Genomic DNA, 72,089 nt, shown 5'->3' with positions numbered 1-72,089 from the left:
GACTCAAAATGGCAGCATCTTGAAGGGATATTTGGCCTACTGCTTACTTGATTTAATCCCTTTACTGCTGTGGGGATGTGTACGTTTCAGCAACATGTCCCTTCGAATCAGTAAAATGCAATTTGGCAAGACATTATGCAAGAAGAGCACACTTCTCAGGCATGTTACAGACAAGATGCTTTGCACTTGCCTTCTGCTGAGTTGAATGGGTGTTCAGTTAACCTGCATTCACATGCATTTCTGCAGCAGTTAAGGGGCTAAGCAATAAACTTCCCCTTTCCTGCTGGTAGAAGTCTGATGAGGGGTTGATTTCCAGATATGCTGAGCATCTACCACTCACATGATGGCAGGCGACCTGGAGGTGAAAATCCCTGGAGATATAAACTGTTCAAGCATGCCAAGAAGTAAAGTTGCTGACTCCGACTACTCTTGATATCTTTAGATGGTGCAGCACTGTATTTTATTCCTCACTTGTCATAAAAGTCAAGTGATCTAGTCAATATCTGTGGAACACTTTGACTGGGTTATCGACCCTGGGCACAGATTTGTCATACTAGATTAGCATGCCACCTGTTAAACTGAGCCTCTATGAAATATTAATTATAGCTGCCTCTTAGGAATCAAAATCTGCCAGAAAGCTGCTTAGAAGAGTAACTCTCACCTAGGGGGTAAAAAAAATGATAAAGAGGTGCTTCTCTAGTAATTAAATGTTGTACAGTACAGTCACTGGAGCTGGGAAGAGGGTTGGCATTTATTAATACTTTTTGTCTCTCTCACTCCTATAAGAAATATTTTGTATGTGAGCACTGAGCATGCCTTTTTAATTTATAATTCAGAAAAGATAAGATAATCCTGAATGAATGCGCTGTTATGGTTAATGAGCAGAATAAAAAGGAATATTTAATGCCCACACAGAGAACACGTTGCTTCTATACTGCTCTATATTTTATTGCAAATTCTTTCTGGTAACAAGTGAAATTTGCCTGTATTCTCTATATAGGTAAAAAGTGGATAGCCTTGTGGGTTGCACGAAGACAAGCTAGTGTTATTTGACAATAAACAGTACAGTTGTTTGCTTTAGACATCAGCTTTCAGAAGCAATTTCAGAATTCTAGGTGCATCCATCTGATTTGGAGTCTATGAAATAATTACTCCTTCTTCTGTCACCCCAGGGAACACAGTTCCTTGTACTTCAATGGGAATAAAAAACTATGTTATCGGTATGATTTGGTTTGTCACTAGAATATTGAGATGGCTACCAAAAGATCAGGGTTTCAGAAAAGTCTTTATAAATCCTGAGAATTATTTATTTCCATATGATGCATCAACCAGTCTAACACCACGGGATGGCATCATACCCATGAGTTACAAGACTGTCATTGACCTAGCCAATCTGGTTCGCATGGCTGAAAATAAGATTTTGCTAAGTGTCCACTGTAAAACACTCACCTTATTCTCACATATCTGCCATATGGCTCCAAAACCAGAAACCAGCTTGCAGCACCTGTACTGACTCACTTTTCACAAAGAGGTTTCAATACCTCAGTAATTGGTGCACGAGGGATTAGATGAGATAGATAAACATGAGGTCAGAAATGCTGCCAACACCTGAGAGTGAGAACTCTGACTATTCTCAAATTGACTTTTGGCAAAAAAGATGGCATTTCTCTGACAACTGAGGGAATTGTTTTTCTCTGCAGTAATTCAGGATGGCTACTAAATGTTGTGTGTTGGTGTCAGATATTTAAATGGCAAGTAAGTTAGCAGGAGAAAAACACTGCTTGCTGTTCATGTAATCTTACACTTGAAGGAAGCTATACATCACAGCTCTGAGAGCAGGTTTAGATCAGTTCTGGAGAGTTATAGCACCCCAGCGACATCAGCACTGTGAAATACAGCTTAGTTTTGTTAGCTGATAATGGTTTTAGGACACATCAGGTAAATAAATAGAATGCCAGACCAATATGTTGTAAGAAATGGTTTAGGACCTTCATCACATGTGAAAGGGGAAGGAACAGCCAGGTGTTGTGAGTGAGCATATTTGCATAAATAGGCATAATAAATAATAACATTGTGGAAAAGGCAATATTCTGGAATGCATTTATGGGAGCTGCAGTGCTGCCGCCTAAGGACATTTTTGGTGGCCCAATAAACTATGTGAGAATGATTGTCTTTTCCCTCTAATTTGCCCCCACCACAATGTGTATTTCAAAGCTCTCCTGCTCCCAAGCCAGCTGTTTTTAGACAATATTAAATTGCCTCTTTCTGATGAGGTTTCCAACATCCTGCTTTCAGTGTAGTTATTTTACTCTCCCTATTTCTCATCTAATTTTTTTCCTTTTCCAACACATGCCAATGCCTTCTGCAATTTCTGGCTGTCAAGGTGGAAGTATTCTCTTTTGACTGCCTCAACAAAATATGGACAAGAGTAGAGCATCAATTTCTCTTTTGCACAGGCATGCTTTTATATCACTCATCTGATCTCACCTGCACTGACTAGGGCCCCAGCACCGCAGCTAACCATGCATACTTAACATTAAGGACTTGAGTTATACCAGTGACTGAGATTTTGTTGAGGCTAGGGGAATTGCATAAACTATAGAGTTGGGGTCAGGAAGGAATTTTACCCTACAGTCAGATTGATACAGATTGTGGAGTAGCAGGGGGCTGCCTTCCTTGTAGCAGGGTCATAGTCTTCTTCCTTGAACCTCTTCAGGGTATTTTAACAACTGTCATAGCAGCAGGCCATTGACCACCATTGTTCCCCTGCAGGTTTTCTCTTATGGTTGTGTCAGGGATGCTTGTATAGTTTTACTAATAGGTTAGACCCGGGGTGGGGAAATGCAGCCCGTAGTTTGTGTCCAGCCCACCAGTGGATCCTATCTGGCCTGCTGGCCACTGCCAGAAGCTTGAGGAGGGAGAGCTGTGCCCCGCGCCGCTGTGCTCTGTTACAGCCAGGGCCAGGCCAGGCTGCACAGCATGCAGACTCCTCCACCCAAACTCAGTTTTGGTGACAACACTGCCACCTACTATTCTTTTGCAACTGCACTGTTGATTCAGGCACTGTTTTGTTTCGCTTGTGCTTCCGAGCTCTTTTTTTACAATCTCTTCTGGCACAGGGTAGTCTGTTATTTCTGCTATGTCTGGCTTGCCTCTAGCTTCTGCTGTGATTGAATCATAGTGATAAAGCAGCTGACTGCATGGATGACACTATGGGATAGCTGATGGGGAAGAGGCTATTACGTGTGAAAGTACTAACTGCAGTGCTGATTGCTTTGCTGGGTCACATTAATTGTGATGGATCCCCAAATACAGCCCATGACCTTGATTTTAGCAATGCATGAAGCATTTAAAAAAATCATAACAACCTTCTGAAGTAATGCTCTACTAAGATGAGAGGAGGAGGAAGCTCCAGTGTCTGTTGTGCTGTTTCAGTCTGTCTAGCTTCAAAGCAAACAGAACAGCAATGTGTTGACTTACTCTATAAAAGCTATTTTCACAAGCAGAAGGAACAGAAGCATCTGTTAAAAGAAAGTAAAGCTAGGGAAAATCTGTGGAAAAAAACTAAACTCCACTCATGAATTTCTATCTTCTTGGGCCACAGCACAGGAAGAATCTCTCAGTTCAGTTCCACACGTCTGTCCTTGTCTCGTATAACAGATTGGAGTCGTTCTATGGTGAAACAATTCTTCTTTTTGTTGGAAGGGCTACTTCAAACACAGACTGTCTGCCACAACACAGCTAGCTAATTCACAACAGAATGTAATCCAGAGATTATGGAGAGGGAATGTTGTCAGAGGAACAGTGATGAAGACCCCTTTGCAGTATTTATGTCAGCAGTTAGTCTTCCTTTCCCCTTCCCACTAGCTATGGTATTCCTACACAGGCCATGATAGTATCATAGTATCATACTGCTTAGGATCGGAAGGGACCTAAACAGCTCACCAGGTCCGACCCCCTGCCAAATCATCCCAGCCAAATATCTGTCAAGCCTCCTCTTGAAGACCCCCAAGGTAGGAGAGAGCACCACCTCCCTTGGGAGCCCACTCCAGAGCCTGGCAGCCTTACCTGTAAAGCAATGTCTCCTGATGTCCAGCCTGAACCTTCTAACAATTTGTGGCCATTATTCCTAGTAACCCCCAGTGGTGCCCGGGGGAACAGAGCCTCCCCCAATTCCTGCTTTTTCCCCTTGGTGAGTTTGTAAACCACCACCAGATCTCCTCTCAGCCTTCTCTTGTGGGGGCTGAATAGATTCAGGCCCTTTAGTCTATCTTCATAGGGCCTGCCCTGCTGCCCCCTGACCATGCAAGTGGCCCTCCTCTGGACCCTCTCAGTGCAGCCACATCCCTCTTGAAGCACGGCACCCAGAACTGGATGCAGTACTCCAACTGTGGCCTTGCCAACGCTGCATAGAGGGGAAGGATCGCCTCCCTGGACCTGCCTGTAGATGCACAAGGTACGGTTAGCCTTACTGACCACTTCCTTGCATTGGCGGATCACTGTCGCCCAGGTGGTCGAGTACCCACAGATCCCTCACCAGGTCATCACCTGTGGCACAGACCAAGTTCAGCAAGGCATTTCCCCTGGTGGGACTATGCACCTCCTGGGTTAGGTGGAGGTCCTGTATCCCAGCTGGGAACCTACGTGAGCGGTCGGACCTGGCTGACTGCTCCTGCCAGTAGATGTCTGGGTAGGTTAGGTCATCCATGACTACCACATCCCTTGACTTTACAGCCTCCGTGAGGTGGCCTGAGAATTCCAGGTCCAGCTCATCCCCCTGGCGAGGCGATCTGTAGTAGATGCCCACTATCAAGTGCCTTTCCCCATGACTCCTGTGCATTTTTACCCAGAGAGTCTCGTTTTTCCCCTCCTCTGACCCTATCCTGATCACTAAGGACATGTATTGCTCTTTGACATATAGCGCTACACCCCACCTCTTTTCCCTGCTCTGTCTCACCTGTACAGCCTGTATCCCTTGATGTCCAATGCCCAGTCATAGGTAGAATCCCACCAGGTTTCTGTAAGCCCCACTAGGTCTGGGTTTTTGCTAGCTAGCAAGAGGGTGAGTTCCTCCTGCTTTTTCCCCATGCTTCAAGCATTTGTGTAGAGGCATTTGAGGCCTCCTGTAGGTACCCGTGCCACCCCCTTGTTCCTAAGTCTGTCCTGGCCACTGATCCTTGATCCCCACTTCACCTCCTGTATCTGAGTGACCTTATCTAGTTGTACAATTGAAGCATCTATATACCAGCTCCTAGAGATACACCTCTCTGATCCTCCCCTTCCCTTTAGTTCAGAGACATATTTCTGGCTTTCCAACATCTCTTCATGAATGGCTGCTGCTGATAAACTAACCTACAGCTAAAACTTCACACCTTATTTTTCCTCCTAAACCTTTCTCTTGTGCTCTTACTCCAGCATATACTTCATGCTCATAACTTGTATGCAATTTTCAGCTCTCCTAACCTCACAGTAACACTTGCTGAACACTGCAGCTGCTTTATATATTCCCAGAATTTTCCATCCAATTTTCTATTCCACCTATCCCTTAGAGCTAATATGAACACCCTCACACACTTAAATCATTGCAGCTTTCTTCCCTTTGGACACAGACATACACCTCACAGCTCTTCAGTCCTCCGAAATGCTGATGTAAACATTACATCCATGCTCCATACTTTCTGCAGTGCCTTTTCATGAGATGTGCAGGTTAAACGAACATGCGTCTGCAATGGCTTGGAACAGGAACATTCCTGCCTTAAGCAAGTGGTTGGACTAGAAGGCAGCTGTCTTCTCTTCATCCTCTTCTCTTGGAGATGCACTTCTTCAAAGATGCCTGCAAGTGCTTAGTCTGTCCCTAAACCTTGCCTAAAACCTTCAATCACATTGCTTTTCCCTGATTCCTCAGTTCTATGTACTGTCCACAAAGGAAATAAGATCCTTAGGGCAGGGACTGTAACTTTATACCTAATGTGAACCATCCACTACGTCATCAGTACTATTCAAATAAATAAGAGTGACTGTAAAATCGAGATGCCAGAGCTGAGGGGGAGGAAAGGGAGGTCCCCCTGGTTATTTGTCACAGGGCATGCTTAATTTGTATGTAAATTTTATGAAAAACAAATGCACTTAACATTAGAACTTGCTTTTCCTGTGTCTTCCTTGATATGGAAATAGAAATCACTGAGTAATTTGAGTTTAGTGGCAATAAAAACTTGTTTCCTTCTTGCATTGAAGTTGTAAGGAATGGACAGCATTTGTTCTATAGATAATGTTATGGAGCCTCCATGTGCCAAAGTCAAGGGAATAATGTTGCTTAGCACCTCACAGATTTAGGGCTGTAACACCATTAGGGAGCTGAGTCAGAAGCTGATTTTGCAAAGTGCTAAGTGCCCTCGACTTCCAGTGAATTCAGTGGGAGTACCTGGCACTTTGCTGGTTTGGACTCTCCAAGAATACTATACTTTTCTACCTCAAGGCATCAGAGGGGATGAGCTTTTTATATCCTGGTAAAATGGGTGGATAATGTACACGCTAGCCTTGAGAAATCTGTAGGAACACATCAAAATTCTCACTGAAATGCAGGAAAGGACCACAGTGGAAGCTTCTCCCTTACTATATCAGCATGCAATAAATATTCTGGTTTAAATTTGGTTCTGAAATTGAACTTTAAACTGAGGTTGCAGTGTGAATGCTCCTAACAGGTTCAGCACAGACTGAGCTTAATAGGATGCCATCATGGCAAAGCTTACATAAAACTATATCATGACTTTCAATGACCAAGAAATAGTTAAGATTCATAGGGTCCAATTGCAATAGCAAAATGACTCAGAGATTTTTTTTAATTAGGCCCATGTTAATATTCTGCTACCAACTAGAAGTATGTGTGTAAGTGGGTTAGAGAATAGCCATGTTGTAAGCAAGGACCTTGATACGATGGTATTTGTCATGCAGAGAGAACCTTGTGGAAATGTAAACTGTAATTGTGATGGTGACAGCAGAGGGACTTTTTAAAGCAACCTGTCATAATGGCACAAGTGTTTGGGGAAAAGATCATCTATAGAACTTAGGACTGTGACAGAGCTCAAGAAGCAAAATCAGCAAAATTCAAATGCAAGAGAACTTCTATTTGATTACATCTATTATGTATTCCTCTGTAGTCCAGTATTATTAAACCGAACAAGCAAATAGTCTGGGTTAAATTACATGCAATTGCTGAAAAAATGCACTAAACACTACAGAAGTAAAGAAAATTTGGAACAACACTGAGAATCTCTTGAAGCACAACTTACCTGGACAGACTAGGCAGACAGAGTGCAAACGGTTACTCAGCTTTCTGAAAACCTAAATAGAATGAAAGCAAGAGCAACAATACATGACTGTTTCATTAGCATGAGAAAGACAGCCCAGTGACAAAGGACTGGTGTTCAGGACTCAGATTAGGATAGTGAGGACAGAGCACTTCCCCTTCCATACTTTTCTTCTAACATTGCCCTCCCAGACTCTCCTTCACTCTGAATTTACATTATATTTTTGATGGAAAAAACCCCTGTCTGGCAGCAGTGGGGTTGGCGGTGCAGTTGTGCCCCTTGCTGCTGCCAGGTAGGCAGGGGGTGCCTTTTCATGGCGGTGAAGGGCTCCCACCAGCGGCACTGAGCCTCCCCATCCTGCCTTGCCCTGCCCTGCTGGGTCCTGCCCTCCAGGGGCTCCCAGGAGGAGGGCAGCAGGTCAGGGAGCTCAAGCCCACAGCTACAAGTCCACATCTGCCCCACTCACAGGCTCCACTCCGGCTGTGATGCCTGCAGGGGAGGAGGAGCTGGTTCCATTCTCCACTTGGGCTGCAGTGGCCGCTGCCTCCCATGGGTGACAGCCATGGCTTGGGCACTGCTTGGGGTGGCAGAGGGCTCAGACCCAGGTGCCTGGCCCTGCAGTTCTGGCAGCTGGGGGCCCCCGTCCAACAGGGCTGGAGGGGGCAAGGGGTTGTGGGTCTGGAGTGAGGGGCACCAGCAGGGCCAGGGGGTTGTGAGTCTGGAGTGAGAGGCATTGGCAGGGCCAGGGGGCTGTGGGTCAGGAGAGAATGGCACTGGTAGGGCTGGGGGGCTGTGACTTGGGAGTTGGGGGCAATGGCACGGGCAGGACACCAGCGTACTAGGGCTGCACAGTACCACAAAGTAGTACAGGGAGACAGCTGCAGCTGGACCCACATCCTGGTGAGTGAAGGAGGTAGAGGGAGCTCTGATTTTCCATGATAAAAAACCCAAATTGACATGCCAAAATTTACAGGCATTTAGAATTTATTTTATTACTAGCCAATTCCCTGTCAACATTGACAGGTGGCCAGGTGGGGAAGGGGGCTGGGATGGAGTGCCGCCATCTAATGCCCCATGTTGCCGCTGTTCTGCCTCTTGCAGGGAGCGGGGTGGGGAGCTGCCCTCGGCTCCCCACCCTCTGTCCAGTCCTCAGCGCGGCTTTGGAAACCGGTGGCGCTCCCCCATGCTTGGAGCAGTCTGATTGGCTGTTTCTGTTAGCCAATCAGAGTGCAAATAAAGCATTATGGACAGACAGACAGATGTAGGCTTTTATAATAGAATAGCTACTGAGGAAGGCACCGATAGGCTTCCAAATTGCTTTAAAATTGTAAATATAATGTTGAATTCAGCTGATACATACATACATACATATATAGTGGTGTTTCATTTTAATCACAGAAAAACACAGATTTTGTTTTTTTAAATCAGAGAATTTGTGATTTAAAAAAATCAGAGAATCTGCACTTTTTAAACAGAAAATCAGAGCCTTTGCTTATAAAATGCAGACTGGAGGAAATGTTTAGAAGATGTTTGTTGTTAAAACATAATTTTGGTACAAAGCAGACAACAAGGAACAACGGATTGGATAGCAAAGCTGAATGCACGTCACCCTGAGAAAAAGAAAAATGCTTCACTATAAAAGAGAGGATTAAAAAAAATGGAAAAATTGTTTTAAGTTCATGTTTCCTAATTATTCTATACTTGTAAAATTATAATGTATTTCATTGTATCAGACAATCCAGGAAAATCTTAGGAGCTAAGATCTAGGCAAGAGTGCCTAAAAACTGAACTGTATTATTATTATTGCAGGGGGTTATTTTGCTCATATCTTATTATTGGCATGCAAGTGAAATGAAGCATACACCATAAATATGGGACAGACAGACATTATGACCTTTACTGGTTAAGTTTTATGCTGTGGGGAGGGAAGGCATTTCCATTTATGGATCAATGCAAGTCCCATTAGTAAATAAAGACTCTAACTGACCTTCTGGATAAGGTCCTAAATAATCAGCTGCATTTTTTATGGAACAAGTGAAATAGACCTAGGGATTTAAGGATAGATTTAATTGGTCTCTAATGCATAGATATCACAAGAGGAAGTATGCCAATATTTTGGCTACATTGCATGAAGATAGCCACATATAGTGCTTGCATGTTCAAAGGACTTAGAAACATTAACTGCCATATCCTCATACCAGCTGTCACAGGGATGGTAACTCTAATTTATTAATAAGTGGGGTTACCCAGCCCACAACAGGGCTGGGTAATAGCATGGCAATTCTCAGCCAGGTACCCTGGGGTGCCTTGAGATCCTTTTAAATGTCATGGGGCGCAACTCAATGTTCGCACTGTTAAGTGCGTGAACATGATTTATGAAATAAACCCAGAGTTTTCAAACAGGAATCTGTAGTGTTAAAAACATTTGGACCTGCTGTGGTAGCTTTCGCAACAAAAGAATTGCTCTATTATTTTTCTGTAGTTAATAAATGAATGAAACCGAAAAGCTAACATTGTGTGAGGGGGACCTTGAGACTATTGAAAGGTGCCTCAAATCCAGTGAGCGATGCCTTGAGTCTAAAAAGGTTGAGAACCACTGGAATAGCCCTTTAGTTATAATGGGAGTGTTCTCATCAGAGGTCACTATGGAAGGTCAGTCTTGACCGCAGTCGGCTTGTGACAGACACATTTCAGACAAAAACATTTACACTATGTAGGGACATTAGGAAGCCTTAATAAAACTCTTCATGAAAACATTGCAGTACCTAATTATCGATGCATTCCACTAGAGATATCGTAACAGGACTTTCACCACATGTTGTTGCATACTCATTACGTTATCAGCAGTACTGATTCCTAGTCTAAGTAGCAGGTCACTGAACTTTTAAGCAGGTAATATTTTAAGGAGCTGTCAAATACTACTCAGAGTAAGTAGATAACCAGTTTAATTATAGCACCACTTGTTTCAACCGATGAGCCTTCCAGGCCTAAAGGGTTTCTGAGTATGTGTCTTGCAAACTATTGGAAATATTAGTTCCCTGGTTTATTAGGCTTAGGCTTTATGCAGAAAGATGCAGAACTAGTGAAAAACTACAAGACTATGTGAGTGATGAAATGATTCAAGGGAAAAACCACAAAGGATTTTTCAGGACTATTTTAACTGTCCCATGATGAAGAGCAACATTGAAATACTGGTATATAATGGATAGTAGCTCCCTCTACTTACCTCTCAAAGCAGAGAGTGCAGTTTAGACAGATTCACAGGAAACAGCAGTTAGGGACTATTTTCCTTCAGTTTCTGCTTCCAGGACTGATCAGCATAGCAGGCGTCACTTGATCCCTCAGGGAGCCCAACCGTAGTTCTTTGAGTTTCGTAATTTCAGCTACAGGACATTCAACTTCTTGTCCACCTCACTCAGTTCTCCTGGCACCTAGGTAAACTTCTTGTGTCTGTAGACAACGCTGACTCCAGAGAAAGCCCACACTGGAAAATCTGGTCCTCTCATGGAGTTCAGAAAAAAAGAGGGGCAAAGGAAAGAACTCCTAGCGTTCCCTATGGATAGAGGTCTACCCAAACTTGAGGCAGTGGCCGGCCGATTTTAGACAGATTGTGGGGCTGGTCACCATCTCCAAGGGCTCATAATGGCAGGCCTGCCCTCCCCTTCCCCCCCCATTGGCCAAGGGGCCCCAATGGCCCCACTCCTACTGCTTATTGGTGGAGAGGGCTGTCATTGGTTTATTTAATGTTTTTCCCCCCTCTGAGAAACCACGTAGCAAAGTGATTTAATGTCTTAAAACAGCTATTCAACTGGCAGTCTGTAGGATGTCCAGAGAAGCTGGGGCTCCCGCAGCTATAGCACTGTACAGCCAGGGCAGGCTTGGCCCTGCTGGGGATGTGCAGCCCCAGACACTTAGAAGTTGGACAGTTTTAAAGCAATAAACTCAGTGCTGAGCGAAAGGGACTCTGCCATGGTAGCTAAATGCTAGGCAAGCTTGACAACTTTTACAGTATAGAAAGCTGAATATTTTTGTAAAATAATTGGAGGGGGAAAAGGAGAGAGGGAGAAAGGTGTTTTATCTAAAGAGAGGTCTGTACTGCAGTCAGAAGTGTCACTGCATATGTGTAAAGTTTAATAACTTTAATCTGGGAAATGCATGGAACAAGTGCAAGTTGCAATTACGCTCGAGTGCAGTGCAGACAAAGAGCATCTCTAGGCATGTCTACATTACAATTTTATGATGTTTGAATTCAACTGTGAGCATAATCTTGACCTTGACTGAGTACCATGCATGCACCAGGGCAAATAGCATTTAATATAGTATCCACTGTTTAACCCCCTGCTGCTCAACATCCTTTATAGTCTATGTTAGGTTGCAGTCAGCATCATGTTAATTATAAACCATATCTAGTTATATATCACAATGCATTGGAGTTTTAAGCAGATAAACTCTCAGAAACCACTTATAATTTGAAAATGTAGTTAAAAAAATTACCTAAGTCAGTAACAAAGAATGCTAAACACAAACACCCAGGTTGGCAAGCACCTTGGCATTTTACAGTGGAGCCTTCATTTGGCATACTTCAGACTATTCCACAATTAGTTTTTAAAGAAGTTGCCAGGTCATAGTTGAACAACAGCTCATTTACTCTTTTCTTTTTCTTTTGGCTGGGGGGTGAGGTGCATGATCAATGAAACATGCGCCAGGAATAATCTTTACAGCACAAATCCTTTTTAAACCTATTCAACTGCTACCTGTTCCTCCAATACGGAATTTTTGTAGGTCATCTAGGAAGGACCAAAAAGCTGACCGGTGTTTTCAATTACCAATATATTTAAACTTCCTTTTGATGCATTTCCATTTCCTGTTCCTGAGAATTCTTCCTGCTTAATAAGACATTGCATCCTCCCTGCAAGTCAGAGAATTAAGCTTCTTGCAAAGTACTGCTTTTGACCCAAATGCACCATTAGTATGCATGAAGCCTTCCTTTAACGTGCCAATCAATCCCCAATCTACTGCTAGAGAGTAGCAAACATGCTTGATTAGGCTTTGTAACCAACTCACCAAAGCGTCATATTTTGTCTCATCATTTATGAATGTAAAATGCTGCCATTTTGGCAAAGTGAAGCATTTCACAAGACAAAACAAAATGTGACCACCAGCACACACCAAGACAGTCACATGCTTTTGGGTGTAATTTGATTGGCAGTTTCAATATTTCTCACCTACTCTTTCTATCCAGTTTCATTACTGTACTTCAAAACAGTTTCAGATCTAAGAGAAAGGCCAGACATTCATTTCTTCTTCCCAAAGAGAAAGGAAAAAAAAAACCCCAAAACCCAGAAAGCACACCTAGATACCAATTTAAATTTATATTCTATGGAAAATTAGATTATGTGATGATGCAAATTGCTGTATACTTTGTTGTTGATAAAATGCCTTGTACTGCATACTTCCAAAGTGGTCATGATCATTCAGTACTTTAGGAACTTTGCACACAGGAGAGTACATAACTGTCTAGATGAGTGGCATGAAAAGATGTGGTAGCAAGATTAACAATTTGTCTTGGCAGCGGAGGGGGAGAGGGGGGGCAGTTTTCCTCAAGAAAGTTACTTTATTGTAGGGCATACGAGCCCCCTAAGCATAGCTTTGATGAGTGCACCTGGACAAGGAATGCAGATTCCTGCCCTTAAGCCTCGCCACAGCAAAGCTCTTATTTACAAGTTTACCAGCAGTCAATGGTACCTCCTGCTCCTGGAATCCTTCATCAAATTATTCATGAATATGCTCCAGTTGGTTTTGCGTCCAGGAACCTGTTTCCCATCCTCCCCTTACAGTTCCCAATCTCAGAGTAAAGAACCGTTGCATCTGCAGTGCTCCCAGAATCCCACCATCACACTTTCTGCTCCATCATTCAAGTCAAAAGTCTTGTGCAATTCAGATTACTGCTAGTAGGACAAAACATTGTAGCTGCTTTGAAAGTACACTGCTCAAGTACCAGTCTTCATTTGATTAGTAAAATATTTGGCTGGGCCTGCATGAAAGAACCTCAGGCTGAAGGAAAACTGCATACCTGTTGAAATGCTTGGTTTTCCAGGAAGAAACACTCACATGGTGACCAAAGCATACCAAGCATTTCAACGGGTATGCAGTTTTCTTCAGCATGAGGCTCTTTCATGAAGGCCCAACCAAGTATTTTATTAAGCAGCCAGTAAATTCTACCATCCTAAGAAACCAGCAGCTTGCTGGTACTACAGCAAGCCAGTACTACATAAGGCTTGCCTATCTGAACAGGACCTCTCAACAAGGACACTGTCCCAGCTAAACCACTCCTGATTTCAGATGCCTCATTTTGTTCCACAGGAGGGGCAGACTCAAAAACTAAAGTGAGTACACAAAACCAAGATGTCACATGATTTAAATATGACAAGAACTTCAGCTTTTTTTTACATGCATATAAATAAGTGCTGCTGTTTCAGTATGTATTTATATAAAGGGACTAGAAACCTAGCAATAAAATGGCCTTGTTTGCACCACAAAAAGGATATCAATGTTATAGTAACTCTAGGTAAAATTAGTTCTCAGGCAGCACACTGTATTCCATCTAGAAACTCATCTGTAACAAGGAATAGTAATATGGCCTCACTTGTTCCCTGTACCTTGTATCTAACAAGTATAGGGACTAAAACTGTATGATTATGTAAATATGGGGGGAGCCTCTGTGCACATGGAGAAGTCAGTCCCTGTGTAAGCAGGTTCCCAGTAGAGACAATACAGGAAGATCCCTTGGAAGTGAGGAAGTAGTCCCTGGAACCAGTACTACATAAGGCTTGCCTATCTTAGTAATGCATGTAGCCTAATTCAAGTCTCACTGCAGATTAGACATTTAACTCCAATACAGTGGTGGTTTTTAATTTGGGCTAGCTAATCTGTTGGATTTTAGGCTGGAGTGAACAACACTTTGCCAATACAACTGTACTGGAGTCTACTGGTTAGCTGGTAGCCTTGCATTCTAAGTTCTCAGAAAACAGACACAGCCTGCAGAGTTCACCTGATTATAAATTCCTGCTTCTTTTTGCAGCATAAATAGTCTAACAGTGCCCCTAAGAGCATAAATGCTACATACGAGCAAGCACAAAGCAAGCATGGACACAGCAGCTAAGGTTTGATTTCTAGTGAGGCAGTTTTCACTAAAGTTCAGTAACTTGAGTTAATACTGTAGTAAAAAAAACCGCTCATGTTTTTGCTTGGGTCACTTCCAGATCTCTAGAATTATGATAGCAAAAAGAAAGAAGGAAAAAATAATCACAGCAAGTACACAGTTAAAAGGTAGATGAAAGGTACAAATTCTAGTTGTTGTTTTGTTTTGTTTTTTAAGAGTGAAGTGAGCACTTAATACGTTAACATTGGTGTATGCAGTTTCCTCTGAATTAGTCACCAAGTAAAAGTATAAAAGACTAGATTTTAAGTTCTTTCAGCAAAATGAAAACTATTATTTGGTTCATTAACACACAGGCAATGGAAGTGTTGTGATGTGCAATACATAAAAATAATGCATTTAAAAACAAATTACAGCTGCTATTAGATAGTATTCCAAAAAAGCACACCCTTAAACCTGCACTTTAATTTGAAGTAACAACTGTAGAAAGTTCAGGTTTTATGTTAATTATGCCAAAATTGATTTGAAGTCACAAACTGTATCCACGAGAGAAGCAAAACAAACTCCTAAGCTGCAACAGCAAATATAAGGGAGTCTGAACTGGATCCACTTTCCCCTTCCCTTAAAACAAACAAGCAAACCATCCAGTTGTCACATTAATCCCGAAACACTGGGGGCAGGCAGATAGGCGTCGGCCTGCTGCAAAGTAATGGTGATACCCAATGATGTTACAAAGCAGCCAGTAATTTTCACTGTACAAAGAGAGAGACAGAACACATTTTTGCTGGCCATGTTTTATTTCTTTTGTTTTAAACAGGGGAGCCAATGATACATACAGTATCCCAAAAAAACCCAAAAGGTAAAAACAAAATTTTCAGAAGACTGAGATGCTACATGCTACATTTAACCTAATTTTATTCATGCTTGCTCTGGGGGTGGGAATCATTCAGTAAAAACATACAGTAAAAACAAAATGTCTCACCATATAGAACTTTTAACCTACAGTAATGTTGTACCTTAATTATTTCCATGCACACAACTAATGTTACAAAATTTTTTTTTTAAATGAACACAATTAAGACTTCTAGGAGCATTTTATAATAAAGCAATTCCTAATTTCTTTGTAGAGAGATGAAGCACCTCCAAATGACAAATTCCTATACACAGTGAGTGCTTTACTTGAAATGAAAACTTAAAAAAAAAAACAAAACTTGATGCATTGGGCAGCCTCAGAATAAGCTGATGTTATTAAAATATCCAGCTATGTAGGCAATAAACCATAGTGCTAAACAAAAACCTAGTATCTGAAAAGTAACTTCAAAAAATTAAGTTGACTTTCTATAATTAGAGAAATATACTTATCTGCTAAAATAAATAAAAGTGCTGCATATTAACACTTCACTATAAAGAATGCATACCAGGACATTTATAAATATTGAATGATTTTTCAGTAAGAACAGCTACTACAATAATGCTGGCTAAATAGAAGTGCATAATGAGAAGCACTATGGGTGGTTAATGTTTTGCCACATACTGCTGTTACCTTGAGGTAGATAACACATGCGTACCAAATTCTGCATTCATTTTCAGTTGCTGCTGGTATCATGTGTCTAAGAAATGTGTACAGTATGAAAAACTCTAAAATACACATGAATGAAAAAATGTTTCAGGGAAAAAATATAGATATTTTCATGCAATTATGTACAGTCTCACTGTGTAAATTTAAAGGCAAGATTCTTTTTCTGCAAAACATGGACAACTGTTTTACTGAGAGAATGTTTTTACTTGGTTTAGTGCATTTTCTGTTTCCTCCTGCATGTTGCATTATTTTGCTCTATTTAAATTTTGTGTGCAAACGACATGCCAGTTTAAAAACAAAACTAACTTATGTATAGAAAGTAATTCTGGATTGTAAAAACAATGGTAAACAGAAAGCTAATGAAATCCATACCAAAAATTACACCATCTGATTCAAGTAAAAAAAAAAAATTACTTACACTAGTAATTAAAAAAAAAGACAAACATCTCATGAATACAAAAGAAATGTCTGCTGAGTGTTTTAGTTTAGATGTTTTAGAATGCTGCTGTATGTTTTATGGGGAATTTGGGGAGAGGATTTCATAGAAGAAGGCGTTAATGTGGCCTGAATTGATTTAAGTGGTGAACCAACAGGGCTGTGAAACTGAGGAATACCTATGGCCTCAAGCTGCTTGTTAAAGAGAAATTCCCCACTGTTACTAAGAAAATTCTCTTCTCTTTCCTTCTCCCCAAGCTTCCCATCTTCACCTGGCTCAGTTTCTAACATTTCAGCATCTTCCTTCTTGCTAAATAATTTGTCCAAATAACTGGTGTAAGTATTTTCTTTCTCAATTTGTTCATCTTTCCTTACTTCGCAACAAAATTGGTCTATGAGGAAGCATTCTTCCCCACCACTCACAAACTGGCTATCCAAAGAAGTTTGGTGCAGAGCTTCCAACTGTGCTAGATTAGCCATTCCTTTTTCCTCTTTCTCTCTGCTTACTGACTTTGATATTAAGCCTTTCAATTCTAGTTGAGACACTGAGCTATTCAAGTCATTTAATTTATCAACATCAGTAGATTTGTGTTGTAAACTAAGCTGAATGGTTCCTGCTATAAATGAATCAAAGTCAAACCCCTGATTCTTCTCCCTTTCTTTTTCAACAAGCTGCTGTGATGCTTCCTCTAGAGCTATCTGAGCCTTCACCAATCCATTCTTTTCACATTTGGACTTGCCTTTCTTATCAGATTTCTCTTTGCTCTGTTCCTTCCAGTTAGAAAGATCTATAATAAGCTTGGGCTCATAGTAATGGTTAACTTCACTATCTCGCCAAACTAAATTATCTAGGTATGAAGATGACCTCATTTTGTAATTACAAGTGTGGCTACATTCCAGATCACAGTACTTGTTTTCATGATGATCTGGATATTGCCAGCAAGGCTCGGTAGAGAAGTGGGTATCAAAAGCAGGATCCTCCAGATACTTTTCACGATCTCCATCCAGATATTTGCGAGGATCTATCTGCACTTCTTCTTCATCAGTGACATCAGAAAGAGCCCTTGGATCACGCTGAACTTCATCAGCTTCATAGTTATTATGAATAGGCCATTCGTGTTCTGAAAACTGACTTTCATGATATCTGTAATAATTAATTGCCTAATGTTAGTGAATAAAAAGCAGCCATAATCCTTACAAGTTATCCCCCAAAAATATGGTTTAAGAATAAATTACTGTTTACAAAAACATAAAGCCCAGTTAGGTAATCTGAGCATCTATATTTTAGATATATAGATATAGATATATAGATATAGATATTTTTTTTAAATGCAGCCTGATTAAACTAGTTATATATGAATGTCTCCAAGTATTTTAAAACCCCAACTACATGTCATTCTAATTTATAGTTTAGCAATCTTTAGGATATTTCCTGGAGGGGTATAGGGGAGAGGACAGAAATCTTATCAGAAGTATTTGTTTTTACTGAAGACTTTTTTTTTTTTTTTTTTTTTAAATATATCAATGTTGAGATCCCAGACCTTTACAAGTATATTTACAGATCATAAGATGAGGAAGAAAAGTCTGAATTTCTAACAGTGATATACATCTGAAAAAAGGTTAACTTATATCTAACAGGCTTGAAAAGCAAATGGTTTTAATGCAAAGAGCAGACATATTTATTATGTGATAGATGAACTGCAGAGTCACAAATAAGGCTATCCAAGTTAGTCTTTGTACTGTACTTCTAGAAATTCTTTTAAAAAAAAATTCACAGAGATGTTACTCGTAGTAAAATTATTTTCCTCAAGTTAATTCAAGAAGTCAGTCAAAAAGGATTTAGTATGCACATGGGACAGGGTGAAGCAAGGAATTTAACCTAGGAGTACTCTTTTTTTTTCCTCCAGTATCTACTGTTTAAAAATAGGTATTTCCAGCATCTCAGGTACAGCCTGGTTTTAGACTCGAGGACTTATGGTTCAGACCCAAGACAATTCATTGTATACTGTGATTTGGAATAAATGTACCTTTCCCAATTATAAATGTGGCTGTGACTTTCATCCATCAGTAGAATATCATCAACCTCATCTTCAATATGAAAAGGATGACTTGAAATGGGCTCATCTGTTGGAAAGGAGTAAATGCTCATATAAGGATGGGACAAAGCTTCTTCTGCTGTCAATCGATCCATGGGACTAAAAGTCAAAATTTGCTTCAGAAAGTCCAGTGCTGCAGAGAATTAAAAAAAAGTCATCAGAAACCAGAGGCTGAGAATTCCTATGCTTGAAAACAACTACAAGGCAGAGTCTTATTCCTCTCACACGTGTCTGAATGTGTTAAAGATTGCTGAAAATATTGTGGCTGTAAAGATGACAGAATCAAGAACATAATTATTTTAAGACTAAAATACCAGCTGATCAGATTAATACAGTAAAAAAATATTGTCTGCGCTTGTCTGCCTTATCTGGAAAAGTAGAGGCCAGACAGTCTAGTTATTACTAGTGATCTGTGATGGCCAAATTAATTCCTTCAATTTTTAATAGCTTAGGGTGGACTGCAAGTCAAGTCAGTGCATGCTACTGATTTCCACACCACGCAATAACTGCCAGAGAGTTGAAACAAAGATTCAAAAAAGCCAGAGAGTTGAAACAAAGATTCAAAAAAGCTCCTGAACAGAACTTCTCTTTTGACTAAGTAGTGTCCCAAAATGTTTTTTTCAAAATAACATGAAATTTCTGATTTCATTCTTTTATTTATCTTCAAAAGATTAATGTTTCAACATAAAACAAGCCCTCCAGATAAGTGGGTAGCATACAGCTCCCTAAGTAGGTGTGTAATACTGTACAAGAAGCTACACTAAAATGCCTCCAGCTGCAGTGGGTCTCTAACCATTTGCACAAACAGACCACCATGAACCCTCAAAATTTCTCAAACATTTTTTTTTTTTTAATAAACAAACTACCTGGAACAGATTTTGAGGAAGGGGAAGGGAATAACTGAAGTGATCTATAGCCTAGTTAAATGCCACTTTATATGACCTTGTGGACCACAGTTTGGGAACATGGGTCTAGCAATCCTAGCCTACAGAATGGGCGAGAGCCAAATGCGTGATGGAAGATAATAGTACAGATTCTGCTACCAAATGAAACTCGTCTGATACATGATCAAGCTTATAGTTTCATAGTTTCTAGGGTCGGAAGGGACCTGAGTAGATCATCTAATCCGACCCCCTCCCATGGCAGGAAAGAGTACTGGGGTCAAACAACCCCAGCAAGGTATACATCTAACCTCCTCTTAAAGACCCCCAGGGTAGAAGCTAGCACCACGTCTCTTGGAAGTTGGTTCTAGACTCTAGCTGCCCTGACCGTGAAGTAGCGCCTCCTGATATCTAGCCTAAATCTACCCTCTGCCAGCTTGTGACCGTTATTCCTGGTCACTCCTGGCAGTGCTTGGGGGAACAGGGACGCCCCCAATGCCTGCTGGCCCCCCCTGACTAGTTTGTAACAGGCTACTAGATCCCCCCCTCAGCCTTCTCTTGTGGAGGCTGAACAGGTTCAGGTCCTGTAGCCTCTCCTCCTCCCTATGCTAAAATTATTCATTGTAAAAGTGTTTTTTTCACCGTGGATTTTAAAATAGAGATTAAAATATATAATTTTTAACTACTTACCTTCAGGGCTGATACCTGGAAGGAGCTGAGTTAAAGGTTTGTGTGGCTCAGTCATATCGTTTTTAATGTAAACTGGTATTACAGTGAGAAGCTCCTGACGGTCCTCCTCATGCACAACAGGAATTGATTCTAGAATTAGCTGCATCTGTTCAAGTTCATGTGCACCTAAACATTAACCAGGGAAATGGACAAGATAGGATTTATATCCCAAACAACACGTCTGATAAATCCAATTCTTCAGGGATGCAGTTAACTAATCCAGTAGTACTACACTCCAAACTTTCCATAGATGTGAATCCAAAGAGGAGGCTCAAAGGTGAGATGTGTTTATATCAATTACATACAATAATTACATAAAAATGCCTTTAAAATAAAGATTGTGGCTATTTTTAAGAGTAGCCATGGATATGGATCCATTGAACACTTACTATATTAGAAACAAACATTTCTACTGATCAATGATTTTTCCCCCACGAATGTACAAAGATGTATTCATACTTGCTCCTGCAAGCTGACAAATTACTTATATATTACCATAAGAGATGGGGATTTGTTAAGTTCTATATTAAGTTATAGAAACATGACTAGTTCAAGGTAAGTTAAGCTGTAAACACACCATGAGAACTGTTTTGCGTCTGACAAAACTGGTAGTTTCCCTAACAAACAGCTGCAACTATTTTATGCTTTTCAGCTAAAATTAAAGGAACAATGGTTTTAAGTCCTTTGAGAATTTTTCAAGACCCCTTTAATTCTTAATGGATCAAGAAACACAACAGAGGAAATGTCACTACAAAGGACCACTTCCACTCAAATGCTTGTCATCACAGAATAAGCTTCAATACTTTTTGCAAAAACAAACAAACAAAAAGCCAAAAACAAGAACAAACCTTAAGTCAACTGGTTTTGTGGAGAGAAATCAGTGGGGTCAGAAACACAATGTGTGTCAGTACTAATCTACTGGCAGGCCTTAGGGCCACTACAGGAATTTGTGGCATGATGGCTTATGTGGATTCTGCAAACAGCTTTCTACTATGTATTGACAGGCAATTTTATAAAAAAGGGAATCCACTAAAAGAAACCTCACTGGCTCCTATATTCTCCTCTGATTGAAATTAGTAAAATAATGTGTATAGTTTATTGAAAAAATGAAAGCTCTGTTCTGTCAGTGAATTATGAGTGCAAACTACTTAAACCAGCAGACACTAACACACATGCAATCTACTGGAAATCACAACTATTATGAAATGTTGCCATTTCATAGCCCTCTTTACCTTTAGATGAAATCACCAGCTCTTTCCCCTCTCTACATGAAATACTAGTTTAAATACTTACTTGCAAACATGTATTTGCATTCATGTCTATTCCAATAGCTATGATATACTACCTCTAACAATCTTCTAAAAGTTCTTTTGACTTTCCACCACTACCACCAATATAATACGTCTCCTATTCTCCTTTTCCTTGCATTAAATATTTAATTCTAGGAAACAAAATTCAATTCCTGAGGTAAAATTTGGACGTAGGGGTAGCCAAAGAAAGTTAAAGAACAACCTAGTTAAGAACTATAAAGAATAATTTCTTAATCAAAACAGCGTTTTTCACGTCAGCATCTCAATTAACTTGACTTCTAATACTTTGTCTGTTTCCCCCTTCTCACCTAACTGGAGACATTACATGTCCCTTATTCAGGAAACTACGATGATACCAACAACTGAACAACATCTTCAAGTGAGTTCTAGAATTGCTGCTTAATCTGATATCATAGGCACAGGTTTCTATAAAAGCTTGTGGACCTTGGAATTTTCCCCTGTCAAGACTGAATCAAAACTTGGAATGCTTGACTGTCATCTCCAAATACAAGTACTAAGTGCTTTCAAACATTTGGCTTCTAGCAATTTTCATTTGGATATTATTTGGGGGAAAAAACATCCAAAAAACCCCAAACAATCCTTCTGCAGTTATCACCATGGAATAAATAACTCCACAAGAAATACTTTACAGTCTTGAAAAAATATGCATACATGTTTTTTCAAGATCAGTGACAAGAGAATTGTCCTAAGAAGCAACTGCCTTTTATAGGGACACCAGAGGTGTGAGATGTTTTTACCAAACTGCAGACCGATAGCCACTTTAAACTTCCAGTTCACCAAAATCTTTGCACCTCTAACCAAAAGATTTCCTATATTTTGCTGCTCCAGACAAACACACAGGTCTTCAAATATGTGCCATACTCCTATGAAGTGTGGCTTGCAAACACAGAAAAGATGTGGATCACTTCAAATGTACATGAATGCGCAGAACCTGGGAAACAAGCAGGAAGAATTGCAAGTCCTTGCACAGTCACAAAACTATGATGCAACTGGAATAACAGACTTGGTGGGAGCTCATGTGACTGGCGCACTGTCATGGATGGGTGCAAACTGTTCAAGAAGAACAGGCAGGGGAGAAGAAGAGTCACACTTTATGTAAAAGAGCTGTATGATTGCTCAGAGCTTCAGTATGAAACCACTGACTTGTGGAAAGTCTCTGGGATGGGTCAGACAGGAGAGCAACAAGGGTGTTGTTGTGGTGGGGGTCTGTTATAGAAAACCAGACTGAAAGGATGAGGTGGATGAGGCTTTCTTCAGACAGCTAGCAGAGGTTCTCAAGGGCAGTGGTTTTCAACTATTTTGTAGCAGGACCCATTTGTAAACATCAATGGCCAGACCTGACCCAGGAAGGGGAGCAGCAGAATAAGGAACCTGGACTTCAGAAAGGCATGCTTTGACTCACTCTCAGTGGCCAACAGTGAGATGCCTCGGTAGTTTCCGCAATCAGCTCTGTCCCTCTTCTTGAAGACTGTTACTATTGCCTTGACTGTTACTACCTAAGCATCCCTTAGGTTGGGTAGGATTTCTTCCTTGATCCAGATTTTAAGGATGAGGACATGAAGATGACACACAAGTTGTTCTCCTCCTCTGAAAATCTCTGCAGGTGTTCTGTCAACACTGGCTGCCTTGTTATTCTTTGTTTTCCTGATGGCACCTCCGACCTCTGCCAGGGTAGGTGGCAATACGAAGTCTTCTCTGGTTGCTTTTTGTGGAAAGTTGTTGATCTTATCTTCACTGACAGCTGAGTCATGATTCAGAAGGTCCTAGAAACGTTCTTTCCAGCGACCATTGATGGATTTGCTGTCTTTCAGGAGTGTTCCACCCTTTGATCTTAGAGGATTAAGGCCTTGAATGCTAGGGCCGTAGGCAGCTTTGGTAGCACTGAAGAAGCCATGAGTGTCACAAACGTCAGCAAAATGTTGGATTTCTTGATTTCTGTATCCACTACTCATTCTTCAGTTCTCGTGTTCTCCTCTGCGCCTCTGATGCTGCTTGTTGGTGTGCATTTTTCTTGATAACAGAGTTGAAGTCATTCTGCCAGGCACAGAAAGCGTTCTGTTTCCTGTGGATGAGACCTTGAATTTCAGTGTCATTTTCATCAAACCAGTCTTGATGTTTCCTGGTCTCGTATCCTACAGTATTTTCACAGGATGAGAGAACAGCTGCCTTGAGTGCTGTTCAGGAGTTGGTCCTAGGGACAGTTTTGTTCAATATCTTCATCAGTGACCTGAAAGATGGCACAGCGTGCCCGCAGCAAGTCTGCAGATTACACCAAACTGGAGGGAGTAGTAGATATACTGAAGGATAGGGCTAGGACTCAGAGATCTAGAGAAATTGGAGGGCCGGACCAAAAGAAATGAGGTTCAATAAGGACAAGTGCAAAGTCCTGCACTTAGGCCAGAACAATCACATGCACCGGTACAGGTAGGGGGCTGACTGGCTAAACAGCAGCTCTGCAAAAAAGAATCTGGGAATTATGGTGGACAATAAGCTGAATATAAGCCCAACAGTGTGTCCTTGTTGCCAAGATGGGTAACAGCATACTAGGCTGTGTTAGTAAGAATGTTGCCAGTACATCAAGCAATTATCTCTTTCTGTTTGCAGTGGTAAGACCACATCTGGAATACGGTTTGCAGTTTGGGGCCCCCCCACTACAGAATGGATGTGGACAAATTGGAGCAAGTCCAGCAAAGGGCAACAAAAATGGTTAGGGAGCTGGGTCACACGACTTCCGAGGTGAGGTGGAGGGGAAGCGGGCTTATTTAGTCTAGAGAGGGAAGACTGAGGGCAGGCATTTAATAACAGCATTCAGCTACCTGAAGGGGGGGTTCCAAAGACGACAGAAACAAGAACAAGAAGCATTTGTTTCAAGTTGCAGCAAGGGAAGTTTAAATTAGATATTAAGAAAAACTTCCTCACTAGCAGGGTAGACATTATCCACAGAAGTTGTGGAAGCTTTATGCTTGGAGGTTTTTAAGACCTGACTAGACAAAGTCTTGGCTGGGATGATCAAGTTGGGGATGGTCCTGCTTTGAGCAGGGGGTTGGACTAGATAACCTCCTGCAGTCCCTTCCAACCCTAATTTTTTATGATTCTAAGAAAGTTTCGCTGGGTATAAAGGATGTCATGCAGTTCCTCTTTTGTAACCCTCCACATATTTTAATCACCTGCTCAACTTAGCTGCCTTCATTTAACAAAATGTGTTGTTATAGATACTACACATTCCATGCACACAAGGTAAAAGTTGTCTTCTACTATATTAAGATCTGCACAGCAGTCAAATTTTTCACTAGTCCCTTATAATTTAACCCATTCTTTCCATATAAAAACACATCATATCTGGACATATCCTTAAACTTGGCATTTAAGTCAAGCAAACCTAAGATATAACAAAAAAAAAAGTCTCTAAGTTCATGAGAAAACCAGACAGTAAAATAGCAAACCTCTGGCCTGTCTTTGGAACGTGATCTTCCACCAAAAATCAAAAGGGCAAAAAGGAAGCTAAAGTGGGTTTTCAAGCTTTGTGAGGGTATATGGTAGATAAAAAAAAACTAGCAAAGGAGAGAAGGAGGTGAAAGGTAAAATGTTGCCATCTAGCCAGGCAGGAGTGGGGAGTTCTGGAAACCAATCAAATCTCGTCTATGATAAAGTTTGGTTTGTTCTTCAATATATATTGAATGTGACTACAATCAAGTGACCTTTGATCAATGAAGTAGCAGCAAATAATACTGACTGCATAAGCAGGGTCTAACCTACAGTTCTGGGGCCAAGGGATGGTTCATACTATAGCTACAAATGTATTCAGATTTTTTTTGATTGTTCTGAAAAGTGCAAAAAGACACTGAGTAACTAAAATAAACATAGCTGCATTTATGACATGTCAGATAAGAGAAAAGTTTAATATTTTTATTTAATCTTCTGGGAAAGGGCTAGACCAGGGCTGTCCAACCAACAGCCCACAAAGGGTTAAAATGCAATTCCCAGGGCTCCCAATCAGCCACCCCTCCCCTGGGGCAAGGGTCTTCCTGATGCAGTAGGGCTGCCTGGGTGCATGGTGCAGCAGGGAGGGAAAAGGTGGCCATGGGGGTCCGTGGTGTTAGCAGAGGCATGTGTGATATACGTAGGGGAAGTAGAGAAAGGGTGCCCTGTACAGTGGGTGATGCACAGTGCAGCAGAGGGGCACAAGTGCACATATTTCAGCAGGAAAAGGTACTGGGGTGCACAGTACAAGACAGGGACATGCAGTGCAGGAGCACATGGTATGGTGGACAGATGTGCGGTGCAACGGGAGGGCAGGGGTACAGATGCACAATGCAGCAGTGGGGATGCTGAGGTGTGCAGCCCCCAGCCACTTAGAAATGGAACAGCTCAGGCCTAAACAATAGGATTACTTTAAATGGTAGCAACTCTATCAGTCACGCTATATAGCAACTGCATTCATGTTCCCAACACTAGTCGGGCCCTTCCCCCAATTTTGCCCCTCATGTTTTCCAATAAAAAATTGTCTAACTTCTTTCAGCCAAAACAAACAGTACTCACGTATGCTTTCCATCCCAAGCATTAAATATTTTGCTATTAAGAGACATACCCCGATTCCAACTGGCTGGTGTTCATACTCCAGTGTACTGACTACAGAAGACCCTCACCATTTGCAGGGGATCTGTTCTGGAGATCCCCACTGATGGTGAAATCTGCAAATACTGACAGGGCTCCCCATCAGACCCCACAGCCACCCCGTTCCCCCACTGCGAGAGGCTGGAGGCACAGGGCTCCCCTTCAGTGCCTGGGGACTAACCGTGGCTACCTCCAGGGAAGATGACACCACCGTGGCTCTCCCCATTCCCAGCGCTTGCTCTCCACCTGCCCAGCTCTCACTTCCCTCTCCGCCCCCCCGGCTCTGCCCTCCTCTCCGCCCCGCGCAGCACTCCATGCCTGGCTTAACTGCAGAAGATGGCGTTCAGTGCAGCTCCAGAGGGGAGCCATGGCAGCACTTGCCCCAACCCACCCAGCTGGCGTGGTGCACCATGAATAGTCGGATCCATGAATACCTGATTTGCGAATAGCGAGCGTTTCCTGTACTTCCAGGACACAGATTTTTTGAGAGTGGCGGATCTACATTTAACTGCTTATTCCTAGACTTTTTTCAAAGCTATAATATTCTACTGGTGGCATTTTAAAGGGCAAAAAAGGCTTATATTAACTATTTTGAGGTATGAAGCTAAGAATTTCCATGGAGGGACCTGATTTTCCCATACTGAAAAAAACTCTTATGCCTACAACTCAAACCCCTGAATGGACTTTGTGATTTTTGGGACCGCTGCATTACATTGTTTGTATGCTTGATTGTTATGCTGGGGGAAGGCAATTTGTGAAACATCAGTTTAGTTCTCAGAGGTTACGAGCTTGCATTCTACTTGAGTAGGACAACTCTTGGATATTACCAGCTCTGCTAGCACGACCTGTGGAATCTGCGAGTACAGGCAGCTCCATGAAAAATCAATATGTGTCCTACTAGAAACAATGTAGGTCTTCTCTGAAGAACTAGAGCACCCAAAGTGGGGTGCAACATTGCCTTAAAACAGGCAGCTAGAAATTTTCCTAACTCAAGAGTTCCTGCTTGGCACAGTCAAGTCAGGGCACTCTTCCAGCCCACCCTGTGTTGAGGCTTGAGCCAGGAAAAGGGGTAAGTTAACTGTGGTAGATACTAAATCTGAGAATCTCTACAAGTCATGGCCCCTCAGGTCCGTTTATCACATGCTGTGGACTGCTGCAACTCATATTAGCTCCGGGAAGAAACAAAGGTTGCTTGAAGACTCCTGCCTTTCAGTCAGAGTGACAGCAGGAGTTCTGACAGACCCAGATATCCAAGCCTAGAGTAGGTGTACAATGTTTCCACAGTTCTCCCAAGAAGTGATGTTCCTAACCATGCCTGCTCACCTGCTCCCACTCACATGTGACAAGCCCAGGACAGTAGCGGAGAAGCCACTCCAAAGGCACTGCTCTCCTGAGGCTGCTCTTCGGATGTCTAGCTTTGGCATGCTGGAGAGCTTCCAAAGCAGTTTCACCAGTGCATTTCTAGCATGGTGCACATAAACAGGGTAGTGCTGCAGAGGTAGGCCTCTAGTTTACTTTGGAACTCCTGAGAATACAGGCACAACTTGGAAACACGCTTTTAACAATTTTCTGGTACAAATCATACAGCTCAATACACATTTAGACCAAATTTCCTGTTTAGAATAGTAGGGAGACCCATTCTGACATTCTGCACTACTTACTCCATTAGAAACAGCAAGAAGATCAAAACTAGATGGAAAACAGTGCAGGTGTATTGAAATATTTCTTTCAGCTAAGTGAATGTATATAAATTATAAAATTATTAAAATAAATCTGTGTAAAAACATGTGATGCCACTGAAATGCTAAATTACACCAGCCAAGGAAAGAAGTACAACATGAAATGGGATTAAAATGAATCAATCCACCTAGCACTATACCTTCAAAGTAACTGGACAGGGACTATCTGCCAGATATTATATATAAAAATAATTTTTCAACAAGGAGATGTTCAAAATCCCAGTTTTAAACAACCTTAACTTTGGAATTGCTATAACAAAACAAAGTTCAGCTATAAAACTGAAGTAAGCGAGCAGTACATTCTTTGAAATGCTGCAAGCATTTTACAATGCCTACAAACTCCTTCAGAAGTTCTTAGATAAAAACTGTTAATGTGAATCAAGAGATAAAAGGTTCCAAATTAACTTAATTTCTTGAAGTAATTTTAATTAGTAGATATCCAAAGTGTAGAATTAAACATACAAACTACATGCTACCATGAGCAATTTCACTGTTATCCTTGGCTGTTTTTTGTTTCAGTAGGATATATGCAACAGTGTTGGATAGGCAAAAGTAAGTGCTCATAAGCAGCATATTTACATGTTACCACTGACATTTTACAGCTGAGTTCACATAACACACATATAAACTCCTACCAACCTGCAAAAAGGGTTTTCCCAGTCAGCATTTCAGCAAAGATGCAACCTGCAGCCCACATATCAATGGCTTTAGTGTAGTTGTTAGGAGAAAGTAAGAGACGGGGTGATCTGTACCATTTAGTAACCAATCCTTCAGAAAGGTGGCCCTAAGGAGGAAAATGAAAAGCTTACTTGTATTTTTAAGGGGAAAAAAAAAATCACATGCACTATTTCAGAATTTTAACCCAAACTTCCAACAATAAAAAGGACAGTATTAGTCTTCCTGTTCCATCAACCATGCTTGCTTTGTGTGGTGCATTAAACATACCAATAATGCATATTTTATAAGAAATTCGAAAATATGCTCAAATGGCTTGTAACAAGCTCCAAGCTTAACCTTGAAAAGGCTATTTTATAAGACTATTTTTAAACAGCACAACAGGGATTGTTTCTGAATCGACTGCAACACGATTTAAGTAACACGTGTACAATGCTATTTATTAGTCAAGTAAGGTACAGCTGCAAAAAAAAATCCCTTACTCCCAAACGTAAAGTTAATGAAGAGGAACTAATGAACTCCCTTCTGAGACATTAAGCAGGAAGATTATACTACCTCTAATAAATCCCAACAAGTCGTCACATTTGTACACTGGGGATGCACGTGTATTTTAAGCTCCTTTAAAGCTCCTGTACTTTTGCATCTATGCACTGTTCTTAAAGCCTAATTGAGGCTTTTGTTCATCACCTACATACTGTTCTTTTAAAAGGTCAGGGTAAAATTCTATTCCCAAATATGTACTTGAAGTTACCCTAAGGAATTAAGAGTTAGGGAATATCTGTTTCTTCTCCCAACCTACTAAGTTTCTGGTGATAAAATTAAGTGGAATAAAAAGAAATGTTTAAAAATCTCATCCTGTGCATTTACCAACATTAATTAAACGCATTTATTTAATTGTAACTTTTCTATGGAAAAAAGCTGAAAGCCGATAGGGACCTTCAGAGGCCCGATAGGATGCAAGGCATGAGAAGTTGAACCTTCAACCTCAAAACACTGACGTTAGGACACTCAGGACATTGGATTAAATAGCTATTAGCATTTACATGTAATATTATTAATTTTATCTACCAGTCTCGCTGACCAAGGGACAAAAGCAGCAACTTCGGCACATGTGAAGAAAAACAGTTATCAATCCACAAACAATGGTCTAAAGCAGGAATGTCAAATGTACAGCCCACGAGTTGGATTTGGCCCATGGGTCTCTAGACCAAACTCACACGCTGCATGGGGAACCTGCTGGCCATGGCATGTGGCAAATGGGCTGGACTTAGCACCAAATGCAGCACAAGGGGTCATTTCAGGATGCACTGTGCATGTGGTGCCCATGCCTGACCAGCGTGGGCTGTACCAGAACCAGTAGACACAGCAAGTCCAGTGCACACCGCATACAGCAAATGCCTTGCGTCAGCCCCTCATGCTGCAGGCAGCACGTGCCAGGCCCAAGGCTCATGCTGTGGGCAGCACAGGAGGTTGGTCTATGGTCCTATGCACTGTGTGCATAGCAAACACCAGAGCAGGGTAGGCATGTGCTGCCTGTGGTGCACAGCCTGCAAGCTGCACCACAGCTGCTACACACAACACAAGGGATCAGTCCCAATCTGGTCTGCAGACTAACCCAGCAACCCTACTCCATCTCACAGATGAGTTTGACACCCCGGTCTAAAGCATTCCGGCGATGAGGATCACTTAAATTCCTAAACAACAGCTGATAGTTGCAGCTTATTCAATACAAGGAAAGGAGCCCAAAGCAAGATGGCTAGGTTATACGGAGATCACTATTCTCTCCATACCTTGTGGGAATAATGAGGATCCATGATCCGTGCAAGACCGAAATCACCAATCTTCAGCACCAAGTCTTCAGTATTAATGAAAAGATTAGCTGGTTTGAGATCTCTGTGCAGAACGTTTGCAGAGTGAATATACTTAAGCCCACGTAGCAGCTGGTACATGAAAAGCCTGGCATGCTCTTCCAGTAAAGGGCCCTGCTCTAGCAGATTAGCCAGATCTGTCTCCATGTACTCTTGGACAATGTAAACACAGTTCAATTCTGTAAGGGAGCCCACATCATCTGTTAACTGGCTTCCATTGGGACCAAGAATTTCAAATAGTTTCACAATGTTATCATGGTCAAGTCTTCTAATAATTTTGATCTCACGTAGAGCATGTTTAACACTCTGGGGATCTGTAAGGACAATTTTCTTGATAGCCACTCTTTTGTCACAGTCAACATCGACAGCAGAAAAAACTAAGCCATTTCCACCACAGCCCAGTGCTTTCAAGTCCACATACCGTGAGCCCAGATCAAAACCATGAATGTTCATGAGACTTTCAAACTTTTCTGCCATTTCGAAATATTTACGATTTTTCCTCTTAAACTATCAAGCTTCTGTAAACACGCAGAGACGCTTCCACTGGTATTGAATGAAAGATCTTACAGAAAGGGAAAAGAAAACCTCGGCTTTGACTGCAAGACGGTTTCTTGACACTCTCGTTGCATTATTAGCCAACCAGGCCTGTTGTGTCCCCTTTAATATAGAGCTCAGCAGCTCTGTAACTCAAACTGAGCATAAGATAGAAAGATTGCAGCATTCATAGTTCAAGAAAGGTGCAGCATCTCTGCAGACATTAAAGAAAATACTCACAAGAAACTCAAACGGAATGAAATGACATACTATGCACTTAGCTCTACTGTGCTAAACTGGTTAACATTTAACAAAAATATGAATAAATATGCACGTAATAGGCTTCTATTAACATCCTCCTCCTCACAGTGCAGATACATTCAGTGTTGGACTGGTCCTGAGCAGCGTCATTCTCTGGTGCTGGTAAGCACTATTTTTTTCTTCCTTTTTTTCTCCTTTGTTTACAGTTTAGTTAAACAGGAAACTGGCAGCTCTTGATTTACAAAAGATGCCTTCTGTTAATGATCAGGTGGCTCCAGCTCACCACAATCACAATCAAAGCTACCATCCATTTTATTCCGTGACAACCTGAAAAGAGAGAAAACAGAAAATTTCCAATATTACCCAGAAATCCTTTCAAGTCTGCTTTAGACAAGCTGCATCCCACAAGTAACCAACCGTCTTTCACCATCTAATCTCAAAAAGGGAAAACAACCATATTTTAATAACTAGAATTAACATGTCCACTGTGTACTCTGGAAAAATTAATACCGACTTCAGCTACCAACCTACTTCTCAATTACTTTCCCTATATTTTTAATAATATATCATGCTAGCAGCAATAAAGTCAAAGATAGCAATTAGATTTGGATAAAGAAAAAAAACCGTAGCACATATTTTGACAATTCTCTAGGAAGACCACCTTTCATTGTAGCACAGTCAACAGCAACCATTTTCATTATACTGCTCATTTGTAAAATTTTGAAAATTTCCCTGTCGTTATACTATAATATACATTTTATTATTTTGTATGGTTGAGTGCAATTTTTCTAGACTAGGCAAAAGGAAACAAGTTCAGGCACCCCAAAGCCAAGCAGAAAAACACCCTGCTTTTTTATATATTTTTTATCTGTAACAACAAACCTATGTACGTAATCCTCAATGAGAAATATGTACTTCACAAAGCGTTTTCCACATAATATATGGCTATAAACTTACGAACATCTGCATACAAAACAACTGTAGGCATCAGACAGAAGCAGCCTAGCTCCAGTTAACAGCAGGCAGGTAAGCTCATTTGTGTGTGGCCATTCTCCCCACTCCATGGTGCACCTTGTCTCTAAGACTGTCTCTGGTACCCCAAGAATGAAGGCTTTCTCCACTTTCTGAACTCCAGTGCACGACTGGCATTTTTAAAACATGCAATTATTGGATAACAGACTTCTGTTTCTATACTTTCAACCCAGAATCAACTGGGTCTTTACAGCATGGGAAACTTCTATTTGCTTTGTCACTGATAGAGAGGTAACAGGACAATCGTTCCAAGAACTGGTAAGCCTGTATGACCTATCAGGTGGCTATCTAGAAAAACCCAAATCCTTATCATTTCGTATGAATACGATTTCACGTTGATTGATGTGTTTCAGTTTTCATATTCTCCCTTTCCCAAATCTCCTATTGCAAAAGCCCTGAAGAAAAACTTTTGTTTTGGGAGGTATCAAAAAGTATGCAATACTACTTCAAGGATTAAATCACATATTCATTCCAGATACCAGAAGGAAAAGAACACGCAGCACAGATCACATCACAAACCAGGTTATCAAGAAGCTCTTCACTAACATTACTGGCACTTCTAAGCCTCGCTAGTTTTCAGATCAGTATTATGTTCCGCTATCATGAATGCAATCCCTATTTGAGGTCTGGGGGAAGGGAACATACTAACTTTCTTGGTCCACTTTGCCACTCTCTGCAGTAATGGTGTAATCATTGAGGCCAGAAGTAATTTTTTTTCTTTTGTTTTGTTTTAAATTCTTGGTATCCCAAAGAAGGGCAACCCAACTGCTGCCTCTGTAAAATGCATGCAACATGTAACTTTTATTTAAAAGAAGACTACTTATTGGCTTCATGTTGCCAGCCCTGATATTAACTTAAAAATAACAATAGTTCCTCCAACAAGCTTCATTAATTTAAAGTGAAGAGTTGTTCAAGTGTGTAGCAACTTCAGTATGTTAATACTACACCAAGGAAATCATAAAACCAAACAAAACTGGTCTCCAAACATTAGCTAACACATTAGCATAGTGAAACAGACATTACCGCAGCTTTAAATACTGGCCTTTTGTCTTGTTAAAACAATATGAATAGAAACATTAAAAAGGTTTTTTTTTAATGGCCTAAGATTGGAGAGTGTAATCAACTTACTTTGCTATACATTATAAGAAGGTACTAAGGTTAATAATTTGAAGATGCCTGCTGGGTTCATTACAAATACAGGTCTCAGATAACTAAAAATTCACTAACATGCATATGCTTATCTGATATGATCATTACTGAACTGAATGCATTAGTGAATATTTATGTACCAATGGGTTTTAAGAGACCAGCAAGCTGATCCTTTGAGTGAGGTTTTTCATTGTACAGTATAAGTTAAGATTCCTTTCTTCTTTTAGTGTATTGATACAGTTCATTTAAGCAATCTAAATCTCTTGTGAACTGAGCATATGCACAAAACTAATTACAAACTGAATGGAAAATGATTTGAGCACTAGTTACGACTTTAAACCTCTTAAATTTACTTGTATATACTAGCTATCAGAAGAGGTCACAATATTTTAAACATTTATTGCTCTACCTTTAAGCTCATTTTCCAGTTATAATAGAATTTATGACCCTACCACAATGATCCTTTACATTAAGATGAAGTATTATCTTTCCTACTTAAGAAGCCAAAGTTACATTCTAGTGTTACTTAGCCCAGGGTGAAACAAGGAGCATCAAGCTCTTCTATGCGTCTTAATTCTCAAGAAACATCTTAGTGAATTGAGTCAATCAAGGTTTCAGCTTAGAGAACTCTGTCCTGTCCCAAGTCTAAATATTATTTTACAGTACCTACCTTACTGCTAATGCATGTATATCTAGACAGTCACCTACAGAGACAGCTTTGGCTTGTCATTGAATAACTGACTCAGTCTTAGAAGAATTGCATTTGAAGTTCTGCCTGCAAGTCAATTCAATTCACTAAGGCTTTACTTTCCTTTAAATATTTCTACAACTACTATGAAGATTCAGTTTTGCAGTTTTAATTCAGTCTCCATCAAGTCTTTCATGAAAACAAGGCATAAAGACACCTGCTCAAGAATCACCTTAAGAAACCTGTTTTTATATGTTCAGGTAATTTAAAAATATGAGTATTCTTATACGGTCTCTTGTCCCCCAGCTAAAAAGTCAAGTTTTTTATGCACAGCAACATAACAGCCTACATACAAGGTACAAGAAGATTTATGCTCTGCCAAATACCTGTATTTCAGTAGGTTTCACTAAGGAGGAAGATATCTAGCAAGTCCCTGGGAAAAAGAGTAAGGATGCAAGATTTGCTCATCTTCCCACCATCATCTCAAGACTTTCTTTTGTATTCTCAGTTTGGTGCGAAGTCAGAACAGAGTAACCAGTTAACTGTTGTATTTTAAGTGAAAAGGAAGTTGCAGACTAGTGCCTCCTCTAGTGGCCATAAAGACAACTAAAAACATTTTTTCAGCTACAAGTTAAATCCTTGCATTTACTATTAAGACTGGAATGGTTCAAAGGATCATAAGAAATGAAGGAGAGGAATGAACAAAATAAGTAAACCCACCCTTCTTTAGAGTTATTATATGTCTCAGTAAAGTGAAAGGGTAACAAATTATCTGGAACTTCACCCTTTTCAGCTCCCAAATAACCTCAAATGAAGCAGCAGGATTAGTTCTTTAACCCTTCAGTTTACTTTTTCAGCCCTGCCTTTTATATTTTATTTCTCATAAAATGTAAGATCTTGTATAACTTTTTAGACTTGTCAAAAGACACTTAGACACCCGTTGCTATCACATCGCAAAACCTACATTTTGAGCAGTTAGTCCGACAGATCCCTCTCAAAATTCCACATAAGGACGGATGTATGGAACTACTGACAATGACAAGAAAAGCAACCTGTTGCTATTCTTTTTTCAGTCATAAATATTCAATGCATTTTTTGTACAATTATTCAAGAACAGAACAGGCATAATAAAGATGACTTTGTAGGTTAAATATACCAAAACACAGCACACTGCAGAGGAGTAAAGGCCAGATTTTACCATACTTAGTACATGTGGAGATCATTCTTGGGCTCTACTGTTTACTGGTGGACTATTTGCAATGTACAGTACCAACCAAGAGAATTACTTAACTCCACTCTTTCCAAACAGAAAACCATCAATTAATTGGAAAATTACAATCTTTGTACAATCATATTTTACCTAAAAGTCAGCTCTGAAAAAATTCTGTGCAGCCAAGAAGTGAGCTACAGGAAAACCACCTTCCTTGAAACTGTCAGTACTGCTGAGCTGATATCTACGCAACTGACACCACTTTTAAAAACTAGCAAAATTTCTGCAGAGAAATTGCATTTTTCAGTAGCAATAAGAAACAGAGAAAGCCACTACTGTTAGGTATTACATATAGCAGTAATTTACCTACAGCTTTCACTAAAAATGCCAAGTGTTATATCAGCTATTTGCTGTTTCAGAATTCCTAGTTAGACTGCAAGATGCAACTTAATGTACATTTATATTGATGGTTTAATGATCAAGTAGTAACACAGAAGGAAAAACACAAGACTAAAGAGTTATCTAGAGGAAGCTATTATACAATGTGCTAAACCCTACCCTATCCCTTCAATTATAAAAATACAGAGCACATATGTATTTTTTTTTTTTAGATCAGCCACGTTGCAGTTAGTAGGCAGAGTGAGTCATCGTGGAACTCATGAAACTGCTGCTTTTCTAAAGCCTCCTACTAACTCCCTACAGTTATAGAGCTGTAAGCTAACAGCAGATGTTACTATTAGCTTATCAATTCTTGCAACAATTAATAGATGTCAGAAAACCCTTTTTGGAACAAACACCAATATTTAGAGAGCGTTAGTTTAATTTAATGAAAACAGTCACTATTCTAAGAGTTCTAGAGGACCCTGAACAAGTTAACCTTTGTTACAAAACCACCTTGCAAACTGCTGTTAAATCTGTTTAACCAAGATGTGATTTTTACCAGCATCTCAAGAAGTATCTGAAGTCTCAACACAGCCCTAGTCATTTGCTCTCGTTCTCTCTGTTTCAAGTGCAGTTTCCACTACCCATTTTCAGTGTCATATTGCACGACTACAGCTTAAAATCTGTTTTACGTCACCACTTTCTGGAATTCGTAAAGGGACGGTAAAGTTTGTTTCAGGCCATCACAATGCAATATATTCTGGGTTTTTTTGCTGGCAGCCATACCTGGAATACCGCCTGCCCTGGCTCAACCACAACAAAACACATCTTTCTTCACAATACAGCTCAATTTTACCACTCCAAGGCTGACCAGGAATGAAACTGAATTGAGAAGAAAGAGTCCTTCAGCATCAGTCACTGCTTTAACCATTACTACTCTGGTTGCATCTTTTAAAGATTATTTTCATGAGCGTTATTCTGCCTGGATTTTAAAACTACTTAAAAGCTGGCAAAATCATTGTTTCTCCTCAGGGGATGCCGTGAGGACCCTTCCTCTCCCCACAGCCCCTGCCACCACCCTGGCGGGGGATCTGGAGGGATGCTCAGTCCCGGGCAGGAGGCAGCGCCCTGCCCCCACCAGCCCGGCCGGCCGGCCAGGAGCAGCAGACAAAGAGGCTTCAGTGAACCAAGGGCAAAACTTGGGAGTTCAAAAGAGCCCAACCTTAACCCCCCCCCGGTCAGTGCCCTTCAGGGTGACACGTCCGCGTTCAGGGGGTTTCTGACATCGCACGTTCAGTGCCCCCATCCCGCCCGGACTTGTTGAAGAAGCGGGGCCGAGCGGGACTCCCCGCGGAGGGGGCGGCCGCGGGGCCCGGCTCCCTCCTCCCGCCCAGCGCCCGCGCGGCCCCGGCACGCGGCTCCCCGGCCTTTCCCGGCCCGGCGCCGCCGCAGTGCGGAGGAGGCCGCGCGGCCGCGGGGGGCGGGGAGGGGGGCACGGGCCGCGCCGGGAACAAAGCGCCTTTGTGCGGCGGGGCCCGCCCGGCCCTGCCCGGCCCGCGACCCCCGCCCGCCCGGCCGCCGATAGCGCCGGCGCCATTGCCGCACTCACGGGGCGTCCCCGGCTCATTGGGGGGATGCGCTGCACCGACCGCGGGACTCCCCGGCCCCGAGCGCCGTCTCCGCGCGGGCTCCCGCCTGCCTTGCGCCCGCCGCAGCCGCCGCCATGTAACCCGGCTCCGGGGGCAGAGAGGGGAAGGGAGCGGCGGCACCGCCCCCGAGGCGGGACCGGGCCGGGCCGGGCTCCGCCTCCTGGGGAGGTGCCGCCTGGTGGGGGGGAGAGAGAGAGAGAAGGAGAGGGCGCAACTGCCGAGACACGACGCCCCGCCCCGCCCCGCCCCGCCGGCGGTTACCTCAGGAGCCCGCGCTAACGCGGGCCGTCATGCTCAGCAGGCGGCTGCCCGGGCGGGGGCACTTTCGCAGGCCATGAGCTGACTGCTTTTGTGCCACGAGGCGCCTGCTGCCTGGGACAGGCCCCACGAGGGCTCCAAGGCTCAGGGGCCCCGGAAGTTTGTGCCCAGACCCGACCTTTGTCGCCGGATGGCTCCTCCAGCCCCCCTGGGAGAGCCAGGAGGGCACGTGCAGAGCCCAAGAACTGCTCTGCCCCAGGACAAGCGCTGGTACAACTGATCCCGGGAGCAGGTTTGCTCCCAGCCTTCAAGAAAAAGCAAATCACCTCCTGAGCCAAGACCCTGCATTTGAAAGAGGCCCTGGCCCTGCAGCCTAGTGCTCTTCTGCTCTTACCGCTTGCGCTGCCTTTGCCCAATAGCAGAAGGAAGGCCCTAGGGTTGCTTTCAAGCTGGTTATTCGCTGGTCTCGGTTGCTTTACAGACACTTCCAAGCACCCCACTGGATGAAGACATGCGTTTATAGCAGTCTTTTGCTAGGCAGAGCCATTTTGCTTAGGGCACTGGCACAAAATAGAAAAGGGCTTTTGTAGCACATGCCTCTATTAACTCTTTGCCACTCTACTGACACACTTTTTAGACCCAGCCTGGTGGTTATTAAGAAAAAGAAAATACACATAGATGGAGAAACAACTATACAGAAGATGGAAGGGCCAGGCTGACAGGCATAAAGTTAAGGCTTCTCTATGCACAGTTACAGTACAGTACAACCCCCAAGTTACACGTATATTGTGTTCCTGAGAAACCTCACGTATGTCGAATTTGCACAACTCAAGGTGAATTTTCGCATAGGAAATAATAGAAAAGAGAGGGGTTGCAGTCCTCAGACCTCACATTTATGGCACCAGAGGTACCAAATAAAGTAGTGGCTGAAAAAGGTTTTATTTATTATGTTGCAAAACATATTGTAAATATATTTATTCAGTTACATTATAAGAAATGCACACAAAAAATACAAAATAGACATACAACAATTTTCAATCATCAATGGGGAGCCGAGTCTTCACCCAGGTCAGACACCTCAAAAGATGGCTGTGATCTCTCTCCCCCTGAAGTGGAAGGCTGAGAGTTGGCTGATTGAGTCGCGATAGTGCTGTCCCGCTTCCTGAAGAACTTGTCCAAGTAAGACTGCACCGAGCAGCGCCGCTCCTCCCTGTAAAGCTCCGTGTGGCAGGCACTGGCTTCCTTCATCAGCCTGGCAACCATAGGACTTCTTTCATGATTGGGGTCATTTTTGTCAAAGAAGGCTAGGTAACCATCCAAAAGTTTGACTGTATCAGCCATGCCTTTCATTGTGAGAACTCAGGGGGAGGGCCTTTCATTTTCTTCCATGGGCTCTTTCTCTTCACAGTGCTCCCTATCCAGCTCAAGAAGATCCTCATTTGAGAGTTCCTCCCTATGGGAATTGAACAGCTCAGCCACGTTTTCCTAGTTGAACTGCTCAAAACCCACACTCTTAGCCATCTCAACGATCTCATCATGCCTTGCATCACTGATAAATTCGTCAGCAGCAAAGCCTTGGAAATCATTCACAACAGCAGGCCAGATGTTTTTCCAGACACCATTAAAGCACTGCTGCATAATATCATTCCAGGCGTCTCCGATGTCGTCTATGGCCATCTTGATGTTAAATTTCTTCCAAAATTCCTTAATGTTCGTCTTTTTCTTTGACTGCGTCTCATTGATAAACTGCTTGAAGGTCCTCTGTAGATAATAGCTCTTGAAAACTTGACTAACGCCCTGATCCATGGGCTGGATAAGCAACGTTGTGTTTGGTGTCAAGAACAGCACCTTAATGTTCTCACTCAGGTCGCCAAGGCTTAGGGGGTGTCCTGGAGCATTATCAAGAAGCAGCAGAATTTTGAAAGGAAGATTTTGCCTGTCACAGTAAGCCCTCAATTCCAAATGCAGCAGACTGGAAAAATAATCTCCAAACAATGATCCAGTAACCCATCCTTTCCAATTTGCTCTCCAACAAACAGGCAGGTGTCCCTTTGCATAACCCTTAAGCGCCCAAGGGTTTTTGGTGTGGTAAACCATCAACAGTTTGAGCTTGAAGTCACCAGCTGCATTCGCTCCAAACAGCAGTGTGCAGCAATCCTTCACAGCCTTGAACCCTGGTGCGGTTTTCTCCTCGACTGAGATAACGTTCGACTTGGCATCTGTTTCCAGAAGAGTCTGGTTTCTTCCAAGTTGAAAACTTGCCTCGGATTGTAGCTTCCTTCCTCAATGGTAGGTTCTAGGATTGAAGGAAATTTGCCTGCAGCACTTCTATCAGCAGCTGCTGCTTTGCCCATCAGTTTGAGATTATGAAATCCTTGGTGTGCTATCAAAACTGTCAAACCATCCGGCACTTGCATTAAATCGCTTGGCTACAGGACCATCATGTTTTAACACTTCATAAGAGCTGTTTGCCTTTGTTTGAATCACCTGGGTCGAAAGCAGTGTGTGTTCTTGATTCTGGTCAATTTGAGTTCCATTTTCTCCATAATAGCCAACCTTGTTAATGAAACATGGGCAGTATATAAACGTGTAGCACTCTTATAGGACTCCTTAATTTTCTCCACATAGTCCCATGTTGTATGGGGAGTTGACTCACTGAGCACTGTATCACACCTAATTTCCTTTGTCTTCTCACCTCTTTCGTATCTCTTCACAACTTCAAGTTTTTTTTCCAAAGTTATAGCTTTTCTTTCCCTTGTAGAGGCGGAAGCACTTGTAGAATCACTATTAGAAGCATTCATCTTGAACACAATGGTGACACTGAGGCTGAGAGAGCCTTCAGAATCCTGCTTGGGAACCCAAGCTGCACATGACTCCATTTGACTCAGTCTGTGCATCTCGCATATATATGTGAATGACCTGTGTCTCGGGGTGTATTTTTCTGCTTGAGTGTTAATATTAATTCGCATAAACGCGAGACTCAGGTAACTTGAATATGCGTAAAACAGGGGTCTGCTGTACTAGCAACTCCACACCAAGTCCCCATTTGGATGGCTACTAAGTACAAGGTAGCTCATGTCACTCTAAGAATGGTCTGAGGTATCTTGCACAAAGACCCATAGTGCTTGCAAACAAGCTGACTCGGGTGCCAACACTGGTTTAGTTAGAGAATAGATAGACCTATGCACTCAGTTTACCCTGCTTCTCATAAGGGATTGTAAATGCATATCCTAGTCTACTGTATAGTAACCAGCTCCTGTGTAGACCTGCACCTCAAGACATAAGTACCTGAAGGTAATTAGTTATAAAATAGAGTTGCAGAAGTCCAGTGTGAACAGAATCCTTTGCAGGATCAACAGGGGGAAGAGAGAGAGTAGCTATGCCAGGGGCAGGCAATTATTTCGGGTGGAGGGCTGCTTACCGAGTTTTGGCAAGCTGTCAACGGCCACATGGGTAGCCTTGCTCCTTGACAGGTGCCCAGCTCTGTTCACCATCTGTGACCAGAAGTCCTGCCCTGACCTTTGCAACTAGAAGTCCCTCCCCTTGCCCCCAGTGAGGGATTTTACCATCTCGGATCCTGAAAAATACCAAATTATATTCTAAAAAGCGAACATCTACAACATTAATTTGATTTCAAAAAATATTTTTGTCTTGATGTACATGCATTTGCGTAGTGCACAACAACTTAAAGTCTTACTCTTGTAGATTGTGGGGGTGGGTATGTGCAGTGAGGGAGCATGCAGGTGGGTGTGGATATGTGGGGTGTGGGGGGAAGGTGGCTGCAGTGTGTGGGGAAGTGTGGGTGCATGTGTATGGTGGGGTGTGCGTGTGGCACGCACCCTATGAACACACACACGCACCCTGCTCCCCTCTACCAGCATGGTCCCATGTTTCGCAGTCCAGGGATGCAGATGGGGGCTACAGCCAGGTGGTGCCAGAGCAGGGCGGGGGCAGGAAACCAGGCATCTGGCTGGGGATGAGGTGGGGCTGAGTTGTTCAAGTCTGCAAGCCTGCTGAGGGCTCCCTCTGGGTCCTACTGCCCTGGGCGCCTGTCAGCTTTGACAGGCAGCTGGGAGTGAATAAATGTTAATTTAGTAAATTTTTAGGGGCCCCTTGGGCTAGATAGAATGGCCTGGCAGGCCTGATTCAGCCTGTGGGGTGTATTTTGCCCACCCCTGCTATAGCATTGAGATATAACTGTTAACCCACGATACAAAGTCTAGTATAGACATGAGCAGGGTGCAATTTGTATGATTATGTCAATATTTAAAATGTCACTTAACTACTCCTTTACATAAGAAAGGAAAACTGCAGTTTTTCTGAATTACCTCATTTATCTGCTACTCAGGCACCGTACTGCTTGTCCCCTCCTTGATCTGCCATGTGCCACACAGAGGTTGCCCATGCCACAGATCAACCACCCCTGACATAGACTGTAATAGGCTGCAAGCTGCTTAATGGAAATATGGTATAGCATTTGTTCAACCAAATTTTGGATAAGAGAAGAAGCAAAGGAAATGAACAGGCAAGAGAATGTAAGAGGTGACAACAGTTTACAGAATTCAGCGAGAGGTAACAATTTCTGAGGTGGGGGTATCTTTTATTGGGCTAACTGTAAGGTTGGGAAAAAGAAGCTTTTGAAAGCACATGTCACCTGATGACTAATGTCTTGCATTTGAAAGCCTGTCTCTTCAGTCATGAACTGACTGTGGTTCTTGTCAATCAGTACACCTTAAAAAATACTTCTTAAAAACTGTGTGTTTGAAACATAGACAAGTTCTTTTCCTTAACAGGCTGGCTACCTGCCAGAAGCTTTTTAAGACTTTAGGACTTGGAGAATTTAAGACTAGTTTTTTTTCAAGTATTAATAAGATAGTTATTTCTTTAGCAAAATGCACACTTCATAAATTCTAATAATTTGCTTGATATATGCCTTACCTGTACAGTGTGATCATTTATGGTCTTATCTATATTTCATTATTAACTTTGCTAGTAAAATTTATCTATGTCTCTCTTTGTAAATGTTGGTAAAACTAATTCTTCAGACTTTTCTTGATTTCCAGAATACTGGGGGGGAGGGGGAGGGGGAGGAAGAGGAGGGGTTAACAAACACCTGTTAAGTTTTCTATACAGTGCTGCAACATGGTCGATCCAGCTAGCCACAATAATACCAGCCGTGAGGATAGCTGACCTGCTCTATATGTTGCCGAATTGACTATCAAGGAAGTCAGAGGCCTCGATGGCTTGTTTACTGGAATTATTTGATCATTACTGATTGCTTGCAAGGCTTCCATAGTCATTTACACCACCAAGAGACATGACTAGGCAGTACAATAAATTTGCTCATTAATGCATATAGTTCCTTCAGCGGGCAGAAACTGTTGTTGACCAAGTTTGATCATACGAGTATAATTTGTTCAAATTTCTGTCATTAAGTAGTTTAAAACAGCCTTGTTAGCAAGCTAGTTGCAGGCAAGCTAAGGGGGCAGGCTTTGATCATTTGAAAATTAACATCTTTATACACAGCTACAGTGACTCAGATCCTATTTGGATCTGGTCTGTAATCTTGGTCAGAAGGCGGGGTAGATATGTACAATTAGGCTAGGGTTAGACATTCAAAAAATCTAATCTGGCTAGGCTGAAACAGTTTGTAACTGGACAGACATTCTCTCTGGGTTAAGGAAATTCAGGCATGTGCCTGCAGTGGCTCAGGCTAGAAGCTGGGGGGCACTAGACATGGGTGACTGGTGCCTCCTGAATGGGGGGGGCACTTGCCCACCCAGTGGCCAGTCAGCGACCAATCGTGCAGATGTGGAAGTACCAGTAGGGGAATGGTGGAGATTACTTCTGGTGCCCCCACTCCCCAGCCAGTGTTTTCAGGGGGAGCACCAGCACTCTCGCCAGCCCCCTCTAATCACCTAAGCGGGGGACACTGCTGTCAGGGGATGCACCAACGTTCTCAGGGGGTGTACGTGCACCCCCATGTATCACCATTGGTGCTAGATCAGCCCTCCCTTGTACAGTACTGAGCTGAGGGGGGGCGAGGCCAGACCCTGGCAGGACGTTCTGACTGGGGAGGTCTGCCTGCACCATCCCAGGCTTTTTTCTGCTGGCTGCTCAAGGGGTGGGAGTGTTGTCAGACCCCAGTCCCATGCTAGCACTCTAAGGCAAGGGGAGTGTGTAGTGCATGCATCAGTTGATGATACTGAGCTTTTCAGTCTCTCTCCCTGCTTCTTTATATTGTCTGCAGCAAACTGACAGGCAAGGAAGCCAGCAGGAGACTGATAATCATGCTTATCACCTCATCAGCAAAACAATAGCCTCTCTCTATTAGTTGAAACTCTTCTTAAACAGTTTATCAGCTGACCTGTTAAATAGCTCCAAAATTCCTTAATTGGTCACTGTTCTGTCTGCCTGTCCCAACTGGAGATGCACAGACACCTCAGCATTAGCTAGCATACCACATACCTAGGATCCATGGGACCGGGGTCTGTGCTGTGGCAGATGGGGGATTCCTGTTTAAGCAGCAAGCACTGAGGGAGGCAGAGGGCAGGGGGAAGCCAGACAAACCCTGCTGTGCCTGCAGTCTCTGCTGAGCTCCAGCCAGGGAGCAGAGGGGAGGGGCCAGCGCTGCTGTGGAGCAGAGAGCCCAACCCAGCCCAGAGAGCATGCTGGCATGTTGCGGGAGTCTGGTTTATCTGAAACGAGCAAGGGGTCTGGGACAGACATTGCATAAACCAGTTTGACCCAAATCAGTTAAGTCTTGATACTACATTCAACCAGGTTTATCTCAAATCAGTTTCAGCCATTTTCAGACTGGTTTGTGTGCACTGAACATCCGTTATGTTACAGGTTTAAACCAGTTTCTGCTCACTTAAACCAGTTTATGTGTAATGTCTGTCCCTTACAGACTAACAGGCTTTCCTGAACCCAAGTTCACTTCATCAGATGCTGTAGTCTCAGTGCCATTGTTGACTCCAACTCCTCTTCCCGTGTACCTACTACATCTGCAGTCTGCCCACCTGAACTTCACTACTTCCCCCTGAGCACTGCAACTAATTCCCTTGCCAAAGATGAGGTGAGAAAAATCCCGTTTTCCTGTAAATGCCCACCAACAAAACAAAATGGAGCAAAAGTCAGCTAACGTTTTTCTAAGCTTTCCCCCAGCAATTTCAGAGCTTTCACAGTAATTTATACATAAATCATAACTGACAGGAAGAAATCAGACTCGGATTTTTCACATTTTCAGAAAAAAGACATAAAAAAATAGTGAGTTTTTACGTAAAAGGAAGCAGTCAATATGCTGCTTGCAAATCAGTTTCACTATAACTTCTTGAGAAAGTGTGGAGTTTCCCCATGCGTCTTGTTAGCATAGTATGAGTCACAAAGTGGATAACATTACAACATCGGATCCCCTTTATAAAAAACTTCATACTTCCTTTAGTTAACAGATTAGCTCATGGGACAGAAACAAATAAGCAAATTTTACACGGGAATCAACGTAAGGCTCTACGATTCCATTTGCTACTTTGCGGACAGTGGAGTGAAACTTAGTTGAATTACCACATGGTAGCTCCATAGAACTGTTGAACCTAAAACTGAATTACCTGTTAAAACTAGAACAGTCATCTTCCAGCCTCCACTGAGCTATTATTTCTTTCCTACCAACTTCTGTAGCTTTATTCTAGCAGAAGTAATATGCTATACTTACTTTTAATTAATTACCATTAATGCTCTAGTTTAACCAGATGTGTTGTTACTAACTCTCCTGTTGGCAGAAGTTACAAACCCAAAGAAGTGTCTTGTATGCAATTCTACTAACCTAAGTCTGCTGGCTCAGTGCCAGCACCTTAAGCACATAGAACAATGGGCCAGATGGTCTCATAGTTTACATCAGGGGTAGACAACTTTTTTTGGCCGGAGTGCCAAAAAATCCACAATGTCTACCTTGGGAGTGCCGACATGCCAGAGCCCAGAGCAGCTGTTTACAGCCTCCCAGCTGCAGCCAGCCCACAGAGCCCAGTCTGCTTGCAGCAGGGCTTGCAGCCTTCCAGCTGCCTGCTGGGAGCAGCCTGGGCTCATGGCTGGCGGTGATGTGCCAGGGCGTGCTGACCCCTGCTTACATGCTGAAGTGTAGCAACTTACTACAAAGCCTGCCTACTAATTCTACATGCAGGCTAAAGCCTGCTACTTGGTGTGTGATGCCATACTGTATTGACTTGCAACACTAAGGGGGTTGGACCACATGGCTCAAGTTCTCTTTACAATTTTATTATTCTAAAAATGGTCCCCCTATGGGACATGGGGCTGGAAGCGAGGTGGGAGAGAAGGCAGGATGGAAGGAAACAATTCACACCCTCCCCCACAAGCAAAATGCTGCAGGGAAAAGGATATGTATCCATTCTTGAGCTCTGGAAATTACAATTTTTTTGTGGCTCAGCACAACAGAAACCTGCTTGTGGAGAGGGATTGTGGGCTTGATATCAAGACTGCCAGGGGCTTGAAAGATTGCTGCATTTATTCATGTGTGACTGCAGACTCCTCCTAGGCACAGTCATTCAGTCCATGTCCCCTCGTATTTTAACTCTTCAGTAGGAATTTGTAGCTAGTTTCAAAACACGTTTCTCCTCCCTCCCTTCCCACCTGGGCTGGCTAGAAGAATATCCAGTGCCACCCACCCCACATGGAAACACACATCCAAGCTTCAGTAGAGTCTGTTGATCCCAGATAGGCCTCATCAGCCACCTTTGGACACAGAGATAAGACAGTCATAGAAGACAATCATCCTTGACTGCCAGAGATTGCTGAAGAGTATGTCACCACATACCGCATTTTGTGGAAAAGACTAACACTGCATGCATGAAAAACATGATCCATCAGGCTGAGTAAAACCTCCATAGCTCTATCTCTTTTTATCTCAGCATTCCTAGAAAGTCTTCAAGAGTCCTCAGCGCAAGAAAGAAAAAGGGGACATATCAGAAATTCGCACGTGTGAGTTGGGGTCACTGTAAAGACAAGGAGAAAGTAAAGAAATGTACTAAATGTATATTACCATCTCCTGAATATCTGTGTAAAAAAACAAGCGGAAGTCAAGTTCCAGATAATTTTAACCATGTTACAGTCTCCACCATATGTCTGTTACTGAGCAACACAATGACTCGAACAAATAGCCACCACTGATACAGAAGGGCTATAAAAGTCACCTGTTATCCTGTGCTAGCACAATGAATCCGGGGAACTGGGAGGCCTTCCTCTCTTCTTACTCTCCCTTTCTTTTCTCAGAGGACAGTGAACAGAAGGCACTGGGGTTTTTGTCAATGTTAGCTCCCACACTGACTCCTGCACACCTCTTCAACCGCAAGGTGGGACAACAGGTGAACTGAGCAGTTTCTACAGTTTTTTAATACAACTTGGAACTTATGACCAAAATGTGACCAGTCCAAAATATGACCAAAATGTGACTGGCTTCTATGCATTTCATATTACAGTTCCATTAATGACTGAATAGCTGTTATGACCAGGTTGCAGACAAGAATGGGTATATAACTTGGGGGAAAGGATAAGCAGCAGCAGAATTGCAGATTTTCTGTTCAAATCAGTGACAAGGATTAGAGCTCTGGCCACTCCAAAGGGCCTACAATTCAGGGCAGTCTATAAAAAGTGCAGAAGTGAAATAGATGTCACACAGCCAAACATTAGAGGTTTGAGTGGTTCCTTGCATTAAAAAGGTAGAAGCAGCAATAATAATAATAATAATAATAATAATAATAATAATAATAATAATAATAATATCAGAAAGTACGAGCGACTCAGCATTTACAAACCCTTCAACCAATACAATAATTATCTTACTGCAGCCATGGACCCGAAGAAATGAAAGCTCCCAGTTTACAGCAACAAGAAGGAAAGAGTTCCTGCAGCTTCCCAAAGGCCCTTGTACAATCCTCCATTGCACTGCATGCAAACTCTACAGCCAGGTTTGCCATTTGAAGCAGCTAGAAATGTCACAAGACCCTGATGCTTGTTCTGCAGCAACAGTGTTACAAATGGAGTTCAGTGAACATAGTTGTCCATAAAGGGATGACAGTAGGGATTACTCACCCTGTGCAGCATGCTCCTTCTTAAGCAAGTTTTAAATTACATGGCAAACTGCCATGTGAGTTAGCGCTGTTTCTTGCACCATCAGTACCACATCTGTTTCTGTAGCTAACCTGAGATGGAGGTGGTATGGTACAGTACACTGCAGCATTGTATCTGAGCTAAAATACACTTCTGATTTTATGAGGTCTAGGCGGAGACAGAGCAAATGATGAACACCACATCCACAAAGAGAATACGTCATAGTTGAAGTGAGGATTATAGATCTTGGTTAGCTGGCAACTCACTGTTTATTCTGTGCAGATGCTAATTCTCTTCTGTCTTCTGAGGGCAGAATTTATCAGACTTTCTCCATGTCCTCTAACATGAAGGAAAGGAGAGGATCCAGATGAAACCAGTCATGCAGGAAAGTCTCTATCCCTTTCTTTGCCATTTATATTTCTAATTTAGTAATACGTATGTGTGTGGGCAAGCAAATAAGTTTGACATGCCCAGAATTCAATTGTAAACATGACACATTGTTGTTTACAGCCATCTAATCTAGTAAATTGCTAATCCACATTACATACATTTTCTGCTCCTAAATAAATGCCTGTAGATGGCTCAACCAATATGTTGCAGTACTTTATAGCCAAGTACATAATACTGGAGCTTGTGTTTGATTAGGCAGAGCATGCCATCCCTTTCTAATACATTCGGAAATATTGTGATCATCGTAAATAAAAATGCACAATGAGAGGGAAGTGTCCTAAAACGCCAGTAAACCAGCCAATTAAAAACTGGTTATAACTGAAATAATGTAAGTAGTCACATAACCCATGGAAGTGCCAAAAGTTCAAATAGCAAATACTAGTGCAATACTCAAATCCAGCACATGCCACAACTAATCTTTCAGAATGTGTGAAATATTTGTAATTAGCCCCACCCATTCAGAATGGCAATTAGATAGAGAACATACTAGGTTGTAAAGGTCACCCAAGGAGACTAAGTACCTCCAGTGTTTTGCTTCAGTTGCATAATTCAGTGCACTTTTCCAGGAAATTTTTGTTTTTTGGAATGCGTACACTGCCCAAAGGTTCTGAGACCTTTGGAGTAGAGATTTATTTTAAATGAAAATATGAGATTTAAATAGCTTTGTCCTAAGCAGCAGTATCCTTCTATTGTAACTTAGATTTGAAATACAAAGCAAAACATTTACTCCAGCCTACCTTAGGAATTTAGCTTAAATAGCAGATGCCAAATACATGCAAAAGCAACTGGAAACTGGAGGTGCCTTAAAGACTCCTGATTTTGAAACTGTGGGTGCAATGTGAAATCAAGAAGCAAAGGCCCTTAGTTTCAAAGTATCTGAAACTGGTAACATCCCGCCCCCCATCACCGCAAATCACTGCTTCACACTAATAATCAGTTTCCTCCTGAGAAGTTTTAAAAGAACATTTTACATCCTTGTTAGTAGCAGAGGTAGAAAGCTCCATCTATCAAAACAGCCATGATGTTCGTAGTCTACATTTTAAGACCGTATCTCCAAATGCTCACTCACTCAAAATCCTTAGTTTTGTATAGTCCAAATGATATAGAGAGTCTCCTGCATACTACTCCCACTGGAATGAGTAAAACTTGACAGTTAAACTTAATTTGAAAGAGGTACGTACAGTATTACCTCCTCATTTGATGGAGTTAGGGTGTCTTAGTTGGACTTTTACCAACTTCAGGATTCACCTGCATTCTAAAATCGGGAAAAAGGCTGCAGGAGATTACTAGGGGCTAAACATAGGGAAACCATCAGCATCCTTCTGCAAAAATAGACAAGACCAGAGTAACAGTCATGTGATGATACAAAACAAAAGAAATGGCGCATCCAGACAGGGGAAGGTGAAATAGTAATACAGTAAAAGCTGCGTTATCCGACAGTTTACCATCCAAAATGCTCTGTTAACTGGCATCTGTCATAGACGGCAATACAAATCTTCCTTCATGTATCCGGAAAAATTCTGATAGCCATCCAGCATCTTGCCATGCGCTTCTTATGAATCGGTTGCTTATGTAAGCTTCAGGACACTGCTGAGCGGTGTCGCTAGCAGCAGTCTCGATTGTAAACATCCACCATTGTGATCGCATTGTGCTTGTGCTGTATCGTAACTCTCAGAGAACTGGCATATTTGGTTAACCAGCACCCATCATTCCCCATGGATACTGGATAACAGAGCTTTTACTGTAGTATATAAAATCACTGACAGAAAACATTCAAACACAGTATCGTTAAACTTTAAAAGCAAAAAAGCTCACTTGCCTCTCCCTGTATTCCTCCCTCCATCTCTGGGAAGCAACAGAAAGGGGTAGTAAGACAACTCATTGCAGGACTCAAATGCTTACAGACAACATGCAGCTTAACATCTCCTATCTATCAAAATGTAGCCAGGAAATGTGCTATTTTTCCTTAATTCCCAGCCAAAAGGTCAGATGCAAAGCATTTTTCTAATGGTGATATTGGTAGAAAAAGGAAGCATTTAAAAAAGGGAAGTTTTTAAAATATTCCCTTAGGCTTGTAGTCCTTTCAGGACTCAGCCTCAGGACCAGTAACAAGGAACTAACATAGTTCTATTTCATGGGGACCAAATATATAGAATATTTCACCAAAGAAGGGATTATACATGAAAAAACACACAAGCAATTTTAAGGGGACTAGTATTAACATTTTCAAGACTGCATGGCTTAAATGGCATGGGACCCCTTGGATGTGTAGGAGCTGAAGAGATGCATGGCACTTAGGGAAAATATTTTTTTTAAAACAGATGGGGAGAAGAGGGGAGGAAGCATATTAGGGCTCTTTGATGGAGACAACCACATTTGGAGTTCTGCTAGCTTTATTTCAAACCTCTCTTTCTCTTAAGAAAGTCTTGTGAAAAGCCAGGAAATTGGAATTAAATGAAAGCAAAAGGCAGGAGGTGGGCCTTTTGGCCAGCTGGATTTTATTGTCCCTATATTTTTTTGTTCTTCCTCATTTCACCTGCACTAGTGCCGGTTTTAGGCTGCCATATCATGCTGCAGTAGGTGACGCTTGCTCTCAGTTTTCAAAACCGTAAGTGAGAAAACATGATACTTAGCTTGCTGAAGTGATACTGGAGCAGTTGTCTAAGATATCTTTGTGCTAGTTATAGCATTGACTGAAGATACATTACAGTTGCAAAGTCAGTATATAAGTGTGCAAACAGTATTTGTGTTGGAACACCCTGGGGTAAATATTTGAATATAGAGAGGTGCTCAGGTAGCAAAGTGCTGCTACTGAAAGGTATTTGATTGTATTGAAATGTGTTTCAATTTTTTAGCATAATTATAGGCTATGATATGAAGGTTTGTGCACTTATAGTATAAATAACTACTACTCTGAAGGAATGAATAACCTTCCTGCTATCTAGGCCATGCAGCATTTTACAGCACAACTGCATTTTAATTGTCCTTTCACTGCACTACAAAGATAATATATCTACTGTTCAACTGAAAATAGAACTGGTACCACAATCACTGTGGTTTTATCAAGAAAACCTCAATTTGGGCCAGCATTTTCATCAACATTATAAGTCCCGTGAAACAACAAATATTGGTAAAGCTCAATATAATACATGGGCCACAGCTAATATACTTCTTCAAAAGCTTCAGGCTATGAAACTGTTATGACAAATGGCAATTAAGGGGAAGGAGTTTATATAAGTTTCTACCTTAAAAAAACCACTTTGCAATAATTGTACAAGGAGACTGAACAGATCTCTACTTATTTGCAGAAGAATCTAGGAGATCAATAAGTCAATGCTAACTTACTATGTTGGAAAGGCCTCCAACCTATAGTATTACTTAGAGACCTTTGTGGCTAGGGTACTGGCTCAACTCCAGCTCTAGAAAGCTATGACTGAGTTATCACGGTCTTTCTAAAGGGTGTTTGAGGACTGTGAAGTGCACCATTTATGTCTCAACGTATCCGAGACAGTCATTATAAGGGGACTGCAAGCTCTTTGAAGCCGGGACCATCTGGACCATTTTTGTTCTACATTTGTAAAGTGCCCAGCTCAACAGGATCCTGAACCATGACTGGTTGGCCATTGATTAATAGGTAGGAGGAAAGAGCCTTTATTCCACATCTGGGAGGAAGCATGTTGGCAAGAGACTGCTGCTGCTCATCCTGTGTCTATTCTCTGGATAAAGACAAATCCCCAGGACTAACAAGACAGCACTTTTCACAAGCTGCAAGAGAAATACTTTTTTTTTAGTTTAAATAAATCTTGTGTTACACGTTTCCTGCTACCACTATCATATTTCTGCCAACCAGGAAGAATTAGGTACTCCTAATAAAACCCACAAGGTTAGGAGTGATAGATTCTCCCTGTTTTAAATTTGTCACCATTTAATAGTTATCCAGGATTCTCCTCCATTTATTTTAGCTGGACAGAACTCAGGTTTCTGTACCATGTCTTTTAAAACCTTCAGAATCAAAAGTAGTTCTTCCAATTTTACCAAGTTCAGTAACATAACCTATTTCTCAAGACTTTCATTCCAGATATGAGAAACTCTTTCTCCCTGCCCCCTCCCCCCTGCCAACTTAACATTTTTTCTTAATATTTTCCAGATTATTTCAGAATTTCAACATTACTCTTTGAAAAAGATGGTTATTTCTTCAGTTGCTCATTCATTTTCCTTCATGACTACTGGGCTTGGTTTATAGGCCAAAGATCAGTAGCACTATAGAATGAACCTTGGGGAGCCTATGAGAAATTAATCTAAAGTCTCAATCCATTTCACAGTAGGTATTTCTCAAAATTGCTCTAGAAAATGAATGCTAATATTATTTTCTCCAGTTGGCATCCGAGGCACCACTCTAAAAGCACAAAAATATGTAACCTTCCTTCTCCATGTTATATCATGACTCCAGAGCAGGCAGGATTCCGCCTCTTAACTGGTGCTCAAATAAGTCAACATAAGGAGCCCAAGTACAGCCAAAGGGAATGGAAGAGTCAAACAAACAGTTATTCTTCCACTCTTCAGAAGAAGCAACTAGCCTTTTTATCATTTGCAAAGGATGATCTGAGTAAGAGTGGGGTCTAGACTCTCCAAATGTGTCTTAACTATGATATCCTCTTTTCACCATGGTATAATACCATATATCTCAGTAGGGTCTTTATTCACCCTTGTGTATGTGGTAACAGACAATGGCTTTTAGATGGCTCCAAGTCTTCCCCTCCCCACTCCACTTTGCAGTTTTAATACCAAAGTTAGACTCTTTTAGTATGAACTTAATTAGTCTTCATTCCCCGTCCCCCCTCCCTACCCCCGAAAAAGTCTAATTATTTGTTTTTAAGTAGTGGTAATACGTGAAATACAGGCAAACTCCCAGATCCTCTGAAATCTGTGGCTAAGCTACCATTGTTTTCTACAGAGCTAGGATTTCATGCTGTATTGAAGATGTTTCTTCTCAATACACCCATCCTTATTTCACATGATTTCTTGTCACAGTAGCAATATACACCCTCCCTTCCTTGTCCAGTCAAGAACTCTTCTGCTGTCTTAAGGCATTAATACTACATCCTGGTCCAGTGGTCATAGAATCACATAAAACGAGGGTTGGAAAGAACCTCAGGAGGTCATCCAGTCCAACCACCTGCCCAAAGCAGGGTCATCCTCAACTATATCAGCCTAGCCAACGTCAGTGGCGGACCCAGGAGTGGACCAGAACTGGCCCCCACCATGCCCCCCCATGCTCCTGTGGGACACTCCATCCACTCTAGCATCTCAGCATCTCGCGAACCGCACCAAGTACCTTGAGGCATGCAGAAAAAAAACATTTAAAGCTATGTCTATGGCCAAATCGCTGATTCGCCAAATCAGCATTGACTCTTTGGATTTGGCCGAATCAAATTGGGACAGTGATCCGAATCAACAAATTGAATCGCTGTCCCATGAATCAGGCCAAATCTGAAATCGAATACGGCCCACTTCGCACACCCCTATTGTCTGACTGCTCACACACCGTACTTCCTGTAGCACTCTATTGTGTGAAGACTCCAACCTGCTTCAAGCTCTCAGTGCTTGTGGGTTCTGATTAGGCACATTACAGAAGCTAAGGGTCTGAGGTCAGTTTATCGTATCAGGAAAACCACCTTTCCTTTTCTGTCCTACCTACTTCCATCCAGAGTAAAAGGAGTATGTGCATGTGCATACAACATGCCTTTGCAGAGAAATTGTCCTAATAAGACAGCCAATGTACTCCACCTCCCGCTATGTGACCCTGTGCGAGGGAGGCTAGCCAGAGACTACACTCTGCTGTTTTACTTTAACAAAGGATTTTATATCTGGTCCTCCATCCATTCCCGCCCATCCCTCCCCACTTACTACCCTTTTTTTACCCCGGAATTTAAATATTTTCTTCCAGTTAGTTATACAAGTTATTTATTCTTATGACAGAATATCTTAAAGCAGCATTAGGAGATAAATACATAACAGCCTCTTTTAGGTGGCCATAGATTTCATATAAGGCACTGAAGGAAGATAAACATTGTGGGAAGATATTCTTATATAAGTTGTCCAAAATTCAATCCAATTTTATTTACAATGATTCAGGAAGGAAAAGTGTATCATGTTGGCTGCAGCTTTTAAAAATATCAAAATAGTTTAACTTACCACTAGTTAACTTGTTCATGTGTCTAGGGCCTAAGAGGCAGTGCATGTAAATAAAGGACAAACACACTGACCTTTTCATATTAATTCACTGAGGTACCATTAAAGAATAATGCTGTACATAACATGCATGTAGGAATGGAGTAGTAAAGAAGGGACAGGGAAGGTTGGGAACATTTCTTAACCTCTGTAGAGTTCAATAAAAGCCCAAAAGCAGAAAGTAGGATTATCTTGAACTTGCATGATATTAATGGCCAGGCATTTTTAAAAATACAGACAAATAGTGAAAAAAATCTCTACTGCACACACATAGTATCCTTTTTGCCTCTTAAAACTCTGATGCAATCTCTCTCAAGTGCCTGGTCAAGGAACTCTGAGTAAAGGAACAGATTTGTTTACCAGTTACTAAATTCTTCTCTGGTATAAGCATAAATTAAATATAAATTTCATTACAACGTATCTTTAGTGACAGGTAGTATTATCGGGTGACTTAAAGGCAGACCATTTCTAATAAGGATACTCATAAATACAAGTTTCAGTACATATTCATGCTTGGAAGTTCTTACACACTGAACACTTCATTCACAAGCGCACAGACCGATGGAGAGCAGATCAAAGGGAGGGAGAGTAAAACCTTCCAAAAAGAAAGAATTGCATTCAGGCTTTTATACACTTCTGTGCTGTTACTTTCAAGAGTTTTTTGATGTTTGCTCACTTTAGAGCTTAGTCTCTTTAGGAGCTTGCAAATACAGATGGTCAAAATGATTTAAGACACAAATTATCTTATGGAAAAACAGAAGTTTTCCAAGCAGCCTCTTGAGTGTATGAGTGTATAGTCCCTGTTTTCTTTTTCTTTTTTTAAATGTCTCAAAGGCATTGAAAACCATTTTTGGCTAACAAAAACTCTTCTGTTGTAATGATTGAATATATTTAGGTTAAAAGCACTACGTGTAATGATTAGGCTTAGTTCAGAATAAACCTAATAAAACAAGGTTATTCACAAAAGTAAAATTTCTAGACACTCTCTCATCATAAAAAGGTTAAAGTTAAGCATCAGTAAAGAGGGGTTCAACAAGTTTAGCAAAACAATGAGGAGTTTTACTTTTAGGTCACTGGTTCAGTTCTAGCCCAAGTCAGTAGTGACCAAATAGCTACAGTTTGAAGACTATTTAGTGGATATACTCCATTTATTCATAGAATCATAGAAAATTAAGGCTTGAAGGGACCTCAGGAGGTCATCTAGTCCACCCCTCTGCTCAAAGCAAGACCATTCCCAACTAGATTATCCCAGCCAGGGCTGTCAAGTCGAGCCTTAAAACCCCCCCAAAGATGGAGATTCCACCACCTCTCTAGGTAACCTGTTCCAGTGTTTCACCACCCTCTTACTGAGAAAGTTTTTCCTAATATCCAAATTAAACCTCCCTTGCTACAACTTAAGACTATCATTTGCTCTGTCATCTGCCACCACTGAGAACAGCTCCATCCTCTCTGGAACCCCTCTTCAGGTAGTTAAAGGCTGCTGTCAAATCTCCCTTCAGTCTTCTTTCTTGCAGACTTAATAAACCCAGTTCCCTCAGCCTCTCCTCATAAGTTATGTTCCCCCAGCCCCCTTATCATATTGATGCACACTTGTTTGCCATCTTAAAGGGACCAGTAAAACTGGCTTCAATTAGCCCAAAAACTAAGGATGGAATATGCATAGAGACTGAATTCACACTCTCACCAGTACCCGAGTTGAACCACGATTGTGGACCAGGGTGGGGTCTCTCATTAGTGCCGCCCCAGCTGTGCTTGTTCCAAAGAATTCTGTCAATTCACCTCCTTTCCAAGACCAACACAAGGTGCAGGTATAATTAAGCAATTCGTTTTCTTATGGTAAAATAATTCAAAGATTATGAGTGTACAATTCCAGAGCAAAGAACTACACCATACCCTGCATTTATAATCCTAGGTGCAATTATATTTGTTGGTAAACAATATATGTTTAACCATTACACAGAGTCAGTGGCAGGATTTAACCAGTTCTTTGGCATGTAGCAAAGTTTCAGCTGAGGACCAGACACAGCTGCCGTAATTATGCAAGATAGTACAAGGCAATGGAAATTTTGTGACCTCTTCCACAGACAAAAGAATTTTGCGTTCTTGACTAGGCTAACATTTCACATGGGACAAAGGCACAGGAATATGAAGACTACCAACCGCTACTGTACTGGTCTGGCTTTTTGCTGTAAGATTGACAGATATTAAGTCTGAAGAAATCAGAATCTCTCTCCAGGTCTACTGTATGATCATACTTTCCCCACCTTAAAACTCCTCCTTCCCCGCCTTATTCATTGCACTAAAAGGATGCTGCTCACTGAATGAGCAACTATTCAACACACTGTTTTCCCTCATTTTTTAGTGAGTCAGTACAGCACTTTATCCAAACCTTGCTCTGCAGACAGAACTTAAGAATGCTTCACAGTCTTGTCTCTGGTGCTTATCACTACACAGTTATTCATGAATTCACTTTCACAATGACTCCCGTGTAATGACGGAGTCTTATTTTGTGACTCAGTTTCCTGCCTGCAGAGAGGTTAAAATGACTTTTTTTGTCCTGAATTTAAACAACCTTGGATCTTAATTCTTTCAGGTCTTTCCAGTTACATATCTGTATGTTCAGAACGCTGCTCACATTGACTCCAGTTACAGCTGGGAGCACCGGGCACTCTGGGGATCAATTCCCAATGGATGCAAATGCAGGTGGAGGCTGCATTAAAATTTAAGTAGTTTGCTCTCTGGTATAAGGATGATCCCTACTGGGATCTTGGATAACCATCATGGCTGTAAGTGAGAATGAGTAGGGAAGGCAGTGGAGGTGGAGTCCACTGCAACCAAGTAGGAAGAGGGGCAGGTACCAGAGGATACGGATGAAATAACTGTGTTGGATGTCTGTGTTGGGCAGGGTTGGAGATGGGCCCTCAAACCCTGCTTCCTCCTATCCTTGCCCTACTGCCCTAGAAAACATGCTGCAGGAGGGATCTCTCCAAGGCAAACCTTAAAGATTTACAAGAGACCTTGCTTCCTCAGTGGCTTTTCACATATTAAAGTGTGATCTTGGCCACTGATTCAGGCTATGAAAATGCTAAAGACAGACTCATTTTTAAATAAGGTTTTCAAAACAGCAGCTAGGGAGCTCCTTTTGATAAAATCCCAACACCATTTGAAGAAAAAAACATTTTTGTCATGGTCTGGGAGAGCAGCTTTGAGAGTAAGCTACAAAAGAGTGTGAATAGTAAATTCTTTTAAAAGGAAAGTGTTAGTGGGAAAATATCTAAATCTCCTAAAAGATGCAAAAAAAAAAAAAAGAACTTTTCTGATACCAAGGCATTTGAGATTAAAACTTTAGACAAGATGACACTTTTCTCTGCTACTGCAACAATTTTAACATCCCTGGTTTAGTGTGCCTGAGACCTGATGAAGAATGCTTTGTATTCAAAAGCTTGCCTAACTCTATCCCAACTATGCAGTTGGTCCAGTAAAAGAGATCACCCTAAAAAATCCTTACTTCGGTTTACACAGTCTCTATCACATTTCACTCATGCACTCCATATGATAATATTCCTCCTAGTTTCTTTGAGATACTCAGAAGCTAAACCAAGATTTAGTGATGCAGCTCTGCCACCACAAATGTGTCCTCCTACAAGAGACAAAAAGATGGACCATGTGCTTTGCGACAATGAGCGGACACAAATAAATGCCTCTGACATCAATCCGTTTGAGTAGATAACAGACAAGTCCATGTAAAGCTCTAAGACAATGCATAAAACACTGCAAGGGAACTCTGAGTCCAGCTCCTGCTTCCCCTACTCTTCCCATAGGTGTTCAGGAGAAGGATGTCATACAAGGTGCTGGACAAATGGACAGAAGAAGATTGCCTGGGGGAAAGCAGGGTTCATTTGGTTATTTTAAAGATGATCACTTAACCTCCCAAGCACAGCTTAGTAACAACAGACTTGGAAAGACTGACTAGTAAGAACTAATCTCAACAGAATAGTTGACTAGGAAGAACTTAGTAAGTTCTTACTGACTAGTAAGAACTGACTGGGATGACCGAACTGTCTGCCCGTCTTGGGTGAACTGCAGACTCCCTGGAAGCAGAGGTTATTATTGCTAGTTGGACTGATTCAGACCCATGTCATTCTTAAGTAGATAGGAACACAGGACTGGAAGAGGCTTCCAGAGCTTCCAGCCAGTCCATTAACCTGCACTGTCAGGCAAACATATACCCAATTTTCCTAAAAATTACTAACTTCAAACTCATGTGCTACCAGGCATAAAAACCAGGAAACAAATGCTCTTCAATGTGCCACAGGCAAAAATCAGACAAGACACTCACTGGATCCCAGGGACAGGACCATACCTCGTGCTCAGCAGAAGGGGAGAACATGCATAGTCCTTCCTATCTGACCCAGGGAAAAAGAATTCTTCTTGACTCCAAGTTTGGTATCAGATTGATTCTGAGTAGAAGGGCAAGACTTTCTAGCCAAAAATCTAGCATGTTTAGGATTTAAGTCCAAGTATTGGAAAATTAATTGGGCATCTTGAGGTCCACTGTGCAAAATTATTTCAGAGAACTGCATTAGACAGTTGAGTTCTACCCAGTTTGATTGTTATCTTATTGTATGATTAGACCGATAAATCCAATACTCGGTGCAAATGACACCAGCTCAAATGAGATTGTATTTGCTCCAACTGGATCCTTTTCCAGTTTTCTACCAGATCTCTCTCTCTCTCTCCACATACACTTTTATAGTAAGCCACATATCAGCTGATATCACATTTCAGCAATACCTCTCATGTAGAGCATATAGAGTACTTTTGAATCCTCCAACCAAAAAACTGATGCCGGCCAATGATACTAACAGCATAAATAAATTACATAAATTAAACTGAAATCTTAGATTTATCATTATCATAGCCAATATCATGTTTTTAATGGATTATTTTCTGAATCCTCCCAGTGGTCACAAAAAAGTAGCCTCAAGCCCCCATTTATTTTGTTACTACTGCAGTTCACAGGTAAAGATGAAATTTAGACAGGAGTGAAGCGTCAGCAGAGCAAAACACAGCATTTGCAGGGATATAGCTGTACTTACGTAAGCTTGTGAAGAATGCCAAGTTGAAAAATCTGGCAGAAAAGAGACCTCTTTAAAAAAAACCCAGCAGCTAATTCTTGTCTTTCAGAGAGCTCTAATCTATCTTTTGAGTGTTCCTAACCTTCAGAAAGGTATTTTCATCTCACATGTTAAGTATAGCAATCCTCTTAGCAGGGGAACATTTGGTTAGAGCTTTAAATTTGGTTACATACATTTGAAGTTCTGACAGAAGGTTTCTCCCATGTCTACAAGGACAGTTGTGGTGAGATTTCTGCAAGGTTCATTTACAATCAGCACAGATAAACCTGATGAGATTGTTTGAAATGGGATTTTACCTTGGGGGATGTTCAACAAGTTTACAAGGTATCAAGATTTAAAAAAAAGAGAGAGAAATAGCAAGAGAAAAGACAATACCATTCATTTAAAGTTCTCTGATACTTTAAGCTTAATTTAAACTTTGATATTCCTTAAGATAAACAGTGAATTTTAAAGACAGTCTTCTCTCCTACCCCCGGGATTCATGAAATATAGTGAAAAGTAATATTGACCAGGCTCTTCTACATTTGGGGCAGATCCTGAGAAGTGCTAAGCACCTGTAAGTTCCACTGAGTGCAAAAGGAGCCGTATCTCAGAGCTTGTCTCAGTATAACTGGATATACTTAGCACAGGAAAAGCACTTGGGGGGGAAATTACTCAATACATCATCATGAAACACTAGTGCTACTTTTAATACTGTGCTGAAGAACTCCATAACCATCCGACTCATCGACTAAAAGCATCCTTCAAGTAAAATAAAATTACCATTTTCACATCTAATCATAACTATGGCCAGACATTTTTTAAAGGGTTATTTTTAAAAAAAATCATAACTCCCTGCATATTTCAGTGGGGAAGTATGATTAAAAACAAAACCCTCCAATAGGAGATGCAGCCCTTCAATTGGAAAGTTCACTAGAGGGTCCAAAACTTGATTTTCAGGCCAACCTGACATGTATTGTTACTCTAGGTTTTGGTTTGCTGAAAACAGCATATATAATTTCACGTGGGGTTAAAATAAAAAACCAAATTGTTTGACCTAAAAAAAAGTGTATTTCCTTCCCTGCTATCATGAACAAGTCAGTAACAATTTTACCTACTATAATAAACAATCCTAAATAAATTATGAGGCAGCTGTGCAAAACCAACAGGATTGACTCCTGTATATTACTGCCAATATTAAATTCTACATGGAAGCCCAATAACAATAGCCAGCTGTTCTGTAGTATGCAGCAGATTATAAGACATACAAGCAATTTTTCAAGTCTTTCAGTTAAAGGTTTCTAGTATGTAGAACTCTTAGCCTTTTGCATTTTAATATTATCACTAAATCTTTCTGATGACATTTTACATTTCTAATTTCACCTGTATTTGGTCAGTTTTCATTTCTGTTTTATTTCCGAAAGGAAAGTTATAGTCCCTTTTACCAAATTCTCAGATCTTAGTCTATGGGCTGCATTAGTAGTCTTTTCTATAAGGATTTGTCTAAATAGAGTGCATTAATTCTTGCTGGTAAAATGTGAATTATACTCCTCCCCCCCCCAAAAAAAAACAACAAACCACAGAAAAACAGTTCACTGGCATTTATAAACATTAGACATAGTGTATATACTCAGGACTCTAAATCAATTTGTTGGAGTTTTAGTAGATTCCTTAAAAAAAGATCAAGGGGAAAAAAGGAATTTTGGTAGCTTAACCCAGAAATCTAGTTTTTTACACACTTTCTCCTCTAAATTAACTGACATCGCACTGAGCGATACATAGACACATTTCACTTACCATTATTTAAGCTGTCTTGCAATGTTCTTCACTGTTATTAAATATTTACTTTCTCTACTTAAAAGAATTATGCTAAAGATATAATACCAGAATTAAAACAACTTCCCGAGTAAGTGAAAAGGTCGACCACAAGATTGGTAGTCAGAAATAGCAGTGATCTGATGAGAAGAGGTTATGTTGCTGTGATATGAGTAGTGTACAGCTGTTACTCTAGTAATAATTCATCATATTAATATTTAAATGAGGAGAAGGAGGGCAGCAGACTGCATGACAATCCCTCCCTGCCCTTAAGCAGAAAAATAGGCCACCAAACACAGAAAGTATCAGCAGGACAGAGTACAAGTTTATTCCTTGTAACACGCAAGAAGTGCTTTATTTCTTCAACCATGAAGGGGATAAATTAATCTCTAACAAGTTCTTGAGCTGCTGCTGCTTTTACTGCTGAAGAGTTTGAATCTAGCACTCCTCCCCATCCCCAACATAAAACACAACAATTGCACACAGTTTATCCCAGGTATTAGTCCTGAATCACATGCCCTGAGGAGGTCCCAGGATTAGGAAGAGCAGAAGTGAGAGACGTCTGCAGGAGCATTGAAAGCAGTGCACAGGACAGTGCTAGCTAAGAGGGAGCTCTTTAGAGGCCAGGAAACCTGCATGAATTAGCACAGCTACACGCAATGATAGAAGGATCAGCTCAACAACTGAAGCAGAAGTAAGGCTGACAGGTATGGATGACACCCTAAAAAAAAGAAGACAATTTAGCTATGTTTGGTTGCTTTCAAAAGTTGCACAATTGTATCCAGCAATTAGGAAAAAAACACCACCTGTCACATGCTAGTTCTTGACATAACACCTCTTTATTTGTAAGAAGAGAGACTGAAACAGAGACACTATTGGTGGAGTCTCATGTCTGGTCTCATGAACAGTTGTTCATCATCTTCCTTTACATTTTTAAATGAAAAAGGTAACAGGCATAATAAATCCTAGGAGTGGCCACAGCTGCAGAAGCATTAAGGAAGAAGGGTTGACAGCAAACAAACAACTCCAGTAAAAACACTCAGATGAAGGGCCTGCAAGGAAAAACAGCTGCTATTAATGTCTCAGGAGCTAGCTAAACTCTAACAGGTGAAGTTAGAATCCATGTCAAGAGTCCTTGTCTCTCTTTAAAATACAAAGAGTTCTCTCAGGAATGTCTGAAAGCCAAAAAGGCATACATCGGGGGAGGGCTATCATCAAAGAGGATTATACCTCCATAGCAAGAGTATGTAAGGGGGCTGTTAGGAAGGCCAAGGCGGAGATGGAACTAGGGCTATCAACAAGGATCAAGGACAAAAAGTCCTTTTTTAAATACATAGGGAGCAAAAAGAAGGCACCAGGCAACGTGGGGCCCCTGCAGCACATGCTTGGCAACCTGGTGGTTACACCAGATGAAAAAGCAGACCTTTTTAACAAATTCTTCGCCTCCATTTTTCTGAGCAGGGACTGGGACTTCTGCCTCATCGGGGTACAGGAGGGACTCAGAAGAGACTCTGCCAGGCCCAGGGTCAGGGAGGACTGAGTTAGGGAACTTCTGGAGGGGCTGGACATGTTCAAGTCAGCGGGTCCAGATGCTCTCCACCCCAGGGTGCTGAGGGAATTGGCATGGGTCATCATGGGGCTCCTGGCACGCCTTTATGAGAACTCACGGTGCTCTGGCCAGGTGCCAAATGACTGGAAGAGGGCCAATGTGTTCCCCACCTTCAAAAAAGAGAGGAGGGAGAACCCAGGTAACTATAGGCCTCAGTCCTGGGGAAGCTCTTTGAAAAAATTATCTAGGAGCACATCTGGGAAGGACCAGCAGGGGGGATGATGCTCAGGGGCAACCAACATGTGTTCATTAGGGGCAGGTCCTGTCAGACCAACCTGATTGCTTTCTATGTTCAGGTCACAAAATCACTGGATGCAGGTTTCACAGTGGATGTAGTCTTTCTGGATTTCAGGAAGGCATCTGACACTGTCTCCCACCCCGGTCTCATTAAAAAGCTAGGTGACTGTGGCATTGCCTACAGTCGGATGGGTTGCAAATTGGCTGAGGGGCCGCACCCAGAGAGTGGTGGTGAATGGGTCATATTCAACCTGGAGGGATGTGGGCAGTGGAGTCCCCCAGGACTTGGTCCTCAGGCCGATACTGTTCATTTTCTTTATCAGCAACTTGGATGAGAGGGTGAAAAACAACCTGTTCAAATTCGCTGACAACACCAAGATTTGGGGTGAGGTGGGCAAACTAGAAGGGAGGGACAGGATACAGCTGGACCTGGATAGGTTACAAGGGTGGGCGAACGCGAATAGGATGGGATTCAATACTGACAAGTGCAGGGTGTTGCACTTGAGCTAAAAGAACCAGCAGCATACCTATAGGCTGGGGAACTCCCTTCTCGAAAGCACAGTGGCAGAAAAGGATCTTGGGAGTCATTATCGATTCCAAAATGAACATGGGCCAGCAGTGTGGAGAGGCAGTCAGGAAGGCCAACTGCACCTTGTCATGCATCCACAGATGCATCACAAGCAGGTCCCAAGAGGTGATCCTCCCCCCCTGTGCGACAGTGGTCAGGTCGCAGCTGGAGTACTGCGTCCAGTTCTGGGTGCTGCACTTCAGGAGGGATGTGGACAACATGGAGAGGGTCCAGAGGAGGGCCACTCACATGATCAGAGGGCAGGCCCTACGAGGAGAGGCTATGGGACCTGAACTTGTTCATCCTTCACAAGAGAAGGCTGAGAGGGAATCTGGTGGCCATCTATAAACTTGCCAGGGGGAACCAGAGGGGATTGGGTGAGACCCTGTTCCCCCGAGCACCTCCTGCAGTAACAAGGAATAATGGCCACAAGTTGATTGAGAGTAGGTTCAGGCTAGACATCAGGAGGCGCTACTTCACAGTCAGGATGGCTAGGATCTGGAACCACCTTCCAAGGGAAGTGGTGCTGGCTCCTACCTTAGGGGTCTTTAAAAGGAGGCTTGATAACGACCTAGCTGGGGTCATTTGAGCTTAAACTTAATAGGGGTCATAAGAGTCCTGTACTCATTCCTGCCCAGGGCAGGGGGCCGGACTAGATGATCTGCTCAGGTCCCCTCCGACCCTACTTCTATGAAACTCTTGCTCACTGGTGGTGTGGTCCTTTGGGTCTTGCTTATTTATTTATTTATTTATAGTTGCCTCATCCTGTGTACATAAATTTACAGCTATATTAACCTGTATTCATTAACATGTTGTAGAAGACACCTACCGCTTAGATCTCCAGCCCTCACCTTGGCTTGTCTTCTTGTTAAGCCGTCCCCAATACACAAGCCATTTAAACCACCATTCTTAATAAGCTGTTCTAACACAGCAATAAGATTTGTGCACTAAACACATAGTCCAAAAGCTAGGCACTGTAAAAGCCAGGAGAACAAAAGTACATGGGTTAGGAGCTTTCATGAGAGGGAACACAGAAAGTCTCCAACTCCTGAACCACTTCCTTTCCACCTCCATATTAATCATCATATGCGATTAATCACAGTGAGGGGAAGGTGTTGTCTGTTGTAGGGAAAAATCCCAACCCCAAACATGTGTGATCCTCAGAGGGCAGCAGGAAACCAGTGACAACTCACTGGCCTCTTTCTTTAGTAGCAGCCATTGGGGCGATTGGTGCTATGTAGAAGTGACAGTTATAGTTGCAGAAATCTTTTTCCACACAATTTCTGAGTCTGGCAAGAGTTTGTACTTCCCAAGCTCTATTCCTCATCTTACCTCATACTGCTAGCCCAGCCTCTGGTGTAGCCATTCCTTCATGTTGGACTGCATGGGCAGTCTTCTACCGGGTTCCAAAAAAGAGCTGCAGAGGGAAGGGACAAGGAAAGAGTCATTTTAGCTGGAGAGACTTCTTTGTGGGTTTTTTTACTGCCATATGCAGAATTGCAGGGTGGGGGGAGAGGGAAGAGGGCAGCATCTGGCCTAGAGGGGATTAAACATGAATGCAATGAATGAAGTTACACAAAAATAATATGTCTACCTACCTGGTCACCTTAGGCTGTATGTGCTTCTATCTCAGACCAAAGAAGGGCATTTGGCACCGGCAAGCCTGTCCAACAGATCCTCTAACTATAGTCAGACCAATAAAAGATATTACTACATAAATCTTGCTTCCCAGATGCAAGGCATTTGTTGCCCCTGCTGCTAATCAACAAGATTTGGTCTGCCTATCAGTTCTCTTCCTTTCACACTACATACACTCATACAATACTTCAGGGCCAAAATCCACTTTTCCTATTGCAGCAAATAGTAGCGCAGATGTCAAAGCATTAATTTACATGAGAGCTAAAATAATCCACAGAACATTCTCATGTTGCCTTCAAGTATCCATTGCTGCATCAAGAAGTTAACAAAACAGAAGATGTTTCCAGTTCTCTAGCCTACTTTGTAAAACAAAGTCACAAAATGAAAGAAGCCGCAATGCTTTAATAAACAATTCCAAAAGAAAGCAAAGCAAAAACCAACGTAGAATTTCATATCAAAAGGGAAGTCGTGGTAAGGGTTAAATAGCACCTGCAACCACCATCTGGGGAGTTAAAGGTGAATATATGACAGAAGATAAAGAACATTTTCAGGTAAATTGGGTCAGGTGACAGTTTTAATGGCCTCACTAAAATCCGAGCATTGCAGCACCTATATTATCTTCAAGGACAAGGGCATATTTCAAATCTGGCTAGGTAGCACAGTGGATTAACGTACCAGTTCTGATGAACACTGGAGGCATGAACTCAGATTTTGTCTAGGCTACAAGTACAAAAGTTAAAGCTAGCTTTGGCCAAATCTTTAGGCTCTGCTTAAAAGAGGCTAAAACAGGAACAACAGCACCTTGGTCAAAACTGATTTGATGGTGTTGTACAGTGAGTGGCTGCCCATACTGCAGACTGTTCCAGCCAATGCATTCACCTTCACAGGAAGTCAGTTTACTGAACATTGAGACTCTGTCAATGTGAAGATGTAGGGCAGGTACTTTAAAAACTGAGGTGGATAGCCACTAACTTCATATATGGCCTTGGAGAAGGCACTTTGCCTCTCTGCACTACTACAAGCTTCTCCTCTATGAAACAAAGATAGTACCCACTTCTGTGAAGCTGTGTAGATCTGGAATCATGCCAGCATAGAGAGAGAAGAGTTTTGCATGGTCAGTTTAAGCATTTCCCATTTGTCAGTGCTAATAGCTATCCCATGCAACATCTTTATAAAAATAAATGCATACATAAACCTGAACAAGCGCACACACCAGTTTCTGGTCAAGCCATGAAAGCAGAGGATCACTTGTGGAAGGATTGCTTTTTAACTGCTGCAGAGCCAGCTTACAGATAGCTCACAAGAGCCATGGTCCGTTTGAAATTATAATGATTTCATAGTGGCACTTGGACTGAAACTCATGACTGTCAGATGCACGCTGCTGGGCACCCTGCCCAGCAATAGGGAGGGCCGAACGAGATCTGCACATACTCACTTTCCCCACGCAAGCAAGTCCTGTTTGCCTGGCCATCTGAGATTAAAACAAGTGCTCGTTGAAGCTGAAGGTCAGGCAAGTGGATTTTCCACTGGGTGCAGTGCAGTTAACCTTTGAATGGTTTACAAGGGCCATTTCACTAGCTAACAAATGCTCCCAGAAGCACTAGGACTTCTTGGTTAGTTATCAACCAACGTGGCATAAGCCTAGAGTTAAACCACTCTAAGCCATGCTGCTATTTGTCAGTCAGAAAATGGATGCTGTTTGTAGCTTAAGCTATGTAAGGTGATAAGAATCTATGAATCATCTAATATGTCATTTAATCAGGAGAGATAAACAGGATTAAAACAGAGCAGATAGTTTTATCCTTTATTTCCATTCAGTGTCTAGTTTGATATCCCCAGAGCCAGCAAACTGGGCAAAGCAACTGCAAGAGGTTTTGTATGCTCTCCTCTTTTCCCGTTAGAGTCCCTTTTCTAACAGTTTTTCCAATACGTTTTTCTATAGAAAGGCTAGATCTTGAGAACTCCCAGATGGCTCTTTACTATAATGAGGACCCCATTTTTGTCCTACTTCGCCACTCAGCCCTTCTCTGGATTTAGTGCATGGCAATGTAGGACCCAATCTTTTTATTACAGATTCCAATAGAAAGACTTCAACTGACTTCAGTATATGGTGCATTTCTCCTCCATCCCTGATTTGTTTGGGTCCAAACAGTTTTCTTCCTCTTTCATAAATGCACTTGCATAATTGCATCTATCAGCTATGTTCTAAGATTCCAAGGTATAGTTGTTGTTAAGGCTTCATATTCTACTAATTATTCAGACAGAAATCTGACTATTTTCTCCTAAGAATGTTTCCTGAGTGGGGATTTTAAGATTATCTCATTTAGTCAGTAAATAATTTGCAATATTGATGGATGTACAAAGTTAACAGCTCCATGACTGAGAGATACATGCTGAAACATTAACCTTTCCTCCCTCTCTAAATGAATGGTAGATCTCCATTTAGCCATTTTTGTAGCCTGCAAGTTACCTTTTTATGCATATATTAATTTTCACAAATGTTTGATATTAACTTACACAACAATGACATAAAAGGAGTAATGAGAAGCAGCATGCATTTCTTCCTCAATTACATCAGAGGCAGCAGATACTATTGGTACCATTTCTGCTTCTTATCATAATGCTTCCAACCCTGGTTTATGCACTCATATCTCCATTTTGGCCATGTCACTCACTCTTGTTTCATGTTTCTCTCTGCTAGCTCACCCATATTCTTATGCCACAATGACAATGATGCTAGCAAAGCAGTGTCCTTTTCTCAAACTGAAGTGCTGTAGCCACTGCTACTTGTCCCAGACACACTCAGTCTCATTGGTCTTTGGTCAGGCTCAGGACTCAGACATGATGCACCACCCAGTTCTGATCACAATTTGCAACCATTCACACTTGCTTCTCAGTCTGGTCTCTGGCTCTCCACAGCTAGCCTCCATCTCTCTCTACAATAACCTTACAATTACAAGTTCCAGAAAAAATGTCTTTGACTAACTAGAAAACAGGAGTCAAGTATTCACTGTGACTAAGCTAAAAAGGCTAGGCAATAACATCAGCTCCAGGGAACTTAGAGAAGTTTCCCCAGGCACTTGTAAGAAGAGGTTACAACTCCCTGAATTTTCCTTGATTCCATGAGGTATTCTAATAACCATTCCCTAGATCAGTGACTGGCAGCATTTTCTGATGAGGAGCCAGCATGACCCAGCTTGGGACTCAGATGGGTGGGCAATAGGACCTGGCCACCCCTGCCGCTTCTCTCTGCCGCCTGGCTGCCAGGTGGTGTAGACAGAAGCCCCCCTCCACCAAACCCAGCTGCTTGAGTGGGGACACTGTGAGCACAGCTCCCTCTTCACCAAGGTCTTAGGAGAGGGCCCAGCATGGTGTGGACAAAGCCACCTGCTGCCAAATGTTGCTGAAGTCATAGTACCACAGGCTGTAGGTTGCCAACTCCTGCCTTAGCTAGTGGAACCAGGAACTGTGGGATAGGTACCATGAAAACACTGTACTTCCAATAGTGAATAACAGTCTGATGTTAATACAGGATACAAGTACAGTGGTCACAAATCCTACTACTCTGAAGACAGAGATGACACTACACTGTTAGTGTTATCCTACTAGTTTTGAGCACTTAGGCTAGGGATAGACATTCAAAAAGCCTGAGCCTGAACTGATTCAGTCTTCGCAAGTTAGTCTAATCTGGCTAGGCTAAATCAATTTTGTAACCAGAAAGACATCCCAGAAATGCAGGCACATGCCTTCAGTGGCTCAGACTAGAAGCCGGGGGTGCTAGAACAGCCCTCCCTTCCCTTCCACAAGGCTGAGTGGGAGGCATAGACAGGCCCTGGCAAGAGCTCGTATTATTCCTCCCCTGCTAAGCAGCCCAGCAGGGAATGTTTATCACCCCTAACTCAGTGTTTATCAATGCATTAAGAAAACAAAGTCTCTCTCCATTAACTAATGGAGCTCTTAAACAGCTCTTCCAAGGAAGAACATTAATTTACCTGTTGATTAGCTCCAAAAAGCCTGTCTGCCTGATGTCTCCCACAGCACAGACCATAACCAGCATGTGGTCTGCTAGCCACTGCTGAGGTGTCTGTGTACTGCGAAGGGGAAGGGGGAATAATCCCTGCTTATCTGGGAGAAGCCAGGCAGGTGCTCTGTGCCTGCATGTCTGTCAGAGCTCTGGAGCAGAGGGGAGGGGCCAGCCCTGCTGTGGAGCAGAGAGCCCTGCCCTGCCCAGAGAGCATGTTGGGATGCTGGGGGTGTCTGGTTTATCTTGAACCAGCAAGGGGTCTGGAATAGATATTGCATAAACCGGTTTGACCCAAATCAGTTAAGTCTGATACTATATTCAACCAGGTTTATCTCAAACTGGTTTCAGCCATTTTCAGACTGGTTTATGTGCACTGAACATCTGCTCTGTTACAGGTTTAAACCAGTTTCTGATCAGTTAAACCGGTTTATGTGTAATGTTTGTCCCTAGCCTTAAAGCTTCAGAGGTTACACGTTAAACCGTTACCACTTGCATGGTAAAATCCCAGATAGCTCCTGACAACTGCTGAGACAACACATCCTTAAAAGACTCATATCATAAGGATTGATCACTAAATATGAATCTTACCTTCAGTTCACAGCAGGTAAGGCAGCACAGAACAACTATACTGAACAGATCAACATACTTTCTCTCCGTTTTTCTTCACTGCCATCAATGCAAGATTTCCTGTTTTTCTTGTACTAGCAGCATAATTAGGAGCTCCTTGTCGACATTCTCAGCATAATTTAAGGTTCTGAATCTTTCTCTCTCACTCGCCATCACAAACAGCCAAGCAAGTTTATCAAACTTTATTTTCTCTGTAATTATTTGTTTTCCTTTTCTGAATTTATTTAGAACAGTGATTCTCAGCCAGGGCATCAATAGATCCTTTGACGGGCGTGACAGGAAGTGTGAAGAGATAAAGGAGGTCTAAGGCAATATGCCGATAAGGGCAGGCTCAGGCTGTACCTATCTGGTTGCTTCCGGAATCACAGTGCTTGGCCCCTCTGCAAGGAGATAAGCACTGTAATAAATAAATCAATTTTTGAAATGGGGCATCATGCAATTCACAAAAGTTATGGAGGGGTGTCTTGAGTCTAAAACCAGTGATTTAGAAGAGTAATGTGGGGCCTCTAACATGGAACGTAACTTACGAAGTGAAGAAATGATAAAGAGTTTTCTTTATATAGTACTGTTCTGGACTTCAGTCCCAACCCTAACACCATCTCAAAGGCATTAAAAAAACGGACAGTAGGATAAAGCTACTTACATGTCATCAATTCCCTCTTAACATGCTTCCAAATTTCACTTTTGGCCTGCCACTTCACATGGAACAGACCTGATACATGGAGATATACTGAGTATGAACTGATGTGAATTCAGATTTCCTCTCTACCCCCAGAAACTCACAGCCATTTCATACCTCACCACCTCGCAGCCCACTTCCCAATGTATTGTATGTGTATTACGTCTTTTTTATGTTTTTGTTTTTTACAGTGAACTTAGGACACCATCATATTACACAACTGCTTAAGCTTCTTGTGTCCTTCTGGAGTTCCTCACAAATACGCTCAGCAGCCCTGAAGGAACCTCCCTTTTCCCCCAAATTTCTACAGAGGCTGCATTGTACTCCAAAATCAGCTTAAAGTGCCTTAAGACAATTTACAGAAAAAATAAACATAAAGGCAGTTTTTGTACAAGCGGATTCAAATATCATCAGTTTTTAAAAACTGCCTCAGCACTTCCAGTTATCTTTTGAATAACATGACCAATAACTGGAACAACCGGGAGAAGGAGGACGAAGGAGAGTCCCTTGCACTACATTACTCAGCATCCTGTTGAGTTTAAATCGGAAGCCCCCTAATATCTATTTATACATCAAAGGTTAATGGGAATATTTTTTAATAAGTGCTTCTCAAAATGGGATAGAGGAGGGAATTTAACAAAGCCATTGGCTGCAAATCAAAATCAGCCTGTTTTATTCATTATTTTCCTTATAGGTGTTAGAGATGAAGTAGCTTTGACACCTTTCTACTGAAGCTTTCCTAAGCCATCTACTTACCCACTTGTTCTCAATAAGCTGCTTTTACATCCTTCAATTCTTAGCTTTTACTCTTTCCCTCCCCATTCAAGGACTGTGGTTCAGCATTTCCTTCTTTATTACCTTTGCTTCTTCCAGAAGGTTAGTGGGCACAATGGGTCTTGCCCTACTTACTCAGGACAAATTCCCACAGGCTGCAAAAATGAATGGAGCTGGTTTCCTGTATTACCTCTCTTGGAACAAAGAAGCATTTAATAAAACCACAAGTAAGATATGGCTCAGAGCCTTAGAGTTCCACTTATTCTGAAATGGGCTTCCTGACCTCAAGATGACCCCCACCAAGTTCTCATTAAGCAAAAAAACCCACCAAAACATATACTTCCTTCCTGCAGGGCAGATGGAATTTTAAGTAGCCAGATCCTGGTCTTACTGGGCCCACACTTGCCAAAGAGGTCAGAGATGGATACTGGGAGCATACAGATGGTGTTTCAAAGACAAATGACAACTGTCCCCTGGCTGGTCATTACTGATCAGGTGCTATCAGCATGCTCAGTGCTGTATACCTAGACAGACACGGATCTAACCTCTGCCACAGTTAGCTTAAAGTGGAATCAGAACAGACGCATGCATTTCAGCTAGCTCTTGCCACAGCTAAAGGACCCTAG

General features: G+C 42.0%; 1 protein-coding gene across 2 annotated transcripts; it reads right to left on the bottom strand.

Moving 5' to 3' along the window:
• Positions 1–15,244: 15,244 nt before the first annotated feature.
• Positions 15,245–61,458, bottom strand: MAPK6 (mitogen-activated protein kinase 6). Of its 2 annotated transcripts, none has more exons than XM_090028594.1 (6): positions 61,290–61,458; positions 30,336–31,535; positions 28,510–28,654; positions 20,148–20,312; positions 18,508–18,709; positions 15,245–17,624 (listed from the first exon to the last, which is right to left on the bottom strand). In XM_090028594.1, exons 2-6 carry the CDS (start codon positions 30,888–30,890, stop codon positions 16,526–16,528), a joined length of 2,166 nt encoding a protein of 721 aa, XP_089884720.1. In that variant the 5' UTR covers positions 30,891–31,535; positions 61,290–61,458; the 3' UTR covers positions 15,245–16,525. The 2 variants fall into 2 exon arrangements, with proteins under 2 accessions (XP_089884720.1, XP_089884719.1); XM_090028593.1 differs by lacking the exon at positions 61,290–61,458 and adding an exon at positions 37,278–37,435.
• Positions 61,459–72,089: the final 10,631 nt, after the last annotated feature.

This window comes from Crocodylus siamensis, chromosome 15 (assembly GCF_052110815.1).
Source record: "Crocodylus siamensis isolate JL-2025a chromosome 15, ASM5211081v1, whole genome shotgun sequence".
Taxonomy (NCBI): Eukaryota; Metazoa; Chordata; order Crocodylia; family Crocodylidae; genus Crocodylus; species Crocodylus siamensis.
This window is presented reverse-complemented; position numbering and strand designations above follow the sequence as displayed.

What these genes read in the sequence shown, in the direction of transcription:
- MAPK6 (XM_090028594.1), bottom strand. Translation starts at nt 30,890, where the DNA reads ATGGCAGAAAAGTTTGAAAGTCTCATGAACATTCATGGTTTTGATCTG. An exon ending in TGGGAAAACCCTTTTTGCAG is followed by an intron (nt 20,313 to 28,509) that starts GTTGGTAGGAGT and finishes GTTAATGTTTAG; the next exon opens with GTGCACATGAACTTGAACAG. An exon ending in CACATTTATAATTGGGAAAG is followed by an intron (nt 17,625 to 18,507) that starts GTACATTTATTC and finishes TAATTATTACAG; the next exon opens with ATATCATGAAAGTCAGTTTT.